Genomic DNA, 56,320 nt, shown 5'->3' with positions numbered 1-56,320 from the left:
GCTCATTTCTACTTGCCCACCTGATGTTCCCTGGAGGGGCAGAAAAAGAAATGGAAGAATACATATCCTCTAATCAGTGAGATTGTTCCATGAAAGACTTCATTTATATGGGGCTTTTGAAATTAATCTTCCCTTTCCTCATCAGAAAACACTGACTTTACACTTTTTGGTTTAACACAATTTCTTTTCCTCAAAGAGAAATATTGTCCATTAGACACCAGCATTCTTTATTGGCTTTGTTTGAGTGCAACCAAAATTCAGCACAGATGGTGGAGAAAGCACAGTTTCAGCTTTGAACAGCTGAAACATTTCACTAGTAGTTTCAGGAAGAATTCTTCTAGATGGTAGTATGAAGTCAGAAGGTACTCTTTGAATTATTTTGAGGTCTGCATGTTTTTAACACTGTACATCTCAAACTGACCAAGCCTTGACACCACATTTACTAAGAAAACTTATCAAAAACACTGCGAGGTACTCTAAAGAGACTAAGCATCAAACTATGCACTTAACGGCATGCCTCTCGACTGTAATACACACTGGTAAAGATCAATTAAATAAATACAAGTGTGATGACAGAGTAGCTCCATAACTACCACCCTATGTTATGATGAACACAGGTAATTAAGTATCTTTTAATAGAAGTAAAATAAAGTTTCAGGTAAGCCTATAATATTTAGTATGAATGACTGCCATAAATTAAAAAAAAAAATCAGTCTGAGAAGAAAGAAAATAAGACAAGCTACCAAGGATCATATTCCACACTTAGTTACCTCCTCTAGTTTTCATTAGCAGAGCCATTCATCCTTCATACTCTGACAACCCTTCCTCCTGGTCTGCTTGTGCGAGACCTACGTACTGCAAGGTCATGCGATGACCCTGTTTTGTTAGGGTAGGGACTCCCAGTCCTTTGCATCTCCAACGTGCTGTAAGAGTAAGGAGCAGCTGAAGGTTTTGCTCCAGTGGGTTCCCTTATCGCCAGGTTAGGAGTGCCCTCTATTGGGGATAGACATCACTTGAGCTACTGCCAAAAAACAACGTGTACCTGTTTCTGAAGGGACATCTTCCCGTAGAAAAAACAGCTCCACCCTTCCAGATGTGGAAAAGCCACAATTTTCAAAGTGTTAAATAAAAGAAGCCCCAGAAATAGCTGGTATATTTACAGCTTGTAGTCCTGCTGATGCTCAGGCTAGGTTTCAGCCACACTGAGCTGGTTTTGTTTTCCCCTTCTCGGATTAGCACATCTACTTAAACTGTAAGCTTTTGCTGTTATTTAGAGGCAAAATAAAGCCAATGATAGCTTGAACCCAGACACAACACCTAATTTGGCATGGTGGTGCAATTCTGTTCCCTATGAAAGCTGCTGTCTGGCAAAGACCCACCAATTCCTCCAAGAGTTGGAGAGTTTAAACTGCTCAACTAATAATTTCTTTCATCTTTGCCAAGAGCTGCATTAATATTACCTTCTTCTGAAGGGAAGGATGAAGAGATCTGCCCTCCCACGTGGCCCAGGGATAACCGACACCTTGAAGTTACTCAGAGACAAGCCTAAAACCCTGTTCAGCATCCAGGGCTGGAACCAAACAGAAGCAACTTCAGAGCCAGTGCTCCAGTCTCCGCAGATGTGTTTAATGTACCAAAACTTTGCATCAAGTTCAGATGCAGAAATATTCTCCACTTATACAGCTTCATGTATCGGGTCCTTATCCTCCTGCATCCTTACCCCTTCTTTTGCAGTTAAGAGAGTCTGGAGGCCCCACATGCTGTCTTGTGAATTCCAGAGGAAGCTAACGGATGGTAAGAACAGTTGCTTCTCTCATTCATGCCCACGTAGTACTGAAGCAGAGAAATTCAAGTGATCTACAAACTGATGCCGTGCTAACATCTTACAATACCACCACACCCCCTCCCCCAGTAGGGCATTATACTAGAATCAGATACTCAGACCTCTGTAAGATAAACAAAAGAAAAACTTTTTATTCCATGAAAAAGAACAGTTAATTTAAAAAAAAAAACATATTTCCTTTCCCCTGCAGTTAACAAGCTATAGTATTGACAAAACTTTCTCTTTTTGGCTACGTGATAGAATGTTCCATTTAAAATAAGAATCATCAGTTTAGTCAGCAAACAGAAGTCCTGTAAGTTTCCATAGTTATCTTCTAGTAGAATAGTACCCAACAGTCAGGGGAGAGGGTCTGCAAGAAGCTTCCATGAGATCATCTAGTGACCCTGACCATCAAACAGCCTTTCACCTTCTGTCTAGGGAGGTCAGCTGAGAGTAAAGTAGTTGGAGAGTCTACAACAGGCCAGGCTTTTCACTTAGTTATGTGGATTTGAGTATTACTGAAACATTCCGTCAATTGTTGAAAATTCAACAAGTGGAGGGAAAAAAAAAAAGACAGCAAAGAGCTCAGAAGAAAAAGCTAGATTCTCCCTCCCCCCACAATACATTGCTGCTGAGTATTCTAGTCTCAACGGAATGCATTTTGTATAAAAATACTCCCATTTTGACTCAGACTTACTGATGGAAGCCATCAACGCTAGCAGAATAATCTCTAAATAACAGCTAAATGAGAGAAAAAAACCAGAGACAGACTACTGAAAACAGCCCTTGATTTCAACATAGAGCAGGGATTCATTTGAGAATGCAAGAATTTGGAGAAGGAGAATCTCTGTCAACAAAAGCCTCTTTTTGGAGGACAAAAGAAACCAGCAGAGTTTTTCTGGAGCAGTCCCACAGCAAGATCAGCAAGAGTACAGCAAACCAGCAACTCTTACTAGAAACACTGTGCATAGGAGGCACATTTAGTAAGTTTTTACACTTATGCCAAGCTACCCTGCAAATAAGATTACTCCAGCATCAATTGAACTATTTACTTATTTTCTTCCTCTGCTGTGTTATTAATGAGTTGTATAGACTTATCTTTCCCCTTAGGCACATCATGGTTCAGGACATGAAAGTCCTCACACTTCCCCGGATGACCGCTCTGCAGATAGGACACAATCTCAAATTGAGGGCACATTCTCCACAAGCTACCAGGTGGCCACAAGGAACAAACACAACAGACACATCTCTGTCCATGCACACTTTGCACATCCTTTCCTCTTGGAGGCGTCGGAGCTGTTCTTCTGTGCTCATCTGAGACTCATCTTTACCAAAAAAGAAAAAAAAAAAGCCCAAACTGTTAGTATTATAACAGCTCCAGAGTGCCAGTCCTGTCATCTTAGGAAGTCATACTGCAACTTGCTCATCATTTTGTTCAGAGACTGACTGTGAAGATGGCAAATTTTATTTAAGCTGAAAAACTACAGCTATTATAAACTCTGGCTTATCTACACAAGATTCAGCATATCTACACATGCTGGACTAAGCAGGGACAGAGATCAACATCTTTTTACTGTAATGTGTAAATTATCCCGATAAACCGAATTTTTTTGTATAACAGTCTGCTTCACAGTGGAACTCTAATTCCTGAAAAAGGGTCTCTATGTTCCGTTACCATTCAAGCTAGCACACGTTGCCCTTCAGGATGAAAAAAATGAAGGAATACGACCACTGATACCATTACTATAAAAAACACCCCAATTATGCCTAGGCTCAGTTTCACCACCACTATCAGCCCAGTGCACCTGATTCCTTTTGTTGCACAGATTGCATTTCTTCTCTTGAACTTGATGTTTCAGTCTCTCTCTGAACAGCATCTGTATAACCAGGAAAGAAGATGGCATTAAATGCTACCCCTTTCCTCCCTCTTCAGACAGTGCTGTTTAAAAAGATGAAATTTCCTGGATTTCAGTAACCTTAGGTCAAACACCTCTTTACTCCGCTGTTAACTTCACACACTCAGCCTGGTGAAGCTGATGTTCTCTGTGGTGCTTTAGTCACCATGTATGTTAACCTCCCTACCAAGACACATCCACATCACATCGTCTCCTCAGCAAAGCTGGTTTATCTGTTGGACATCAGGAGCCATCAGCTGCTCGTTCCTGCTCCTGTGCTACTTTTTAATCACACTTTCATTTGTTGGGTTTTTTTTGCCTTAGCTAAAGAGATGGCAGACCACAATATGGAGGCAGCAGCTTTGGAAAGCAGGCTTGCTACCGGAGAAAGCCTGTGTGGAACTGCATCTTCAAATAAACTTCACTCGGCAAACAGACTCCATAAAACAAGTAACACAAGACAGACGTAGATAAGTTAAGGAGAATATATATTATCCAAACAAACGAGAAGTATGGCTATTTCTGATCAAGTCATTGATTCAATTTTAAATAGGCTTGGAGTACTCATCCATCCTAAAAGTCTTGCTTTCAGACAACTGCCTCTGTATCAGATGTGAATTTGTGCACAAGCCTCCGCATTGTGCAGCTGTCTGCTACTGCAGGTCTAAGGGCAGCAGAAAATATCGAGGACGTCTACACCATAGCCTATTGGAGGCAGATATAGTTACTGATACCTCAGTAATCACAACTCCTTCAGGTTTCTTTAAAGCAGATCCTCATTCTTGAGCCTCTCAAAGAAAGGCTGGCTTGGGTACATTACTACTCTTAATTCCAGCCTAGGAAGAGAGAAGGCAGACCCGCAAGACACTCACAATAGTGCTCAAGATGAAGTGAATAAGAGGTTAAACATCCACCAAGAATGTGGGTGTGCGAGTCAGGCATACCTCTGCTTTCCTCTGCACTGCTGCTCTCTTCCCAGTCTGGCTGAAGCAGATCAGAAATCAGTTCAGACTCAGAAAGGTAGGAAGTCCCAGTCAGCACGTATTTATTCTCTACCAGGTTAGCCACCCAGATGGGGTCAAAGCCCATCTGCAGGACATTCTGCACTATGGTAAACTGATCCAGAGAAGGAAGAACCTGCAATTCCCAATTCCTCAGAGGATCTGTAAAGCAGTGAGCAGATACTTGACTAAAAAAGTGGAACTTTGGGCAAGAAGTATGCCATATAAAGTGGTATTAATATATTCTAGAACATTCCTCAAGCTATCTATATAGCTAGATCAAGATCCAGATTTACAGTTTTTACTTCCAATCATAATTCACAAGAAAGTCATGAAAAGCAATGTCATAAAGCTAAGAGACTAATTTTGGATGGTTTATTCTACTGTATCAGTGAACAGTCTCCCATGTTTGGCCCCAGTCCAGAATCCTTATCTTTGTTTTCACATCCCAGAACAGAAGTCTCAAAACTGCTTTCATGAAGATCAAGTGGAACATTCCAATTGAAGTCTCTCCTACCTCATAATCTAACTCAACCATTCATCAGTAAAGCCAGAAGTGGGAAATTCAACTGGCAGCCTGTTCAAAGGCTTAAGTCTTTCTTAAGCTTATCCTATCAGACAGGCTTTTCAAGAGAATGAGAAAAATCAGTTTTCCACAGTTATGGGAGCCAAATTTCACCTACTTAAGTTTCCAGGAGCAACTGATGAATGGGAATAAATCCCCAGGATCAACACTTTCATGAACAACTGGACCCTCTAGCTGTTCTCTGGTCTCCTATGTTTAAAATGCTGTAGTCCAAAAGACTCTACAGACAGACAACAACATCAAGAGCATGGACAAGTCAAAGGAAGGTTAGGCGAGCACCCAAAAGTCACATGATTATCCAGACTAGCTAAATGTCTCTGGTCTTAGACCTAGAGGTCTCAACAAGAGCAAGCAATTTTGCCTCTTGTGCTGGACACCATTTCCTATAAATAGAGTGAAACAGCTTCTAGAATATCAAAACATCTCTCAAACACTGTATCTACAGAGTGCACAGTAGCTGGGGTGGGATAGAAGTAAGAGTACACCACTTTCAACAGAAGACAAAACACCATGTAATTAGAGCACTGACCTTGGGAAGCAGAGGAATCTTCTTCAGTCTGATCCCAGGAATCTCTCTGAAAATGTCACAAGAGAGTCACACAAGAGAAGCATGTGTTCAAAACTCCCCCTATCTACCAAACCCCCATCCACTAAACACAAAATATTCATGACTCACTGGAGATAGCAGGGTGCTAGAAAAGGACTCCTGAACACTGCTAACAAAATCTCTCCCCCTTGACCGCAATAAAAATTCACACCTATAAGCAGAAAGGTTTAAATACATTAGTACAGGATATCTCAAGTGAAAGTATACTTTGAATTTTACAAGCAAAGGGTGCTATCAGATTATAAGCAAACTGCTATATTCATTAAAGAAGAGGGAGTATAATGGTCTTTCTTCCCCCTCCTTGCACAAAGGGCAACAATAAGAGGTTTATGACACCCCCCCTTAATTCAGTCTTCATGTTTGACCCAAGATGAGCTCTGTTGCAATGTCCTTTGGAACAGATCACAGAAAATGTGATAATAGACCAGTTCACAGAAAAACACAAGAACTGCTACAGAAAAACAGGGTTTACAATACCTTTCTTTTTGTAGCTCAGAGTAGTAGAAACCAAAGCTGTTCTTTGACATCAAAGAAACTGATTTTAATTGAACTTTCAGATGGTGAACTCTAGGTCAAATTAGAAAATCCCAGGTATGAACTGTGCCATTCTACCTGAGCTTGAACATTTGATTTTGCTTTGAAAGTGAGAGGGTCTAAATATTTAGGCTTTGTCACTTTTACTTGTACAGTTTTTTTAAAAAAAAACTAGCTACAGCTTAGACAACCATCCAGTAGGTTTCATCACTAACACAGAACACTTCAGTGATAAATCAGCGTTTGGAACAGAAGATGTGGCAATGCCTGAGAAGAAGCCTAAAGGGACTGAAGCCAACCATCCTGGAGTCAGCAAACTATTGTAAGGGATAACATATACATACAGACACCAGACACACATCAACTACTTTTTGGGGAGGGTGGAAAGGGAGAAACAGGAGAGGAGAGGCAGTTGAAGATATGATGATTAAGTTTTCAGGCCAATCTTTGGTTCTCCCACATGTGAGGGGAGAATGGGAAGAAGGCACTTTTGGAAGACAGTACAAAGTGGCAGACCTAGAAACAAGTTTTCTATCTTGACCCACTACTGGGATCTGAAGATGGTCCCTTGCTGTGCAACTTTGATCTTGAGGATTCAGAACCTCTCTTGAGATTTCAGGGATTTCCAGAAGGTTACAGACTATTGCAATGGTTTATGCAGTTAAACATGATTGAACATACCTGACTAGCTTTTCACCTGCTCTAGCCAGGTAGAAAAATCTAGAACCAGAGCCTGGAAGCAGTGCTTATTACCAGTACACCTCTGACTCATTTGTCTCTCAACCGGGGGTACTTGTATCTTATGAAAGAAGAAATCACATGTGGAATGCTCAGCGTATCTTTTGGTCTTGCTATGAGAGACATTTGTTAACCAAGACTGACTTACCCCGGATACCATTTGGCATGTTCCCTCCAAGGATCATCTCCAAACGACCAATTCCTCACACCTCCATCACAGTAAAAACACCTCACTACATCACCTTGTCCTGAAAAAGACGTCAAGAGATTATTTGACATCTGAGACACTGTATGCTCTACTAGCCCCGGATGAGAACCTGGGGAGAGATTCAGCACAAAACACAAGCTACCAGACAGAAGAGATAAGCACATGACAATTTACCAACACTGTGCAAGTTGTATAGGGGCAGGAAATCCGATGAGAGTTTGAACTCCCAGAGCTGCGGCTGGTTGAGATGATTCCAGAACTGGGTCACAAGCTAACAGGCAGCATGCATGTGAGCACCATAGCTCCCATGTATGCACATACCTATCCAATTCCCTCTTGCCTCTATTTAGAGCAGAGCTGTAATTAATTATATGTATAAACATACTTTGTTTCCTAACCACAATCTGCCATAACCGGCAGCAGGCACAGTCAGACGATGTACACAGCTTCCATCTCATAGGTATAAGAATTTGCCACAACATGGTCCCAGGCTACCCATCCTTCTTCTGTGCTTCTCTTCACAGAAATCACAGGGGGGGGGGGGGAAATATCAAAGCCACAGTTAAGAACAATGGCCTACAAATGCCTTGCCCTAAGGGCAATGAAACAATGTCAGTAAACGCTGCCAGAGAGTTTGGGTCAGAGACACAATCTTCCAGACGCTCTCGTGTTGGAGCACTGTTTGGCTTAATTCGAGCGCTCAGTTCCAGAGTTCTCCTGCTCAAGTGACCGCAGGGGAGTGCCACGTCAGACTGCTGCTGCCTAATGAGTCCCCAAAGTAAGCCCCTGTGCTGGGTTCTCAAACAGCTGCTCTGCAAGTGATAAATCAAGTCCAACACAAAACACACAGGTTTTGTGCTGCAGACACTGCTTTACAGTTTATTCTGCGTTCCTGGCCATGCTGGTCTTTTGTGTGCCTTAAAAATTAATAAAAAGACAAAAGCAGCAGATAAGCGAATATGCCTATAATGCTCTTCCATTTAGGCATGCATGCTGTTTAGCCCCTGCTACTGTGCTCCACGTAGACATCTACAGATTCTTAGTATTAACTGGATTTATAGCAAGATCCAGGTTATGCAGTTTGAGTGAAAACCTTGCAGAAGGGAAGAGACGTACTAGCAAACTAACCAGTCACTTCCTCTAACTCAAGCTAAAAGAACAGAAGGTCAGTTATTTAGACAGACTTTCCTATATGCACGTCATTCACTGTGTTGCATCTCAGATTTTTCCAGCTATCACAACATTTAAGGCTGTTTTTTCCCCATTCCCATCTTTACCAACAAATAGTACTTAAATAAGTGGAGAAAGGGGCAATTCAGTTTTACTTCAACAATGAAAGCATGAGGCACTCAGGATGCACAGGTTTGTTTCTGCTAAGGGAGCTTTAGTTTGTGGACCCTACCTGTCACTTCCTTCCACGTCTCTATTTGATGTGCAAATACAAAATGAACAGATTCCTTCATATGGAAGAAGTCACACTTGTAACACACAGAAATATCACTACATTATTAGCTTTCAAAAAACAGAAGGATCCCCCCAATATTTAATTACAGTCAAGCATTAACATACTGTAAATATTTCCTCTGACTGGTCCATGCAGGGAGGAGTACTTATTCAAACCTATTACCTAACCAGCAAAGCCTTCTCAAGGGGAAACAATGATGTTATACAGATACTCACATGCATATGATAACAACAAATATTTTCCTCAAAACAGAAGTATCTTTTTTATTTCTGTATTACAAGTCCAGGGTCCTTCCAGCAACAAGCCACAGTGACAGCCAAATGGGCTGACGACCTACAGGTTTCACGCAGATTTGGTTTTTTGAGAAGAGAAGGAGTGCAAGACAGAGCTTATACAAAACATGACATGCCAAGTAAGTGCCTCAAGTCCTTTTAGAAGTGCAAGTAATAAATAGGCTCAATGGATCTTAAAGCACAGACTTTCCTGCCAGTAAAACATCTGTTTAAAACATGTCACTTTTTCCACTCCTGCTGGTAAGGGAATTGACTTAGGAGTGGACCCCTCAGTAGTACTCGAACAGGAGGTAACATAGAAGTGAATTCTGCACAAGCAGCAAGTGAAACAGCACAGGCTGAAGGAAGGATGTGGTTTCTAACTACACCTCACATACTTGCAAGTGTTTGTGCACGCAATAAAACAAAGTGACACCTTCAAAAGTTAACTTGAATAAGAGTTAAAAACATTTCCCCGGAGTACCTACCTGTGTAAAAGAATCCTGCTCTAGCCAGTTGCTCAGGATGCATGTCAGTATATTGCGGCCAGTTCCGAAATGTAGATAGTCTCACCTCCTCTGTTACCATCTCTGGGTATTCTGGTTCGTTGGGCAGGACCGTCTCCTCACTGTCTATCCCCTGCAAAAGACTAAGGAACTGCCCATCCACAGTGTCAAAGATCTCCTGAAGAGGAAGCATCTCTTGGTTCCCAACATCCTCACCGCAAATGAATTTACAGGAAGGGAAGAACTTCAGGTGCTCTGCTATCGGGCAATCACCAGGTCCCCAATCCTTCAGGACACCACCACAGCAGAAACACTGTACTTCATCTCTTGGACCCACAAAGAAAAAGCCAGCCTTGACCAAATCTCGGGCAGACACAGGTGAGGTGCCTGGCCATTGCCAAAAAGTCCTCAGTCTTCTTGCTTCATTCCTCATGCTGGATTCAAACAACTGGCAGCGAGCAGCCCTGAGCTCAATCTCCTCTGCTGGTGTCACGTCCCCCATGTTCTCGTTCTGAAAGGGAGGATGAGATAACGCAGAGCTGTCAGCTGGATTCCCAATGTCAGGCAGCACTCGCCTGCATTATTTGTTCCTCATCCCCATGCATATTCCAGAAAGCTCCTGGTCTTGACAAAGCTGAGCTTGTTTTGGAATTGCAGCCTAATCAGAGATCTGGTGCTTCTGTACTTTGCTGTTGAACTTTTGCTGAGTCCTCACTAGTGTCTGAAGGGAAGAGAATAGCACTTTCTGAGCCCCTCTGCCAATTTACAGGAGAGGTGCTTGTGGGAACAGATAGTGGAATGGGAGGGCAAAACCCGTGCTGCCTCCCTTGCTGAACCAATCCAGCTTTCAGCATCTGATCTGTGTGAGAAATCCCCAGCCATTTTACTCAGCCTTCAAATTAACATTAAAAAGACCCTGCTTTTTTTTTCTTAAAAACAGATTTTAAAAGGCATGCCATAACAAAGCAGGCAACAGCCACGCCCAAACAAATAGTGTCTCATAATGTTCATTTTACAGCCAAACACCACACAGAATATCATTAGATTTTTCATAACCTTATTATGCTAATTAGTGAATATATAGAAATATCTCTCAAAGAGAACTTCTCCAGGACACAGTCTAAATTAATTAGGTCTGGTTTCTATAAGGAGGCGTCCTTAAATCAAAGATAAGACATTTTCTGCCTGTGGTAGTTCTGTGCAAGAGGAAGAGTGAAATTAAAAAAGTTACTGAGTGCCCAATTATCCAAGTCCTCATCCTACTTAAGGTAATAGCCCTTCCCTCTGCGAGTGAGCTAAACTGCAACTCAGCTACTGCTTCTAATACTTTCTACATGGCTGGCAAATACACTTTCAAAAGGTCATACAATTACACAACTGAGAATCAGGATCAATTTAACTTATCACTCTCAAAGAATTCTTTTGGAGTGAAGTCACTACACATGTGACTAAGTGGTAGGTCCAATCAGATCTTTTTTTTCTTTTCCCCCCAGTAAGTGCCCTAAAAATCCCTTCACCACCTAACTCAATAGCTCAACTCATTCCACAGAAGTGCCGACTATCTACTGGTTATCAGAGCTAAGCATTATAAGCACACAGACCCAAAACATCACATGGGCAAATATTAAATTAGGGGGAAAAAAAAAAGATACACACCACCACCCCCCCAAAAAAAAAAGATATGGTGTTTCAAATGTGGTACAAACGTTATTAAGATAATAGATAACTACGGCAGTGCACTTTTGAATAGGCACACTGTAAAAAACAATAAAGTGGAGACCACCTGTATAGCAGCTACTCTGCAGTAAACACAGTCACAGAGACTGTTAAGAGGCACTGAGGCCACTAGCACCTCTGAAGTACTGTTCCTCTTAGTTAAGTGCTGCAGTACATTTAGGGGAAAAAAAACTTACAGGGCATTTTAGTTGCAAGACCTGTAGCCAGAGTTAACAAATTCATCCTTTATAGATATTACAGATACAGTGAGATTTTTGAAAGCAAAAGCAAGCTTTCTCAACCACATGCCTCTCACAGCAAAAGGTAGCAAGGAAGAGAAAGTTCAAAGCAAATAGAACTTTCTTCTATAAATCATAATCACAGACACCAGAGTTGTAGGAAAAGAAGTCTCTAAAGGTTTGTTATAGAAACTATGCTTTATTTAATACAATAAAGTAGCTGCTCAAGAACTATGTCGCTGGTATAAGGAAAAATCCACACAGAAAGGAAAAAACCCATTAGCCACTGATACACAGCAGAATTTGCAAGCTAAGCAAACTTACAAGCATGCAATTTGTTAGCCTGCACAGCAGATTTTACTCTCAGAACACAGAGAAGCAACAGAGAGACTTGTTGATCAGGCACAGCTCCGCTATATCAGCATAGCTCTCATTTTGGGCACTAACAAAACAAAAGCTATTATTCTTAAACTATGACAAACGCTATTTTCCACCTAGAAGGTAACCAAGTTATTTTTGCCTACTTCCACTTAGGAGTACACATCAGAGCAAGCTTCACAGCAAAACACAAAGAAAGAAAGCTTTTGGGTGGAAAAGCTAATTTAACAGCTGAATCAAGTTTTTTTAAAATAAGAGATGCAACATAGGAGAACAAATATATTTATCTTTTGTTTATGAAGAAACCCATTATGGTTTACTTGTATTAAAGACATTTATATGCTCTGCAAAAGATCCATTAACTTTGCTAACAAGGTCTCCAGACCAAATTGGTATTTTAAATAGTTGCAACACCACTAAAAGTCAATATTCTCCCACAATCCACTACTTACACCTACATAGTAATACACTTCCAAAGCAATATTACAGCTAATATCAACAATTCCCTACAATTAGCACAATAAAAAGTAAAGGGGGGGGGGGGGGTGAATTTACCTCCAATATACTAAAAAAAAAAAAACCCCAAAACACTTCCAAGAACTAAAACTCTCCCAACCCCACAAGCTTCAAGCTATCCTCTTCTCTTCTAGGCAATGCAGAGGTCTTTCTTGGAGAAGCAGAAATCCTTCCAAGGTGTAAGTGGTCCCACCTGACACAGAGGCCATTTCTAATGCTTCGTTTCCCCCAATTGGTTGGTTTTGTGCTGAAATTCTCTACTGGCTAAACAGTCCAAATTTCATCTTCATAAGTGGGAGTCACCAGGGAAAGATACAAAGAAATGAACGTAATCATATTCTAAAAAACCACTGTCCTGATGTAAGTTATGACATATGTTGAATACGCTGTAGTGTGTCATACATGGGCACAACAGCAGTTCCCTATCAGGAGGGTGATAGCCCTCTTAGCCCTTGCAATCGTGCTGTGACTCTATATTAAACGTATTTCTGTGCTCTCACACATGTGTTTTGCACCTTACAATTTTTAAGAAAATGTACTATAAAATTAACAGATAAATAGCAACAAGAATTTACTCAAGACAGCTTGAATAGATTGCATTGCCTTTACTTTGGGAATAAACACTCTTTTGTTACCATTGCATCTTCACAATTTGAAATCTTTCTATTCCTTTGCCTTTCTGTGGTCACAATTCAGAATGAAGGATTTTAAAGCTAGTTTTGAAAGGTGCAATTACTTGAAAATATGTTTTCCTCTACCACTTTTCTGCCTGAGAAAAAGCATGCAGGTTATTCTAAACTATGTGCTTGACAAAATGTAAGTTCTCCATGTTAACATAAGAACATAAGTGTTTTATATTTGTAAAAAATTATAAATTAGGATTTTTCTTTTAAGAAAAAAGATCCGGAGTCCTTTTCTTACAGGCAAGCCTATACAAACATTTTAATTAAAAAGAACAGTGTTGAAACTTTTTTTTTAATTAAATACACATTAGTGAAAATCCCTGAGCAGTAGAGGGCACTGCTTATATACAAAATTTACAGAATCTTGTATCAAGCGAATGTGGGGAGGTTTTTTGTCGGTAATGAATTTATATGCATTGCAATATATATTGCACATTATCTTTTGCTCCACAGATCCTGTTCTTTATTAGTCTATATTGATTTTTGAAGAATGTATCCTAAAAATATAAGATACAGTGATAACAAAATCCCTCTTACAGAGGCTGTTTGGAGAGTCTGCTGATGGGTTGTAGCGAATCACCTGTTAATAGAGAAGAATGACCAATAGTTCTGATCTTGTGAATCATTTTACAAGCAATGACCTCCTCTTGTACTGATTATAACCACTTTGCTTCTCAAATGCGATCTCGGGAGGTGTTGGGAACATGGTAGGCTCCTTGATTTGCCGTCCTCACAGCCACTCCTTGGCCTCACCAGCAGTCTGCAAGCAGCTCTCAGGGATGCTTTCATGCAATGCTTAAAAAATCTGCCGATGGCACAGGGTGGCCCTGATGCACCATAGTGTTGTAGTAAAGGTGTACCGGACTGTACAATCCCACTTGTTCCAGGGGAGTCCCCAGGGTGACTGTTAAAGAGGGAAAAGCTGTATAGAAGCTCACAGGAGCTGAAAGGCAGCTTCTAAGTTAATTTACAAAATTTGACTGATTCTGGCAGTGATTATTAGGGTTTTTTTGTTTACATAACATTCTTTCATCATGCAAGCTTCAAGACAGGTTTAAGGTTGGTTTTCTGTGGGGATACACTCATGTGATTTTGGGGGGAACATTTCACCAACAAAGGAAAGCTCAGAAGGACTAGTGAGATGACTGTAGCAGAAGATGAAGTGACACCAAGTCTGGTGCTGAGAGCAATTAAAAATAAGTCACCATGGATAAATGATGGGGTTTTATTTTAGCACACTAAAATTTTGAAAGCAAGTAACATATTCAGAAATGTATGCAACTAATATTGATCTTTTTTAGCAATTCCTATACATTTTTAGTTCCTTTTCAGAGAATTAAGATGCCCTACTGAATTTCTGAATGCTTCTTAAAACGAAGAGTGTGATGAGCTAACAATAAACAAATGTAGGAATCAGTAAGCATCAACCAGGAGTCCAGGATAGATCAGTGACAGCGATCAACAGTATGAGAAACGTAGTAACTTCTACATTGCTGAGCTCATTCCAAGCATAACTGGAAACCAATACTAGACAGTGATTTGAAACACTCTAAGAAGAAAGGAATGTAAAAGTAATTAATCAAAAATATGTTTGCTGATATCAGCCTGATTTGGAAGGAAAGCAATCAATAAATACAAGGTCTGGAGTATAGCCGGAGACAGCACGATAAAGAGCTCAAAAGGGCTGAAGTGACTGGAGCCCCTGGAAAAACTCCAGCGGAGTTCAGGATCTCTAACCTCGAGGTTCTACACAGCTGTAAGGGGATGAAGCTGTTCTGTGTGGTTGGCATTATCAAAGAAGCAAAGAGGCTGGGAACACGAATAGAGATACCATAGCTTGCCACTGCAACTGATGTGTAAGGGGGCTGGATATCAAGGAAATTTACAGCATAATTCCTGTTCCCACTTGCTCAGAACCACTGTTAACCATTCTGTGAAGACAAGGATCCATTTTTCAGAATAAAGAGTTCGGACCTTGTGATATAACTGCTTTCCAGCCTGAAGCAGAGTAGACAAAATCATTAAATTTGTAGCCATAGAAATAGGTGACTGCTTCTGTTTCTCCATTTAGGGCCTTGCTTTTCCTCTTCTGGTTGCTTCTTCCTTGTCTGTTGCCCGTCATCTTCCTTCACGCTGAATGGCCAGCTGGTACTATCCTGCAGCAAAACACCTGCACTCTGCTGCTCTCCGGTGAGTTGCTGGCACTATGTTTCCTGCAACAGTAAAATCTCCAAGGCGTCCATAAAACAAATCCACTGTGGACAGGCAGCATGATCCAACCGTGAATAATGACAGGACACACTGAAAAGTGACTGATCACACCAAAGGCAAACACAAAGTGTTGTCCCTTAGGGCAAAGCTCAGAAGTCTCACTTTGCTTTTTCATCCAGCTCAAGGTTCATTCTTTTACCATAATGAGTACTGCTGTACATCTAAAGGGGTCTTCTCTGGCTATCAACGTTTCCCTCCCTGCACTTTCCTCACTGGATTTTCAATAATAATGAAGAACAAATTTAACACATTAATAAATCATTTATTCCTCCAAACATTAACAATCATGAATTCAAGAAGCCTGAAAAATGTTGCTATAAAGTAAATACACATACTATAAATATATACTGCCAGAACTAATGCACAGGTGAGTAACAGAGATGTGTTTTGTGAAGTGATTTCCAACCTTTCAGTCTCCTCCCCTAATTCTTTCTTCTGGCCTCCACTACCATAGCATTTGCTTGCCTCAAAACTTTATGTATTGTAATAGTTACGAATAGCTAAATGTGGTTTGCAACATGATTCATGAAAGTGCTTAAAATCAAATACTATTAATATACCAGCCCAGAGGAACAGAACACGGTACATATCAAGAGACAAATCTGCAAAGCACAGCAGATACTCAAAAAATCAATAGAGGAACTGACCTTAAAATCCTACTGTGATTTGAAAGAAAAGCGAATTAACATGCTAGTTCCTTGTAATGAGGAAAATTAAAGTGTTTCTGCCACAAGCATTACTATGTATTATTTTGTTTCATAATTTCATGATTTCAGTGTCCAGCCTATCATAAAAAATATTTCTGCTAGAGAAGATAGAGTGGGTTGAAAACCATTCAATGCTTTTTCAAAAGGTAACTGGTTGTAGAAAACAGTTTCTTTTTTATTTTTCTAAATGGCTTTTGGAGCTGAAAAATTTGAGAGTTTCTCTTTCGAGGGTCTTTTTTTCTCTTTGGCTTTTTCTACCCCTTCTTGCCTTTGCCAATGACCACAAAACATCATGGGGAAAAAAAAGAAAGAAAGGACAAAACCAAAACCCACCCATTATTTGGTTTTTTGTTTCCCACAGCATTCTGAATACTTAAAAAAAACTATAAAAATTCAGTGTTGCCCCAAATTGAATGAACTATTTTCAGTTTTCAGCAGATCAATGTGATATCCAAAGAGCAAGCACAGTGCTTAGAGGGCTGAGCAGCAGCACAGGGATTAGGAATATAACTTCGTTTCAGGAGAGAACTGGATGGCCAAGTACAATTCCTACAGTGAGCATGGAAAACGTGATTTAAGTTCCCTTTCTTTCTCCCTTTCTGAGCAGGATCTGGCTAGTTTCACCAAAGATCAGTTGTGCCTCTCCCTCTCACTGACTCTGATAATTTCCTGATTCCTTCTGATTCTGACATGGAGGAGCCTCACACTTGTGCTCTATTCCCTCTACCTACTCAAAGCCTGGCAGGAGGTACAGGAACAGAGGACATGTAGCCTCACGTAAACTGGGTGGCATTGCTACTCCAAATTGTTCACAAATAAAACCAACAGCTCTTCAGAAGAGATTGCTGTCAGCTTGTGGCTAATGTACGTTCCACCATTCAGCCATTAATTACCTTTAAAGAAGGATTTGTTAGGCATTGTTATAACTCTAATGGAGCTCATCCTACTTTTTAATTGGTGGAAAATCAGCCATCAAGGAACGTCGAACATCTGATTTTCCAATTAAATTCTGCTACAGTTTGGAACATTTTTTTCATTGTAGAGAGATGTGCCTAGCTGCCTAAATATTGCTTGGATGACAGGCAGAAAGATCTATTCTTGAGCTATTCACGCTAGCAATCATCTGTCTTTCTCCATGCAAATTGACTCAAAATAGATTTATTTTTTCCCTGTATCAATAATCAATAGCAAGATTGAAAGATGAGGAAGAAAGACAACAGACCAACCTGAAGGACACTGCAAAAAGCTGAAGTGAAAAATGGGTGACTGTATTCTAATAAGTAAGCAAAGACAGGCTGACCCTACAATTTAATGGAAACTACATGATAGCAGCAAGAAAGAGTTGCCACTGATGGAGATCAAGAGGGAGATATGGGAGAGTCCTTGTGATCAGTCACTGCACAGTTGAGCTCCTTTTAATGAAGTTGTCTTGCAAAGAACAGCATGTGCGATGATGATGTCAGATGATATCTGTTCACAGCCACACTCTTTGCATATGATTTTGCTTCTTATGTTTTCACAATGTATCAGTGACATGAAAAACAGGAGAGAAGAACAGATACTCTTTCTCTGTGTGTCTGCTTTTATTTTCCACCCTAAAATGATGGAAATTAACGTTGGATCCTTGCTTTGGTTACATTCCACGGAGGTGTGGGGTGCAGAAGGAAGATGATTCCAGCATGGCAATGTTCGATTTAACCCCCCTGCTCATAGCAGAGAGGGCTGCATAAAATCCCTGTAAAATCTAAATTAAAAAAAAACCAAACCAACCAAACAAAAAAAAGTATTCTGTAATTTACACATGAACTCTTCTGAGATTTCAGAGAGTGTTAGCAAAGAAAAAGATACCTGTGACTTTTTCTTACACTAGAAGAACATACCACCATATTTCTCTCAACAAAGCCAAAACCAAACAAAAACCCGTGTCACCCCCTAGATTACAGTGTTACACTCCAAGAGTATCCCGAGTTGATATAATTCTGAATATTGCCTCATCTAAATGCTTCAACTGAGACTTCTCATCTTACTGGTTTTATTTCGAAAAGATTGTGCACTTCTCAATGGATAGACAAGATCATTCTTAAAGTCACCAGGAAGAAGCAGTAACTCACATTTTCCTAATACAAAAGAAGAAAAATGTTCACACAAACATGGACTTGGGCACATACATACATATATATATATATACATATGCCTGACATGCTCTGTCTTTGAATCTAACATAAGAGGTATGGCCTAATAGCTTTAGTCCCCTGTACCTTAGGATGCTGAAGCAAATACAGTTCTAACATTCTGCCTACATACACTCATGGCTAGGATGATTCATAGTCACATAGTTTCTATATCAAGACTGGTGAACATACACAATCACATGGACTTCAGAGCAGTGCCCATCACCCAAGTATCCAAGATAAGCCTTTCCCTTTTCCTTCCAGACAGATGTTCCACTCTCTAGCCCCGCTGTTCACTTTTTTTCTCACATTTGTTATTGAAGCACTGCTCTTTAGATAGCCTTTCCAGCTCATCCAGGGACTCTCAAGAGCACAGACTTACTGACTTTGTCCATAGCTATACTGTATGGCAAACAGAATTAAGATAAAACATGCCAACTTTTACTTGCTACCTAAGCCAAACAAAGAACCGAAGCATCTCCAGGTGCTGAAGATTAATGCAATACTCCTTGTTTCTTACCTCTGGATGACTGATCAGAAAAAGAACAAAAGAAAGTGGACTATTCATTTCGGATGTTTTATTAGAATATAAATACAAACTCAAACTAACAATTTCCAAACATGTGAACACAGGGAAGACTCTGGTTTTAACTGTATCTAAAGGAAAGGATGATTGCATTGTTTAGTATTTTTCACGAGGACTAGAATTTGCCGCTTTTACCCCCAAAATTACGCATGGAGATGTTACAAGGCTTTGTAACTTCTTGAACTACTGTCTGGTAGGACACTTGGTCAGAGCTCTAGCTACTTGTGAACGCAGTAATGAGAGTGGATATAAGCATCACACAAGTTGGTACTAGGCCCAGTTTGGGCCTCAAGTTATTACCTCAGGCAATAACACAATATATTATACACATGTTGAAGGCCTGATTTTGATTTGTCTTTCTCTCAAATATGTTCTTATATTGCTCATACCTAGAAACTGTAAATGGTGCATGTTTGTGTCAAGAAACCTACCCAAGAGGTATGTTCAATGCCAAGAGAGACTTACCAAACTAAATCTCTGCAGGTATTTTGATACCTTCAAGGAAAAAATCAGGTTTCTGGCCAATTTAAGGACAATCATTTCCATTCTCCAAACAGATATTAGACACCTATGTGACATGTTAAAAGATAATCTCAGTGACATATTGTTAATCAATGAAAATTTTTTGTTACAAATCCTTTTACTGCACTGGTTTCCAAAGAAGTCAAAAGAAATTACATTCTACAAATCTCATTTAGTTGCTATCATCTGGTACCAGTGTTGTTTAGAAGCACTGCAATGATATTTGTTTTTGTTATGGCATAAGAGGCTCCCAGTCCATCACACTCTAACTGGGCACTGAGTGAACTGTCATTTACTATGCTTGTAAGTCAGCAGGACAGTAAGGCCTCTGGGTGTTATCGTAATACAAGCAATAAGAAAGCAAAACCATGTTGTTTTCTGTTTCATCACAAAACATTTATGATCTGGTCCGGAGAACTCAAATAGATCTGAGGCAGATTGTCACACAAGTTTCTGTATTATAATCAGTTTATATAATATATTATAAACTGCAGGACCTTGGGGAGGGCAGGAACTGCCCTTTTGTTCTGTGCAGCACCTACAAACTGTATCTTGACCAAAGGACCCTAAGCAGGATGTAAAAACCATTAAGAAGTAGCAACAGTTCTGGTCATTAGATATTCCATCCATTTAGAAAACAAAATAAAACAAACCAAACCCCAACCCACTATGCACAAAGAGGCAGAAATATAATCATTAATGAACTCAAATACTAGAAATAAAAGGGCATTGCTTTCATTTAATCTGATTTCTCCTTAAGCCAGCCCTCCTTAAAAATTACGGAGATTCAACTTTGGCATAAAGCAGCACTGAACGACTACAACTCAGGCGACTTACTCACTACTGCTTCATTTCCTCACCTTCCCTCGGAAGGGTGCACAGCTAAATGACGTCTCCCTGAAAACCACTGTCTACTTCTCGGCCCTGCTGAAATCAACATAAGCCATGCCAAGGGGGCCAAGATTTCACCCAGGTTCTGCAAAACAGCAGCTGGAAGGAAAATAAAATGAATTAACCTGATAAAAAACCATGGTGCGAGCAGCTGCGGCCAGCAGCCAGGCTGGTTGTGACCCTCTGCCTGAGGATCCCAGCCGCAGCTACCGCGGGCCCAAGGGCCGGATCCGCGCCGCCGGCGGGCTGGTGTGAGAGGAGACTTGCCTCCCTCAGCGCCTCGGGCCACCAGTGAGCCTGCTCGGCCGAGCCTACGAGCAGGGAGGCTCGTCTACAGCCTCGCACAGGCCGAGCGAGGACAGAAGGGGTCGGGGACGGGAGAAGGCGCTGCCCGCTGCCCGCCGCCCGCCCCCTCAGCCGGCCGCCCGCGCCGCCCGGCGCCTCAGCCCGCCGCCCGCCCGCGCATGCGCGGCAGGTGCCGCCGGGCTCCGCGCGCCTTCCTCCCCCTCCCCGCCTGCGCCCGGCCGTGCTTTCCCGGCGTGCCCCGCGCGCTCTCGGCGTTGACGTCACCGCAGCCCGGCGCCCGCCGCCATTGGAGTTGGAGGCTCTGGCTCCATCCCTCGCTGCGGCCCGACGGCGGCGGGCAGGCCCGGGCAGCGCGGCCCGGGGGCATGTGAAGAGACGGGGCCGGCAGGGTGAGGCGAGGCGCGGGACCGGCGCCGGCCTACCGTCCCCTGGGCGCGCTGAGGAGACGCCGAACGGCGGCGCGCGCGCCAGCGGCCCCTTTCCCTCCCCCTCGGCCCCGGCCCCTTCCCCTCCCCGGCCGCCGCCTGAGGGGAGAGGCGCCGCCGCCACCCCTCCGCCAGGCCCCGGAGCTCCGCGCCGCGCCGAGCGGCCCTGCCTTCTCCCCCGGCCCTCTCTGCTGAACCACGGCGGCCCTGTACATGAATTATGTCTGCCACAAGCGTTGACCCTCAGGTAAGTGGCGAAGCGAAGCGCGCGGCCTGCCTCCTCCCCACCCGGGGGCGGGGGCTTTCCCTTGCAGGCCGGTGCCTGCGTCTGGCCCGAGAGAGGCTTTTCCTCTCCCTCCCGGCTTCTTTGGAGCTTAATCTTTCTCGTTAACTTCCCCCGTGGGCACAGCACGTTCCCACTGCCTTTCGAGAGCCGAGGCCATTTCTCAGGAAGGCCAATGCCGAATGATACGTGAAGCATACTCCTCGGTCCCAGTTTAAACGAGCCCTGATAAGTTATTCGCTATTTTTATGAGCCTGTTATTCCTCCTCAAAAACTGTGTGTTTTGCAGTGGCAATATAAGCGTTTTTCCAAAATTAACTTTTTTGTTTTCCCTCTCTTCCCCCCCCCCCTTTTCCTTTACCCCATCATGTGCCATGGCTTCCCAGAGACCGAAAGGACAGGATAATAAAGGTGAGGATCATGCTGAGATCTGGTCGTTTAAATTGTTACTGTAACAGATGAATTATGCAGGTACCTGTAGGTGAGCAGAAAGGTATTGCTCTTAGTCCGTATGGATAACATCTGGAACAAAGGAAGTTGTGCTTTGTTTCAAAAATAACATAAACTGTTATTCGTACAAGCTTGCTTGCATCCCTCTTAATGTTACTGAGTTTACGGTGGGAAGGACTATCTGTTAGTAATAAACATAATAATGCTTTTCATTTCCTTAAAATAAAGCAGATTTCTACATAAAGTCACAAGCCTATTCAATATATATTTTTACATACTTTTGCATAGTCTCTTCCTGCTATACGAATGCAATTGTGTTACTGGTCTGCTGTTGACGGCATATGTTCTAGCTGTCATATATAAGCCTACAAACTTAATTATTTAAGGAATTTTAAATAAAAAACGGATAACTTCTGATCAGATGATAGGCTTTTTATGATAATTCCCATGCTTAATGTGAAATTAAATTTAATAATAAGTCATCTAAGAAAATACCTTGATTATTACTGTGATTGCTAATAAGTGCGTAACTGTTCAGGCTCAGAAACTAACAATATTCAACTCATAACTGCTTTTTAATGTAACTTAACCTGCCTTAAAAATCCAGCTAATTCTAGTTACAGAAAGTTTGACACTCTTTCCTATGTTTGTAAATAGTCTTTCCTCTACTCTCCCTGACAAACTTTGCAGAAATATTCTGGTAAATTCCCAAACTTGTTTGCTAAACATCCTATTTGGTGTAGTGTTAATTTTAGTTTAGTTTAGCTGTTTCTGTGAATTAGGTAAATAAAGCAACTATCACATAATGTGTTTGACCTTGTTTTCTTAAATTTAAAGTAAACAAATGAAATTATTTGAAGTGACCTAATAACAGTTTTGGGTTTGTATATCTTTCAGTAATGGGTTTTGAATGCTTTTCACACATTAATTCATGCTTAAGTAGGCCTTTGATTATGGCAGATATCTCTCTTTTACACATGAGAGAGTTGAGACTCAAATTTTCCTGAAAATGTCAGGATATCAAGGCACTTAGCAGTCATTATTTCATAACTAAATGTAACCTCACCTCCTCTTATTTTAGCCAGCTTAACTTAAGCAAGCAGTGAATAACAGATGCTGGGAGAACTGTGAATTAGTTTCTGAGAGTTCTAATTATGGACCAGAACAATAGATGTTGTTTCCCAATAGTTTTCACAAAATTCTTGTCAATAATTATTTTTTTGTTCAGAGGTGATTCACGAGTTGTCTATTCACTCTCAAGTGTAGATTTTTCTTTTTAATTTACTCAAATTTAGTTTTATAAGCAATAATAAAAGAGAAACAGTTTTGGGGAAAAATGTCATCCCTTGGTCTTTTCATGAGTCTTTCCTGCTGTGAAGAAGAAATCCAGCTTTTTGTAAAATAACATAGGGTGGAACTTTTTACTGAAATGCTACTAAGGAGTATTATAATATGTTGTAACCTTTTTCTTCTAGTACAAAATGGTTCGTTGCATCAGAAGGATACAGTTCATGACAACGATTTTGAACCTTACCTTTCTGGGCAGTCAAATCAGGTTAGTGTATTTTTAACTTAGGTTTTTTTCTTAGGCATGCTGTCGACACTCAATTCATAGGATTGTGTTGAGGGAGCAAATTCCTTAAATAGAATGGAAAAAGAAATGACTGGCATATTGTGTTACTTGGTAATACAACTAGCATTTGTGCTCACAAAGCTAATATTGCTCTGCATATCCAGATGGCCACAAGTGAAAATGAAGTTAATGCTCCAACTAGTGTCTGCTGATTGCTCCTCAAATTGCAGGTTATGGGTACGGTTGGAGTGTGACAGGCTATTTGATCTTACAGTTCTTGGATAGATGAGTTGCATGTGGGAGTCTGAAGGTTCTGCTTTTGGGCTCTCCTGATTTGTATAATTTGTATAATCCTAGAAATTAGCGTAGTTGAAATTTGGTTTCGATGCTTTCTAGATAGCTTGTAGAGCTGTCCCGCTTGCTTTTTACACTTCAGCAAATATTGTTGTTCTTTTATGTCCCCTGAAATACCTTAAGAATTAAAAATGTGTTATTTTAAGACTAAGGCACTGTAATGTAAACTCTCAATATAATCCAGTTCATTATAATGTATGTTAAATCAACATCCATGACTTGAATACCATTATAAATTGAAAATATCTTTTAATTGCAGTAATTTTTGACTTAACATTCAGATCTTTAAAGTGAACAAAATGTATAGAAACTGGAGATGCAAAAAGTTTTCTTTCACAAATACAAAACACCATTTCAGAGAGAGACCTACCGAGGTACATTATCATTTCTTGGCAGAAAGGCCAAGTGTTATGTTTTAAAAATTCAGCCTGAAGCTGATAGATGCCACTGTTAATATTGGTGACATCACTGAACTTGCTTGCAAAAAAAAATTATTCTACATGCTAAAAAAAAATAGCATATAGTGTGCTGTTTTGTTTCATTTGTGGAATTGTGATTAATCTTGAATCTAGACTAAACAGTATCAATTAATGTACTGTGTATTGGTTATCTTCAAGGTGTATTAAACACTTTTGTTAGGGCCGTCAGATAGATGGAACTGCGTTATGAGTTTGTTTTGGATCATAGCAGCTTTCGGGAAGGGCGCAGACTTTAGCACAATATATATGTACTTGAGCTCGTTTCCATCCTGGAAGCAATCGAGACATACCACTGTGGAAGTCAGGACAAGTGTATATATGACAACATGAATTGTCCAAGTTCTGCACTGTGTGGGTTCTGGCTCCCAAGCTAAGCTTCGTAGTCCTCTGCAGCATGGATATGTTCTCCAGACTTATACAAAGTTAAAATGATTTAATGGGAAGCGTTCCCTCTTCTCTGGAATTAATGTACTGTAGCAGGGATAAAATCAGGAAATTTGTGGGGAAAAAAGGAAGTAAAATTTTCTTTTTTAAAGCAAAATTAATTTTGAAAGAAACTGAGGTTTTCACCTTTCTCTATTTTTCTTTAAATTCTACTTCACCACATTTGTATGTAATTTTTAATTACTTAAAATCAAGATATGTTTTTCTAATGTGAAATACACTGAGCATTAAACTTCATATACAAAAAATGTAGAACCATCTATTATAGTTTAATTCTAGGAAATTTCTCGTAGCTGTCAACAAGCCCAATTATTAGGTTTAAATGGAAAAATTGCTATGACTGTTAGAATTTCCATAATTCTAATAAAGATTTCTTACATGAAAGCGTAGCTCCATTGACCAATTTATTTATGCTGCGGTAAGAAATTGGCATGCTACAAGAAACAATTGTGTAGGTCGTCTTACAGTTTTAAGTGGAAAGTGACAGTAGCGTTAATTAGGACTGTGAGATTTTTGTACTGAGGACAACCATGTTTCTGAACAAAGCCTTATTACCTAGTTATTCAGTCAGATTATTCCACCCTTTAAAATTACAGTAAAATATAAGTGACTTACAGAAAAAGATTTAAAACCAACTGGATATTTTAAAATACTTTAAGCAATTAAACCCCCAGCTGATACAACAATATATTTGACATCAAAGATCAAATGTAGTTGGTAATATTGTGTTAATTTCATATTTTAAAAGTACAAATTAGTCTTTAAAATTAGTATTGAGTATGTTATATAATCAAATAAAATATAAATGTCTTCCATCTTTCTATTGAAAACTGCTCCTAAGTAGTGGTGCCTTCTTTTCATTCCATAAAGGTTCTAGTATCCAAGTAGCAGTTCATACAGTTTCATACAGATTAAATTTAAGATGTGATAGCTTTTTGTTATAAAGCACACTAAAAGTACTTCTAAAGGGAACTGAGTGAAGTAGAGTGTTCATACACAAAGTTATATTCAAAGCAGGAAAGGCATCCCTCATGTAATGTCATTGAAAACCAAAAGATTATTCATAAATAACAGCGAATTACTAGCAAGCAGCGTACTTTGAGAGAAAGAAGGATTACCTTCCTAATTAACAGAATGGTTGGGTTTGGGTTTTTTTTTAATTAAAAAAAAAAATACGGAAGGGTGCAGAATGGTCAAGGATAAGTTTGTTGAAATAAAGGTACTGCTGTTGCAGTGAAGGACTTCTGTCAGGGTTTCTTTTACACACTCTGGCATAAAGCCAGTCAAAGCAGATTGAATGTTTTGTAAGGATGTCTGCTGAAACTTTCCTTTAATCTTGTTAGAATCCTTGTGGAAACTTTACAGGCTGTGTGACAGGAGGTGACAGTCTCGGGAATTGTCTAGAATCCTTTAGCAGAAATATTTTAGGACAAAACACCTGCTTTCTCTAGGCTTATACTTTTTGGTCTTAATAAATCCTAAATCTGTAGAATATATGAATATAAGTATCTCTGAAGAACTATTTATGTCTCCTCCCTTTCATCTGCATTTGTTTTTACATTTTTCTTTAGTATTAACACTTTGAGATATAACACATAGCAATCTCAAAGTTAAGTCTTTCAGAAAAATGATGTTTTCATATGCTAAATATTGATTGTTTTAGCTTGGGAGTCTCAGAAAATGTAATGCATGTTAGAGGATCTTCTCATAGGAAGGTGGATTGTGTACCTCTTGTTGATGATAGAATTTGCACGTAAATAAAAGCATGAACAGTGGCAGAGATTATTTCTTTTGAATCAATAACGCTGGATTTAGGCTGTTTAAATCTTAGAAGTGGTTGCAATACTGTATGTAAGTCTTGGATGCATTTTATAGTATCATTCTGTATATGGAAAGTAAGGATATTGAATTACTCTGGCTTTGGGATGCCATGGAAGAGAGTAATTGAAAAATGAGCAATACAAATGACTCTGTGTATCAGTTGGGTATTATGCTTATCTTCAGCAAGGAGTTTTTTTACTTCACTTTTTGAATGAGCTGAGAAATAATCTGATTTTTTGAGAAATGACTGAAGTTCCAGTGCAGTTTTGCTGATTTTGCAGATGTATTTTTTCAAGTTTGAAATCTTGCAGTTTGAAAGAAATCCTAGTTCCTCTTCTTAAAAATAATCTTTCTCCATGAATAAGGAGAGGCTAGCTACTGTTTGACTCATTAACAGGAGATGTTTGACCTTCCCTCCCCCTCGCTGGTAATTACAGTTAAGAGTGTCAGTTTGGAAGGTCTCCAATATATATGCTTCAAGTTTATTTAAAGAGAAATAAAACCTATTTTAGGATATTCTATATTTGTTCTTTTGCATTGTTGAATATGAGAAACGTACGGAATGCTTCAAAATCAGGTGTCAGCAGAAGATTTACAGTGGAAGGAAATGCTTCTCAGCTTGGTCTAAGAAGCAGTTGGTCAGTCTCTTATTTCATAGAGTGAAAAAGATGGCCTGTTTGGAAGGACAGTCAGAAACAGTCTAGCACATTTGTAACTTTACTACTGAGGGAGAAGAGACTTTTGCAAAAGGCTGAATAGGGTCTTTCTCAAACAGTTTGAATGGTATATATCACATGCCATATTTGCATATATTTGTCTCTAGTATACCGGTCACCTTAATTTCAGTTTGTAGTTGTCAGGTCTACTTTAAGCAAACTTGGTATGCTTCTTACCGTGTGATCTCACTGTGGTCCTGTCTATGTCAGAAGTAGCCTTTGCATGTTTTACCATTTCAGGTATGTTTTGCTTGTCGGGGATTGTCAAAACAATTCCATAATGAGGACTGTGATCATATTTTCTGTTATATGCGCTGTCATACTAAAGTAATTTCATTGAAAATTTCTCCCATGTAGTGATCCGGAAATATTAAATAGCCTTAGTTCTGTGAGACACAAAATATATTGTTATATAAGTTCCTTGAAATATTTTGGGGTATTGGTAGATTAAATAATTCTAGAAGAAGCCACAGAATACTCTTAGTAATGTAAATAAGCTTACCTGGTTTCAAAATCTCAAATACTAACCTCATTGTGAGCCACTAGTCCTGGGGTGTATTATAAACAAACAGATACTGCATTTTAGCCCTGAATCTTTCTTGGAGTGTGAACTAAGATCTGTAATTAGAAATTAAATTACCTTGTCTCTATTGTTCTTTTCTATTTGGTGATGAACAGTGTTGTGGCTATTTATAAATGAATGGGTATTTTATATCTGAAGTTACTTTTTTTTTTTCTCTTTAACAGAACAGTAGCTATCCATCAATGACTGATCCTTATCTGTCCAGTTATTATCCACCATCTATTGGGTTCCCCTATTCTCTCAGTGAAGCACCATGGTCTACAGGAGGAGATCCTCCTATCCCGTATCTCACCACCTATGGACAGCTCAGTAATGGAGATCATCATTTTATGCACGATGCTGTTTTTGGACAGCCTGGGGGTCTGGGAAATAATATCTATCAACACCGGTTTAATTTTTTCCCTGAAAATCCTGCCTTCTCAGCTTGGGGAACAAGCGGATCCCAAGGACAGCAGACTCAAAGTTCAGCATATGGGAGCAGCTACAGCTACCCACCTAGTTCACTGGGCGGTACCATTGTGGATGGACAAACAGGATTTCATAATGATACATTAAATAAAGCTCCTGGAATGAACAGTATTGAACAGGGAATGGTTGGACTTAAGATTGGTGGAGATGTTACAACTTCTGCGGTGAAAACAGTAGGTTCTGTTGTCAACAGTGCTGGGATGACAGGTGCCCTCTCTGGTAATGGTGGATCTAATGTAAACTTGCCAGTATCTAAACCAACTTCTTGGGCTGCTATAGCTAGCAAGCCTGCGAAACCACAGCCTAAAATGAAAACAAAAACTGGACCTGTAATTGGAGGAGCATTGCCTCCTCCACCTATAAAGCATAATATGGACATAGGTACTTGGGACAATAAGGGCCCTGTGGCAAAAGTTCCTGCCCCCCAACAGATACCTTCTCCTCAGTCTGTCCCACAGCCACAGCAACAAATTGTTCAGCCTGTTCCAACTCAACCTCCTCCATTGACTCAGCCGCAGTATCAGACCCCTCAGCAGCCACCCCAAAATCGCTGGGTAGCTCCTCGCAACAGAAATGCAGCTTTTGGCCAAAGTGGAGGAACTGGTAACGACAGTAACTCAGCTGGCAGTACCCAGCCTAACCCTGTTCCAAGTGGCGAGTCCCATCCTGTTCTTGAAAAACTGAAAGCTGCTCACAGCTATAACCCTAAAGATTTTGAATGGAACCTTAAAAATGGACGTGTGTTCATAATAAAGAGCTATTCTGAGGATGATATTCATCGTTCCATTAAGTATTCTATTTGGTGTAGTACAGAACATGGCAACAAACGCCTGGACAGTGCTTTTCGGTCCATGAATAGCAAAGGTCCAGTCTACTTGCTATTCAGCGTCAATGGCAGTGGACACTTCTGTGGAGTAGCAGAGATGAAATCACCTGTGGACTATGGCACCAGTGCAGGTGTCTGGTCTCAGGACAAGTGGAAGGGGAAATTTGATGTCAAGTGGATCTTTGTGAAGGATGTGCCCAACAACCAGCTCCGACACATCAGGCTGGAGAACAATGACAACAAACCCGTTACAAACTCCCGTGATACACAGGAGGTGCCCTTAGAAAAAGCAAAACAAGTGCTTAAAATTATTGCTACTTACAAGCACACGACCTCCATCTTTGATGACTTTTCTCATTATGAAAAGCGCCAAGAAGAGGAGGAGGTGGTGCGGAAGGTAAACTTATTAAAAAATTTATTTTATACACAGATATGGGGAAAATGAAATGTGAAGGCTGCTATGGTGGAAAAAATGTAAGTAGGAATTTGAAATGTTTTTAATACATCTCAACTTGATGGTTTTATGTGTGTTTAGCAACACAAAAAACAAACTGATGCTTATTTGTCTGTGACAATTTCATAGCTAATGGGTTTCAAAGCAGAAAGTTAAGAAATAATGCAGGTGAAGGACATTATGTCCAGTGTTTTGGAGTTTGATTTATTTTTTTAATCTTAAAATAGTTAATAAACTAGAAAATAGTTTCTGTTTCAGAATTGGATTCTACCAATGATTGCCGCTTAAGCTTTTTGCCTTATAAATATGAGGTGTTTTAACACTGTTTGACTGGAACTGGACTATCAAAATCGATACCTGTGTTGGCATTTGAAAGTTGTACATCACCTTTAAGAGCAAGAACCCTGATCTTGTTTGTTCAGTTCTTTTGGTGTAGTCTTTTAAAAGTCTGTAGTCTTCAGTCTTTTCCATCTCTCTGGAAAAGAAAGAGTTGCATAAAATTGCTGGAATAGTGCTAGAAAGATTGCATTTCTGCTGCTGAAGTCACGTGTATTATTATTTGGGCAAATAAAGGTTTTCAGTTCCTAGGTCTAATCTGTCTACTAATTCTTGAAGAGAAGTTTTGAGTGAAGATGTGGTAAGAGAAATTTGGGCAGTAACTGGAAAAGTGTAGTAAAAACTTATATACACTTTCATGGCTCTAAGTCTACTGCAAGAGACATCTGTCCCTATTTATCCCATGACCTCAGTTTCAAGAATGCCTTTCTCTAATTAAGCAGTCTAGAAGTAATAGACTGACAAAATAATAGGTGTTGGGATGTGTAGTTACTAGCTAAGTGACACTTAAAGTTGCTTGATATTGATAGTGTTTCATAGATTTTTTCATATAGCATTTCAAATAAAGCATTTATTTGACAGGCTAGTTTAGTGGAGCTCATGCTTGCTTCAAAATGTTTTTGAAGCAAAGACTTAATGCATGTTCCTGGAGCTTAAATTGAAGTTGCCATTTTAAAGGTTTTATTGCCCTTTAAAAATGCAGATAAAATTGCTTTAAACTGTCTTCATAGAATGTACCCTTAAATTATGAGAGAAAAGGAGATCAGTGCCTTAAGAACTTTTTAGCTCAACTTTTCCTAGCCATCAGATACGATGTGCATAGCGTACCTCAACGCAGCAGGAAAAGAGAGCTTAAGATTTGAAGTTTTTCTTGTACTCCCTGTGGGGTTCCACAGGCTAAAACCTAAAAGCCTTTACATCAACACTTCATTCCTTCAGTAGACAATTAGCAATTCAATGATTAATGCAACCTGTATCTTGAAGAGAGGTGTTCCCTTATGTAGGAGAGAATCTTGAGTAAGTCAAAAGGCCTCGGTTCCTTTGTCCAGTGTTTACAGTGTATGGGGGTGATTGTTTTGGTTTTTGTAATGCTGAGTCTCCCTGTGGTTTGCTGCCAAGTCTGGAGGGGAGAATAATGTGTGTATTTGAGGAGTGAGAGTACTGGTAAAGTGATAGGAGAGCTAGTCTTGAACAGTTAACTTCCTGGCCTGAGAAAGATCCAGATGGCTGCGTACTGAAAGCCGAACTTCCTTTGCTTTGTAGTAGCTCAGGAGACTGATGTTAACTATTGGGCTGATCCCGCTTTGGGTTGTTTTCATATACGCAGCTATTGCCACTTTCAGTTCAAGTGCCGATACAATATTCTTACACAGGTCACTGCTTTATAACAGGATCAGTTTTTCAAAATGATGTATTTTTTCTGCCTCATTTAAAACTGAGGCTTTAGCTTGTATGACACATTCAGAAAATAAACTCTGAAGTCTAATTTAACATTTCTTAGGTTCCTCTGAATAGCTTAGAAAATAGGACAATATACAGACAATTGAAGTACACTGAGGAAGATAATAATGCTAGAGAGGTAAAGCAGATCAACAGTGAGGGAATGAAAAATAAGATAGTGCTTGTTGGGTTGCATTCTATAAAACTATTGTCTGGAAAGTTAGTTTTTTCCCCTTCACTGACTAAATGAATTTTAGAAGTCCAACTAATTACTGGAAGAATTTCTTTGCAGGATATGTACACACTTAAACTTCTTACTGTTGAGAAGTTTGTGCTATTGAAGTTGAAGCCTTCCTGTTATGTAAAGTTAACCTTCCTGTGACAATAATTTTTGAAGAATCTTATTGCCAGTTAAGGTATCTTATGACCAAATTGACATTTTCAGATGGTTGTTTGTGGATGTGCCATCTTAATTGGTTTTCAAGTTGCTGTGTTTTTGATCCATTATACTCTGCTTAGCAGTAAAATTACTTGTTGAAATCTTGTGCTTCCATTTCACCACTGTTGTGATTATAAAGGGCTAGAATTCTTAAAAATCTCCACATGGAGGGCTTGAATGCTTTAATTTCATTTATACACAGATATTTATTAGGGAAGAATAACTGTAATCTGTACAATGCGAGCCACTAGCATTTCAGTTCTTTTCTTTATATGGTTACAGTTTTTTGCTAGCCAGTGTTTCCTTAACTAATGTATGCGGTGTATGCTCTCTGAGTTTAACTGATCTCGGAGCTTCTGTGTTAACACCAAATCATCAAATGTGGATTAGGCAGATATAATACTGGATGAAATTCACTGAAGTGCTAAAGATTTATCTGTGTTAGCAGCATTGGTTAAGGACTGTATCATCATCTAGAATTGAGGGAAGATTTGTTCATGCTGGGATTAAGTCCAGCTTTTGATTTGCCATAGTAACAAACTATCTAAGCCCAGTCTGGTGACCCAGAACCTGGGAAAGGAGTAACAGAAGGATATTGGTGTCTGGAAGGAAATATCAAGAAAGTGAGTGGCATGAAATCTCTCCTGACCTCCTAGCATTTCTCAGTCACTTTTCAGGGCCACTACAGTGTCCAGAAAGGGAGCAACTTCTGTGATCAAAGCTTGTGCTCTTAAAACATAAAAAAGTTGCAACGTGTGTGAGAGAGCTTCTTTGAAAAAGAAAATACAGTATAATGTGGATTAATTATTAACATTCCCTGGAAACATGCTTGCTTAGTCTTACAAAATTGTCTTCCGAAGTCAAAAAGCTTGTAAAGAAAATAAAATCTGCAACAAGTTTGGTATTTTTATTTGCATCTTGTGGTAGGACAGATGGGTTGATCTACTGTCAGCAGTTTGTCTTCATAGATCTGTATTTAACTGGACGGTCACGGTTGCTGTACTGGACAGCTGAGTGCCTTGACACAGATCAGAGGTGACAGCCCAGCAATTCCAAGGTCTACACCTTGGTGTTGTGCTGCAAGAGCTGAGTAGTCTTATCTCAGAAAGCTCTTGCATCACCAAGCTTACCAATTCTCCTTTTGGGTGATTAAATATAGCATAATGTTATCTAGTGCATGTTGGCACTTGGAAATACTCATTTTCTTCTAGCATTGTATAAGTATTTCCTTTCAGTATGTTTTCTGTGAACAGATTCATTGACACAGAACTTTTAAGGATTGAATATTGTCCTTCCTCCAGAACTAGTTAAAAAACATTTCTATTTTAAGATTAATACTAATTGTGCTTCCTGATTATAAAGATAACATTTACATTTTTGTCTCAGAAGTTGAATGCTTTCATCCCACTGACCTTAACAAATAAAGTTTAGTGGGAAGGTTGACAGCTACTTCAGACTGAGGTGAAGGGAACAGAAGTTTGACAGAGATGAGCGTCTCCAAAATGGAAGCTTCTACAGGTTTTGTGAAAACCTGTTATTCCTGTGTCTGAAGACTATACATATTAATGTCACGAAGGAGTAGTATGCAACAGAATTCCCCTGGAGAAAAGAAACTATGAAGGCTCCGGATGGATCTTCAGAACCAAAATGAACAAAGCTTTGTTAGTTGCTTACAAAACTGCTTGTTCTTGCTTGCAGTAGTGCTAAATAGCAGTAAGGAAGAGAATTTGAGCGTTAGAACTTCTAAAAAGCAGCCATGCTCAAGAGCGTGAAGAATTGTTGCATCAGTTTCCTCCCTGTTTATATGCTTTCAGACGCTTTTTAAAAGGAAGACTCAGATTAGCCCCTGAGAGAGAAAGCAAGCAGCAAGGTAGGAGGAACTGCTTAATAATTTGTTCAATAAATACTACTTTCTGCTGAATTATAAAGCCTGAGCTGAGTCTCTGAATGCCATGAGCATACTTTCTAGGAACCAGGTAGAAGTGTCAGGTGCTAGCCTGTCTTCTGTTTACCTGGGACTAGTCCACGAGAATGGAAGACTTCGACTTTTAAAGAAAGTGGGATTATGAGGGTCAGTGGATGACTACATAGAAAACTAAAAATAAGTTATGTAAGGTGGCAATAGGAAAGAATGGGCTGATGAACATGGTAGGGCAGTGAAGCAGAGCGAAGGGAATTTGTCACCTTAGAAATGGAAGTAGGATGGAACAATTACTTTTTTGGAAGGCTGAAAATGGGGTTGATATGATTCAGTTTTAGATTCTTTCTAACGACCTTTTGTTTGAAATGTCAGGCAGCCAGAAGTTCTAAGAACATACAACACCTGATATGTTCTGATACTCTACCACTAAGAAATTACTTTCGTTGACAGTTCATCCTAAGTCAGCAGTTAAAAGATAGGGGGAATACAGATTTTTTTTTAAAAAATTATACCACTTTATATGGTCTGTTTTGTTGATTGGGTACAACAATTTTGCTATCTTCTGTCTTAAATCATAGATTAAGAATTTATACTAGACTTTGTTGACTTAATTTTATTATGAAAATGGAAATATTAATATTATTCTGCCCTGAGGCAGAAATCAATATATTCCATAGAATCATACAGGTTGGAAAAGACCTCTAAGATCATCGTGTCCAACCGTCAACCCAACACACCATGCCCACTATACCGTGTCCCTAAGGGCCTCATCTACACGTCTTTTAAATACCTCCAGGGATGGTGACTCCACCACTTCCCTGGGCAGTCTGTTCCAAGGCCTGACCACTCTTTCAGTAAAGAAATTTCTCCTAATGTTCAATCTAAACCTCCCTTGGTGCAACTTGAGGCCATTCCATGTGAAAAAAAACTCTTCTGATTTTATGCTGTGACCAGCTGAAGTAGCAAATACAGTCTGTTACATTTATAATGTTTGGTATATTTGCAAATAAGCTTTACATCGCAACAGAAACAATTCCAACATGAATTTTATACAGAAAGATTCCACAAAACAAGTAAAATCTGAAGGCGTTAGTTTAGGAGTTGACTGTTGCTTATGCCTAGGCTATTTCACAATTTTCTTGCTTGAAATAGGATTTGGTGCCATACTAATGCATTCAAGTACAGTACACAAAGTAGTCTTTACATGCCTGTTTTGCAGTATACAGTCTATTTTAAACACCATTAGGATGAAATGGAAAAGAGTAAGGCTGAACCCTTTCTATTCAATCTGCGTGGTGTCTTAGCTGGAAGAATGCACTGGCCTAAAGATAGAGCAGCATATTTTATTCAACTCGTCTGGCTGTCTTCTGCATGTTCTGCAACTTATGGGGCACCTGAAACAATTACTGAAAAAGTACCCCCTTGCTTGTTACTGCGTTGCTCAACTTGTCTGTGTAAGCCCTGTGCAGGGCCTCAGCTCTAAATCGGAGCAGAGGCATGACTATTTACTGCTGGGAGAGCACAAGTTAGTTAGGTGAAGACTTACAGCAATTGAGGATGCCTGCAGGTATCCCTTAGACTACCTTTATCTGTTTTCAGTATTTGTGGTTAGCAGAAACTTTTGAGAGAGACTTCAAAGAGCCTACTGGCTTCTGTACTAGAACGCTTTTAGAAATTCCTGGGTTGTTCAGTCTAGCTGTGCTGGTTTTTATCATACCATGCAGAAGCATGTAACTTTTCTCCCACCTGATGATGATGGTTTTTTTTTTTTCCCCCCTGACTTGTCAAGTATTTCACAGCGCCTCCCAGAACAGCTGAACAGATAGGAAGAATTAGAAACAGAATTTCTAGAGAGCTCAAATCCTGCTTTTATTGAACATGACTAAACTCCGAAGTCATTTGAGTGCTTCAAAATTATACCGGTTCTGTGGAGTTCACTCATCTACCACCTCCTTTCTGCTCTTGTGTTGGTCGTGCTACTACTGCAGTAGCTGAAACAGTCCAGAAACTAGAATATTGCAGGTCCTGTTTCTGCTTGGGATGTTGATACTCCATACCTTTCTTATTATGACCCTCATCTGCTGTCAGTATGACGTGACTGTGCAGGTATTCATTCAGCTGTTCCACTTGAAGCTGCACTTAATATTAAGTTTACAAGTCTTTGGGCTTGTCAGGTATATACAATACATTTATAAAATGTAGCAGCAATGTTTTCACAAAGTGTATAATTGGGATCACATTAGTGCTGTTATATTACTAAAAACCTTTTGCTTGTTCATTTGACTAAAATCTTTCTTAACTTTTAACTTTTTTCTCTTTACAGGAACGTCAGAATCGAAACAAACAATAAGAATAAACATATACAGTTTGATATATATACTAGAACTGATATTAAATTCGACTATGAGAAACAAAATTTAAGTATACTGGTGCTGTATCCTGGCATCAGGACAAACTAAAGCTTTCAGCTCCAATATATCTTCTCGTGCAGGGGAAATTAAGTTGTCGCATCTTTAAGTACATTGTAGTTTATTTTTGCCCAAGTGGATCTGCATTAATTTGTATCTTTTTTTCTATGTAAAATTCTGTAGAAATCATTAATAAAGGTGTGTCTGTTTTTATTTTTTTAAGTTCGTAAACAGTTATATTAACCTAATGTGGACCTATACATGAGCATACTAAAATGTCAGTGCTTCCCAAAGACTTTATTTTGGCACAAATTATGTTCCTAGCCAGATATAGAGATTATGGAGAATACATTACAAATCTTCCTTTATCCTCCTCCCAAGCCCTTTTTCTTCATGGCGGAAGTAAGAAACCATGCATTGATTTTTGTCATTTAAAAAACTTTTAAGATACTGCACTTCAGAATTTTGAAATGAAAAAACTAAATTTCTGATCACTTTGTGCAGCTGCTATGCCTCTTTATTTATCTGTACAATTACACTTCTAAAATTGCTAATGCGCCATGTTGGTTTTTTCTGTCTAGTAGAAAATCAAATTGTCAGTGAAATTGTTTCTCTGGAAAATATTTCCCTTTCACATTCTGTTAACCAGTGCTTCAGTGTGCATTTGTTATACCATATCCTGCCGAGAGTGAGCGAGATGCTTTCTCTCAGCCATAATTCTGCTTTACGGTTTTTGTAGCTTAATTAAATAATAATGTGATGCTATCAACATTGCAGGGGTTTTGGACAATGTGTTTAAACCTGTTTCAGCTTTCAGGTGTTATTAGTTAATTGCAGATCATTTTTAATCCTTCCCTTCATTACTCCCTCCCACCCCCCAAATCCTAATGCCATTTAAAGTTTTTATACCAATAATGCTGAGCTTTAACGTAGGAACTAATAGTACGGATAATATGATGGATTATGCCTCAGATGTTTAAAATTGACAGTGTGTATGTCTAATTTTTTTCTGTTGGATGAGTAAAAAAACCTGTTTTAAGAAACTGAATTTGCTGTCATGTTTTTGTGGAGTGAGGGGACCGTCGGAGAACCTGTCACCAACTGGAGTTCCAATTAAGCATGGAAATGGTGCTCATGTCCGCTGCTCTAGCACACTGAATCTGCACGTGTTTATTGTAGAGGATCTTTTACTATATTAGAAAGCAAGTATCTTCTGAATACTATTTACTCCAAAAGGACCTCCAATTTAAATAAAGTTTAATCTGTATCATTTAGACTTGTATTTAGAACGTATAACTCTGTCTCTGGACTGTTACTGCCTGTAAGGGGTAATGGACAGCATCAGATTAACTTTTTCCTCTAGGAGAATACAAGCCTTAATAAACAATACATATTTAGCAAGTTTGATGTCATTTTCATTTTTTCCCTACTTTCAGTTGTCTTCCTATGTTATCATCACCCTTTATGCCAACTTGTGAATTAAGTCTAATTTCAGAAGTGTTTTGATTGAATCACTTAGGTGTTTGCTATCAGCACACTTGATAATTGCAGAAGGGTTTCGCAGGACTCTGCAGAGGAGATTTGAGCTGCTTTGAATGTTACCGTTCCTCAAAGGAAGTACATGCGTTTGCAGTGGCTGTCACTTGTACTTTCCTTCTCCTTGTATGGTGGAGAAGCTGAAGAAAGAATTGGAAGTGGACCTGTAGCTTTCAGGAGGCAGTATCGCAGACATGGGTCACCGGGATGAGAAAAGAACTTTCCAAATAGAAGTAAAGCTCTGAACAGTTTCTTGTTACAGCAGTTGGCTGTATTTCCTAACTCTTAACTTTAGTAATTTGACTTGGTATCTTTTTTTTAACTGACTTTTTGAAGCAATACTGCATTTTATAAACATGTTGCCATCTAGTAAAAGCACCTGCTGTTAGCTTCAGTTGTTATGTCAGGACACTGGTGATTCCAGAGCTAAAATGAATTCAGTTCCATCTGGACCCTGAAGAGAAAAGTTAGTACACAACTTTTATTTCTTTCCTTAGATCTGAAAAAAAAAACCATTATCTTTGCTATGATATACCTATAGACCTCAGGTAAATATTTTCTAAAAAAAAAAAAAACAACACAACAAAAAAAACCCCAACAAAATTGAGAGCCTTTAGCTGAAACCGGTTTGGCTGTATTGTTAAGAAAAGTTATGATGTGTCTCGACCTGCTATTTGGCTTTGTGGGTAGCAGAAAAAATTCGTAACGGCTTCAGCATGCAGAGATTTCTCGCAGAGATTGCAGCGGTGTGGCTGGGTTGTACAGCACTGTCTGAGTTAAAATGGGGAGAAAATTCAACAGAGGGTAAAATATTCACTTTCATTATGACCAAGTTCAGTGTTAAGATAACTGAGATGCAGATTGCTGGTGGTTCTAATTTTCAATTGACTGTCATTTAAATTTAGAGAGATGCCTCACTTTTTTGTTTCGCAGTGTTCAAATTACACTGTGATGGGGGAAAAAGCATTATTCCAGTGTCTGTTGTAGAATAACTTAATGTCGTAGGTCTTTCTTACTCTTTATTTAATCCAAGTAATAGTTCTAAAAGAACTTGCCTGTGTGCTTTTGGAATTTGTGCTTAAGTTCACTTCTTAAATGAGTTGCTTTTGTTTGGTGTTTTTAGAATTTGTGTGTGTTTGACAATATCCCTGCTGCCTTCCACTTTTAAGCCAAATGTAGCTGGTAGCACCAAATATTAATTACAGAATTAAGTGAAATTACTTCTCTGGTTTGATTACTGGTCGGTGATGGCAGCATATCACACTGCTCCGAAGCTGTGAGCATTGGGGAGGGGAAAAAAAAGTATTCATTTGCTGGTAGTCACACCGGCAGTAATAGTACTGAATACTTAATCTCTCTTTATTACTGAAAAGTATAGTACTGAATACTTAATCTTTATGGAGATTATATATGTTGCTGTGAAGGATGGTTTTAAATGACTTGAGCTTGTAGAGAAAATGATCATGTTAAATGACACTGAGATATAAGGACAGAAACAGACAAAAATAAACAAATTCATGTTCAAGATTACGCTCTGCCATAACACAACATGCTCGTAAAGTAAGGTCAGACTTTGCTTTTTACCTGACTCATTCTTAGGAGATAGAAACAGGGGATGTAAAATTTAAAATCCTAATTTTTTTCTTTCCTTTTACCCTTTTAAGGACTGTTGATACTAAAAGATGTGAGTGTTTCTTCACAAAATACTGGATTTTTGTTTGGAGAACTTATTCAAAGATATTAGTAAGATCTCAGTGAAAAAAAGAGTAGTATTTATTAGCATTAGACTGACCACATTGCATTAGAGAGCATGGACAAGTTGTGACAGAACGTGTCTTTGTTTTTCCTCTTTAATAATGAGTGATTTTAGTTGGCCAGGGAAGATGGAAATTCCAGTAGATGTGGGCATTAAAAAACTTGTAGGCAAAGATAGTACAAAACTATAAAAAGCAGAATAACTGTTGTAATGTTACTGCCCTTTTCTTGTACACCTGTTGAGAAAAGTAGTTGAGGGGAGTGAGGGAAGCTTAGTTAAAGCAGCAGATAAATGCAAAAATGAGGCACAAATAATATCTAATGGGGGGAAAACGTGTGTTTTGATCTAATGCTCCTTTTCCTGGTCTCTCAGTTACTTTGAATTCTTTATGTTGAACAATCTGTTTCACTTGGAAAAAGCTCTGGCTTTTTCTGACAACAGGGCTCAGCATCTGCTCATTTTAGGAGAAAGCTGTTCATTATTTTGGGGAAAGTGCAGGTTTTTAATTGGAATTTGTGATAGTGTCCAAGAATAGTGTGAGTATAGCTGTGGCTTTTTCTGTGATAACCACCTCGGCTGTAGCCTGTCTTGTCCACAATTCCTTTGAGAAAGAACAGCTCTTGTTCAGCCTATTTTCAGAAGTAAGGGAGTCAAAATGTTGAAATTACTTAATTGGGGGGTGACTTGGCAGAGGGAGATTCTGGATTTCACGAGTAATGTGGTTCAGTCCGATGGACTGTTTCATAGCTGACATCGTTCTCACAATACTACTTCCAGTTCACATATATTGGCACTTTGACCTAATGTTAGGGTGAATGGGATTGTCTTGTGTATGAATGTTAGTGATTTCACAGCTTTCCTGTCTTCAGAAAATTTCTGTTGAAAAAAGTCCTTTAAAATTGACTTGCATATTGCATATGCAATGATGCATTGCGTATGCGATGTGATGACAGTCTAATATTTTTCATTTCCTAGCAAGAGTGTAAGCAGGGCAGGGCTTTAGGAATTACAAGAACAGCTTTTGTTCCCTGGTATGATACTGGATTAATTTCCTTATTTTATGTAGGATCATAATTTCAGCATAATTTCAGTAATCCCTTGGGAAATCCTACATAAAAAGAGTGCTGATGACTGTATCATCTTTTTGCTTCCTGTAATGTCCCTGATCTCCCTTTTGTTCACGTTCAGAGGCGAGTTACTGACAGCACGAGGAAGACCTTGGAGACATGCTTTCTTCAACATGCAGGGCGTTACAGAACTGACATCTACTGTCTTTTACTGAATCTCCTTTAATTTGGAGAGCGTAGGAGGTTTTATGCCATCTGTCTGTTTGTAAGTTATTCAAGAAATTATTTTTACCTGGGATGTTACCATGACAACAGACAGTTGGTAAAGTCTTCACCAAATGCATTTCTAATGTTGTCCAACTGCTGCTAAATCAGTAGGATCTGGTGTTTTGCTGTGGTTTCAATAATGAAGACAGTGTGAAAGAGGTGTAAATACTTGTTTTGCCAAATCTGCGTTCTCCAGGTATTTTTATATTAATGCAATGCATTGGGCAGTAATACATATCACAAGCAACCTTCTTGATTTCCACCACCACCACCACCATTCTGTGAGGTGAGAATAGGAAGAAAGTGAATTTTATCAGTAAATGATATATCAATCTAAACGTATATTATTAGGGAGCTTTTTTCATTGTTTGTATCTTCTGTGGAGTCCCTTTATTAAAGTATTGCTAGACGGCTATGTTCCCATTTACAGCATTCTTGTAAATAGCAGCACAGTTTTGATTTCTGTGGTCCGCTCTTGTGGATCTACAAATTGTAACTTCAGCAAGTCGATTATTGATAACATCTAACTCTGAGAGCTCTGCATCTCCCTGAAAGTTAGTGGTCTGTAAACCCTCTTACAAAATTAGAAACCGCTGATGTAGGAAGTGTTCTTGCTGCTGTTGGCTCTCCTGTAGCAACGCATTTTAGTTATCTGAAAACACTGATGGCAGAGAAACTGAACATACTGATTCTTGCAACTGAATGCACTTTTCTGAAACAGTATTTAGCCTGCTTCTGATGAAATGTTGTGGGGGGTGAATGTCATTAGGCTAACGAAGAAGCAAAGCAGATCAATGTCTACACCTGGCAAGAGATTCACTTTCTAGTTAAAGAGTGTGCACATGCCATGTAGTGGGCCCAAGTTTGAGGTTAGACTTACTGGCAGAGCGGCTTCCTTTTCACCCTCTTTGGGGTTAAACTTCTGGATACTCAGCACATTCAGGAAAAAGAGGAATTTTGGAAGGTCTGGGGATGTATGGAAACTATTTGACTTTCTTACCCCATTGGTGTGTATGGAAATCCTTTTCTAATATAAACATTTCATACAAATTTGTAGAATACTGACAGAATACAATTATGTGAGTGCAGATAGTCTGATTCTTAGGGGGAAGAACTCTTCAGAGCTCTGTTACAAACTAGTGCTTTTCTAACCTCAAAAACTGTCAGCAGAGGCTTTTGGCTACTTTTAAAGAAGCCGGTTATCAGGAGCCCTCGAAAACACTTCTGTGGAAGGGCAAGGTATTTTGATGTTTCGGCCTGTAATAACCTTATTTCATGAATGTTATTTCAGTGGCATTTCTCGCTACCTGGCATGAAAAATTAGAAACGCGTTAAGTGCAACTACCTGGTAAATGTTCTAGACCTCTGTTCTGATGTTTTACTCGTGCAAAGCCTTTCTAGTGCTCTGGAATACATGAAAGCTGTGATCCTTCCCATTTCTGCTGTTCAGGTTTGAGATAGGACAAAGCCTGGCAGGCAGGTACACGTTAGGATAGATAACAAAACCATGCCATTGCATAGGTCTTTTGAACTGTTCTGCTTAAAGATTGCATGATTTAGTCCTTAAAGGAGATATTTTGTACTTTCCCATAGGTGCTCCGAGATAGAGCAGTGACTAGGGGTAACAGCCTAAAGAGGCCGTCGGCGGTGGCTGAGGATGGAGGCTGCTTGCTGTCGGGGAGATGTTACGAAGGAAGCAGTTAACCAGTAAGGACTCCCTTTCTGGGACACTATTAGATTCTGAGATACCAAAGCAGGGTTTCTGGCTTAAGCCACTGGCAAGTTGTGGGGCTTTTTTTTCATATTTTACCCTTTTCAGTCCCCATGTAAGTAACTGCATAACTTTGTTGAGATGTCCTTTAAATTAAAATACTAAATTGTAGTCTACTGAAACGGAACTGTGCGCAGCAGTTGGACGGTCATACACATCACACCAAATTCAGTGCTTTTTTGTTATGCCTTGTTTTATATGTAGTACCTGCTTAACTAAGCTAGCTTATTTCACAATGTTCAGTCTTTGGAGTCAGGGTTTTGTAGTGATTTATGCTTTTTTCATTAATGCTACATCAGCCAACAGAAAATTGGAACAAAAGAAACAATTAAGGAGGTGTATCAGCGTGTTGCATCACTCCAGTAGGTGTGCTGCAATTTAAAAGTGAAGGTGAGGGAGACTGCTTTGTGTCCTCTGGTTTTATATATTTGACCTCTGTAAAATAGAAATTACCACTAAAACATTAAAACTGTAATAATTCCTTGTTTGCTCTGACAAGGAACTGGAGCTCCTAGTTTTAACCTGTTAGTCTGGTAAGGGCATCTTTCAATGTTCCTTGGCTGTACACTTGGTTCACATGACTTGACGGTTCATTCATTTGTCATCATCAAGGTTAGAAGCACAGTGGGGTTTTTTGGTCCAAAAGCTCTGTCTTTCTAAAAATGCCAGTTCAGAATTGCGGGGTGGTGGGCAGTAAGGCAGGAGAAGAAACAAAAAGCAATTTTTATCAGCTGGGAGTAAAGACAACTCCAAAAGATTTCCTGATGCTGAGCAAAGAGCAGCACTAATGAGCTCCTATGGGAAATGTAATTGCCCATAGTGAGTAAAATACTAGATGGGGAGGAAGAGTGATTTTATGAGCCAGGTATCATTTCAGATTTTTCCTTAACTTACTGACCTTGCTGAGGATGGGAAAACACTGCATGTTGCTAATTCAGTTATTTCAAAGCATGTGATAGTGGAAGATAAATCCTAGAACGAGAGTATTCATAAAAGACTGGCAGACAGGGTGATCTTCAGACAGGTTTTTTAATTATTATTATTAATCCATTAGGGTTTATTTTAAATAATAAATGCAACGAAGGATGTGAACCTGCAGATCACAAATTGCACACAGGTTCCTCCTGTTAAGTTTCAAAAGCCTCCTGGTGGGTTGTGAGCCATAACCATCCTCAGAAACATACACAAAATTATCATCTGCTCTGGTGAATATGACCAGTGTTACGACTTGAGAGAGCACGCAGCCCGTTTCCTTCTCAGCACCTCCTGCTGATGGACTGATGCTCTATGGGCCATAGAGGTAATGAAGAGGGTAAGTAAAAAGATACAAGGCACTTATGAATGCCTTTTGTGCTTTTCAGTCATTGAACATAGGCAGTTTTTCGTTCAGAAATACTCCGGGCATTGAGGTCATTAGTAGTCAAAAGCCTGTGGAAAAGCTTGCTCTGCAAGTGCAGCATGTGAGACCCTCCCCATCAGTGCTGCAGTGTGAACAGAAAGGCACACTGGGGGCCAGGGAAGCTAAACCTGAGCAAAGTGGGGGGAAAGGTGGCAAATGTGAGAGTAATTCTGTGATTTTTATTCTTATTTGTTTTTCAAAGTGTGAGGGTGTGGTTATGTTAGAGATAAATGGAAAGATAGGAGGGGAGGAGAAATAGGTGATGCACAGTATGTATGGTCATTAGCTTACCAACACACCTGCGGTGAGAAGCCCACATAGGCTTTCCTGAGAGGCTCATGGCTATTAAAGCATGTCTCAGTTGTTGCTCATATAGCAATAAAGAAGCTGTTTGAATTATTCCTAGGAACCCAGCTGTGCCGTTAGTCAGTCTGGGAAAGTTTGTCCAGAGGCAGAAAGCATCTCTAGCCTGGTGACTGCAGCAAATGTTCAGTCCGTTTGAAAGATTAGTTACAAGAGCCATCACGTCGCAGAGAAAGGGGGATTTATAGGCAGTACCTCTCTGATGCCTCTGCCCACAAGAAATTTGTACAAACAGGAGCCCCACAGTCCTGGATAGTTAAAATGGATTTTCTTCATGATCTAATGTCATCACTTCCAATGCAGTTAGTTTTGCAGCTTTCTCAAACTTCACTCTACAAGGCGCTTTTCGTCCTCAGTAGAATAAGAACGTTCTGCACATAATAAGCCATTAGTTTTTCAAAGAAATCACACTCTGGAATAAACACTGGCATTTCTCTACTAGATAGTAGCTTTTATGTATTTGAGTGTGTATATTCTGTATAGATATGTATACACATATACATATTTGTATGCTTCAAACAGAGGTACAGAAGGTATAGTGCTGGCTTTTTCTTCATAGAAATGAAAAGGTGATAACTGTGTTGGCTGTGTGTCTGAGCTGAAGTGAATCGGCATGGCGCCAGACACTGCTGATTTCCACTAGCTGGCAATCTCACCCTGTTTCTTGCAAGAAATGTATTAAAAGTATTAATGATGATAACAGAAATGTGGAATGATTAAAAAGGAAATAAAATAGCAGAGGAGGGAGGAGGTCTGAAAGGCACAGTGTACATCAGAGACTGTTTTCAGAGATACAGAGCAGAGAAACTAACCCCTTTTTCACATTTTTAGAAAACCTTCTTCAGAAAAGTGGTCTGGTGTGATGCCCAGTTGCCCATGTTGTAAAAGCACATCCGACGGTGGGTGATTACAGCCTACCCGTGAGAAGGGGGTTCTGCAAAGATGGGTTTTCCTTCCTGCAAGAACTTGCAGATAAATAAAAAAGCAATAGGTTTGCAAAGCTCTGTAATTCTTTTACAATGTAAAAGCACTGATAAGAAGGATTTTATTCAGTATTATCTTTTCTCTGATAGTAAAGCTAGCTTAAGACTCTTCAGCTATCTGTCACTGAGGGCTGCTCCCCTTCCTGTTACAGTCCTGCCCGTATTTTTTTTTTTAATTGAACCCTAATTGTAAAAAACAAAATACCTTATTTCAGTGATTGGATTTATACCCTAGGCTGCACAGTTAGCACAGCTAGTGCAGGGTAAAGGATCAGAATTAGCAAAGCTGGAGAAAATGTAATAGCAAACTGCATGCCAAGAATCCTACTGCAGAGATCCTGATTGTCTCAGTGGTGCTAATTTGGTCATTGCTGATACAGTTAACCGTGTTGCCATTTCAGTGGCGATCAGTAGAGCTCAATTAGATGAGCCAAAGGGAGCTAGTCAGTGCTTTGACTGTTTCCATAGGCCCAACTGCATATTTGGGATGCCGTTGTAGAGATGTTTGTGACAGGGCAAGGCCTTTGCACTAATTTAAACTTATAGATATATATGGATCACTCTGAGGTAACATGATGTGACTGGTAAATTGTTCCAAGAGTTCTTAACATCTGTTGAATTGAGAAGTAAATTCATGTGAAAATAAGCTGGTTTGTAGTAAATTGTATGAGTGCGTCACAGGGTCTTTTGGTGAGCTCCCGCAGTGCCTTGCATCCTTCTCTGGCAAATAGATTCATTAACTTGCGTGGCCTCTGCTGCTCTAGGGTCAGGGTGGGTTTCTTTTTCCCTTGTGCTGAATGCTCCAGGCATCAAGCATATTTTAATTTTTTTTTTAAGTTGACCCTATACCAGGCTTGGTAATAGTAGCTTACAGATTTATGAACTTGGATCTTGGCTGCCACAGTAAGATGACTTCCAGAAAGCAGGGAACCCCTCTGGCTGCAGTCTTTGCAGTCTCTCTAGAGCTGAGAATCGGTCTGTCTCGTCAGTATAACAACCAAGCAGTGAATTCAAGGACTACAGCTAAAAACCTCATCTTCACTCCAACATGACTAAGACTGCAGTTTTCTCTTATGTCCCTGCTCTCAGGTTACAAAGCCCTGCAAAGTTAGATATTTTTTAGGTGACATTCGCCTGGAATTTGTTACCATGTGCATCGATGGCAAAACTCTTGCCGAAGATAATAGGTACCAAATGAGGTCTTTCTGTCCCTCACCTACTGTTCCCATTCGTCTGCAGATTGGCGGAATGCACAGAGGGAAGGATATGGGGAGTGTAACTCCCAGTTAGCACCATCTGGCATAGCTCATGCTCAGGCTTCCCATGATGTGATCACAGACGTGCAACTGTTCCATCCCCACGTAGATGGGGCCTGTGTGTGCTGCTGGCACTGTTTGTTCTGAAAGGAGTTTCTGGCTCTGTTAAAAAAAAAAAAACAAAACACAAAACAAACAAAAAAACCCCAAACCAACACCATTAGAGCAGAAAAATGAGGGAGAGAATACAAAAAGCAGAATTCCAGCAGCTCTGTTCGAAAAAAGGAGAGAATTGTTTGTTTGGGGCATGAGGGGTCGTGGAACATGTTGTTCGGAACCGAAATACAGCTCCCTGCCCTAGGGAGCTCTCTGTCTTACCTTACTGCCTTTTGTTCTGCTCCAGACAAGCTGGCTGTATTGCTCCATCCCAGGAATCATTTCCTTCTGACATACAAGGTTTCCATTAATACCTTCCTGCTTGCATCTTTGTTTCTGGGCAATTTCCAGAGCATTAAGCCACAGCACATCCACTTACTCTGGGACTCCCCATCTCAGTCATTAGCTTCTTTTGCAAAGCCTTGTCCACTGCATGCTGCAAACCTAATTGTGCTCTGCCTGTTTCCTCCACTTTGACTGCTGTAGCAGTTACAGCCTCAAAGAGCTCCATCAGATTAACCACAACTGTTCCTAGCTGAAACCACCTTGGTCCCTATTACTCAAGCTGTGCTTTTGCATTTGATCTTTTAAATGCTTTGTAATGCTTACCCCACCGTTGATGTGAAGCTAATTGGAATGTAACTTCCTACAGCACTTCTAGATCTTTTCCTGTAATGATGCCAAAAGCTTTTCTATCTCTGGGGTCTGCATCTGAATTTAGCTGTGAAATGACAGACTTTCAGGAGGTAAAGTTTTGCATCGGGATTTTGGTAGTGTAAATTTCTGAGTTTGTCTAGCCATTGCTTGTTAGCTGCACTGGGAAAGGGGGGAGCCAAGAGTTTGTGAGCCAAGGAGCTGCAAGAGCTCCCCAGCAAAGCATGCAGCAAGGTACAAACCCTTGTGCTGCCAGCAGACAGAGTCTGCAGTAGAGGACTGCCAGGCAGCACAGTAAAACAGCCCCCCATGTACTCCTGCTTCCACTGGCCAGTTTCCAATGCTTCTTTGCTACATCCCAGTTCCCCCCCCTCCCCTTATTTTATTTCCAGACACTTAGGTGTCAACTTCTCATGCCTTGCGCTCCAAGCCTGCAACCTCGTTTCCCCCGGATTTGGCAGCCTTGTGCCTTGGCATCACCACTGCACAACTTCTCTTGCTGCAGGACCCCGTGGGATGACTTTTACAAGCTACAAGTAACCCCTCTGGAAGGGAGATTGCTCATTTACAAGCATGCAATACAGGTCGTCTCTCCTGTGAGCTGATGTATAAGCTTTTGACAAATGATCTCATGTGCATGTATCCTCTCTTTTTCCCTGCTTCTGCTTCTTTTTTTGCCATCCGAATGCAAGAGATTTGACACATCACATTAGGTGATATCAATAGATCTGATTTAAATCTCACTCCTCATTTAGAGATGCTGTTGGAAAAAGGTGAGCTAGGAGCAAGCTTCCTGTGTTGTGCAATAGCTAAAATCAAGCTCAGCAGTTACAAGCAAGCCTTTGATCACTTCTTTGCACAAAACATGAACATCCCTAAATCAGATGGCATGGGAAGGGATACAAGCTTTCCTGGAATGAGGTGGTGGGGGCAGATTGGAGGTTACCACTGTGCAGTGGAGTGTTAAGAGCATCCAATCTCCCTGGAGGCTGGGTATCACAGTTAACTCAGGAGGGGCAAGGCTGGGGAAGGGGAGGCTTGGGCTGCCTCTGGGGCTCTGGGGACAGAGAAGGAACATGTTCCTGTGGCTCTCAGTTGGGAAGCCTGCAGAAATGAGTGAAAGTTGCCCAGTTAAGGGTGAGCTAGCTGTAACCTTCCACCCTTATGGGGAGAAAGGGCTTCAGATAGTCTGCTTTATAGCAGCTCTAATTTGCGGGCCAGCAGGAAAGGTTAAGTTCCTTGCACACTTCCAGCCCTGTCATTTTAGACACGAGCTCTTGGCCAACATCCAGCGCACCCGTGGAAGTGGTGGCCCTGGCATCCAGTCTTGCTGTCTGTAAGATAAAGGGCCTGTGTATGAGCAGGTCGGCTGGTGTTTTGAGTATCCAGAGAGGGGCCAGGGTATGCAGGGAAGGAACTGGAGCACCTACCTTGGGACACAGAGGAGTGATCCAACGCCTGCTTTGCATCTCGCATCGGCAGCTCCGTTTCCCGCAGGTCCCTGCAGCCTCTTGCTAAGATGGAGAGCTAGTGCCACCTTGTGCACAGCAGCAGCCATGCTTCCCACCCAAAGGAAAGCTGTGCGAAGGCTGCCTGCCTCTTCCCCAGCAGCCTCTTGCACTCTGCAGAGGGGACAGAAGGCACCAGGAGGCAGAAGTGATGGGTACCAGGCTGGCTGCAGGATGCCTGGCTAGTTTTCCTCTGTAAGGCCAAGAGGATTTCATAGCTGAGTCAGAGTGGCAAAGCCAGTGGGGGACAGGGACGACGGACTAAAAAGCTGAGGGTGAAAGAATCTGGTAGAACATCACTTCTGGTTGTTTCTCTAAATGCCAGAGCAGAGGTGGCTCTCACCACTGAGAAAGCAGGGCTGGACCAGCGGAAGGAGGCAGAATTGCCTCCCCAGTTCAGAATGAAATTTAATTCAAGCCACAATCTTGAAACCAAATTCGTAGCTCAGTGCCTGCATAGATCCAGGGTACTGAATCATTCATCGGTGGGTAAGTGAGAGAAACACCACCTGGGAGGCCAAAGTGCTGGGTAGGTTATCAACACGAGCGCTGCCTGCAGCAGCCCTCTCCTCTCTGGTTCCAGTTCCTGGCACAGGCCGTGATGTCCCTCAAGAAGTGGCAGTAGTGCCATCCTGCGGTCACCTGGGCCTTTGCAAGAGGGAGAGTGGCTTTGTCCCACTATTGTTTTCTCTGCTTCTGCAGGCACTGGTTTTATCTTCGTTCTTTGTGATAAGGGTGATAAAAGTTTAAACAGGTATTGCCTGCTTAAGCTGGGCAGCAGCTGATGATGGGGTTACTTAAAGGGTTATGAGAACAGCCTGTGAAAACGATCTCTGTGCTCTAAGAGACCTATACCCACTCTTCAAAACAGCATGGGGAAAGCTACTCTAAAATACAGGCAAGCTCTGCAGTGAGGGAGGCCTTGCTAAGGGTCCCTTGCCTTCTGGTGTCAGAACTCTGGCAGCCCAGGCTGGGAAAGCTGTGCTGCAAGTGAGGTGAATTGTCCTGATACCCTAAAAAATCTCCTCTTCCCTCCCTGGAGAATAGGGCAGACAGAGTCCAGGGTCCTCGAATGAGTGCTTTGAATCCTTCCCTGTATGGCTCTGCGAGTCCCCTGGGCTTGTCCTTTTCAGGGGGACAAGAAAGCTGCAGATACAGCTGTAGTATATATATAATCCTATAGACATCAGATTATCACTGTTTTCCTCTGTTTCTGCAAACATACCTAGGAAGGTGTGCAGTTCATTGAAAGGGAGCTATTAGGAGGTGAAAGAAAATAGCAGTCCCTCTGGGATGTCAGCTGGGGGTATTATACCCTGGTAATGCTGCCAATTGGTTTTGAGCTGGCTTGGGACAAACCGTGTGAGGAAGTAATCCCAAATAGGATTATTTCCAGAAGATTGATGAAGGTACATCCCATTTCTATCTTTCTGGAAAAAAATGACACCTTGAATTTGATCACTTCTGTTGGGATCTACCTCGTTCTTATATGAGGACGACAAGCCTGGGCTTTTATAGGCACTGCACTCTGTCATTGCCACTCGAGCAGTGGTCTTTCCAGATCTCTGTGGTGACACAGACGAACCCTTCGGGCTTAGAAGAAGACATGAAGATAGTTGGGGGCTTTTCCATTCTTTCGGGGGAAATAGATGTGTGATGCCACCTTCTGCTTGTGGCACCTTCTGCGTAAGGCTGGAGGGACCAGTGCTACCTTAGGACTCCTGCTAGGTGCTTCTCCAGTATCTTCCCTAGGCAGGAATTTCTCCTCCTTCCCAGGTTGTTCCAGTGCTTCTCTATCCTTTCCACCAGAAAGCTCTTTTCCTAACACCTGAATCATTCCTGCTGCAGATTGGGCCCATTACTACCTACACAGCTATGGAAATCGGGTGGTTCCTTCCCCTTACAGCAGCCTTTTATGCACCTGATTGTTATCCTCTTTCCCCTAACCTCTTTCTTTCTCAGGTTTACCCACCCATATCGTCCAACCTTCCCTTGAGATCAGGCCTCTGCCCAGATTTGTTTCTCCTTATCCTATTTGCAAGCAGTCCCTGTATTTCTCGAGGTAGCTCAAACCCGAGGCCTCCCTGGCACACGCAGTGGGATGACAAGACAGCTCCATCTGCCGTGTGGTGATTTGAGAGCAACTGATGTCAGGACTTTCATAGGATGAGGCACTTATACTTAAAGCCATTCCCTGACCAGTTGTCATATAAATAAGGAGTAGAGACTGGTGCTTTATGTACATTTACAAGGAAGGGGTGCTTGGAGGGTTGAAGGTAAATCTTCCTTCTTACCCCCAATTTGGACCCAGCTGTGCTTTTCCCTGTGGGGGGTAAACTGTTTAGGTCTCCCAAGTGTGGGGGAACTGTACAGGGGAAATAAGATGCTAATTTGTGCTCTCTGGTGACTCCATCATGGAATGGCCTGATCCAGACCCACTGTTGCAAAGACCAGCTTGTATTCCCCAAGGCTTTTCCATCAGGAAACTAGACTTGACTCCACTAAAGCAACGACTGGCACAGGGGTACATCTGGTCTGGGACAAATCCTCCTGAATGAAAAGGAGGTGATGCCTGGGACCGGAGATGACTTGGTGTTGGTGCTGTCCTTGCTGTGTGACTAATGGTGTTGCTCTGGGGGCTTTTGTCATCTAACCAGCCTGCAGGATGTGTGACCTCTTGAAGGAGGTGCCCCCAGCTGAACCCTGAGCAGAGCGAGCCTCCGAGCCAGCCGGGAATCGCTGTAGGATCACTGGCAACGAAGGCTAAGGAGCTGGCTTTGTCACAGAAGTGGGACCATATCCCTGAGAACATGGGATCCCACCGCTGAGCAGAAAACACGATGGAAGGCAGGGTGGGAGCAGTTCTATGGACATACATAGGCCTCTGTGCAATAACACTCCACTCCCAGGCGATTAAGCCTTGGCTTAGCTAAACAAATAGGGGTCAGCATACAAGCAGAAAACATGCAAAGTGAAACCATGGCCGGGTCCATCACCAGGCTTTCTTGCTTTTCCATCTGCCAGCCATAGCTGATCTGACTCTTGCTGGCTCATGCTCTTGTCTCCCTTGATTTCAGACTGGCGTGAAAGGCTCATTGCCCTGCAGCGGCCCCAGAGCCCAGGGGCCCACGACCATGCTTGGTGGGGTGCGTGTGAACCAGCCCCCTTGGCCATGCTGCAGGCGTTGGCTCACGCACACACAGCGGGGAGCACGTTCGGGGCAGTTCTCCTGCAAAGCCCCAGCTCTAGCCTGGGGATGGGGGCTGCTATCGCCAGGCACGCTGGAGCAATACGCGTGGTTGCATTGGAGAGGGCTTTGTGTGGGGGAAGAGGGTTGCATCTAAGTGATCTAACCTCCTAAATCCCCTCTTGGCGAAGAAGAAGGGGGCATATTGGAAGCCTGGAGGAGGAGAGAACATTTGAGAATCGAGGCAGTTCTGTTTGCTGAGGAGTCCGTGTGACTCCCTCCTCTGCAAACCTGGAGAGGGATCTGGTCCAGGATGAGCATCTGGCTTGCACTGTCTTGGCATGATCGGTCTTGGTTCTTCAATTCCCTTCACGCCCCAATCTGGGGACCAGGCCCAGTCCGGTCCATCGGGCCCCGCGCAGCCCCCCAGTTACCTGCGTTCCTTCAGAGCTGTCCTTTGCCTCTCGGTGGCCCCTGGAGGGAGCCGGCAGCTTTCCTGCTGCACTGCAGATTACCTTGCAGTGACTTGCTCCCTTCTGTATCTTAATGCCAGCTTTAGGTTTAGCGGGGTCTGCCTCCCTGCACTTGGCTTCTTATCCCTCACTACCTGCTTTGCAAGGAACCAAGGACTTGTTCAAGAGCAAAACTGCCCCGTAGCTGGAAATCTGCCCCTGCAGGGTTGGATGGAAGAGATCAGGGTGGTACAGATGTCCCTTCCCCCAGCAGTGAATCCAGTCACCGCATAGCCCCTGACTTACGGTCGGAGCAAACAAGGTCAAAATGTGTCCAGTGACCTTGCAGCGCTTGATGGACGTGGGAGCAAGCAGGTCTCCGACACCTTGGTACTTGTGCTGATCTACTGGGAAAGAGGGAGGGGAAAAATCCAGCTTCTCTTAAAGATCTCTGTGCTTCTAGAGCCCTCCTGGTGAAGCTGGGCCCTCCTGCACCTTGCAGCCTCTTGCCCTGTGAGCTTCTGCAGTTACACGGTACCTGGCCTTGCTGGAGCAATGCTCAGGATCAGGTCCGCAGGAGAGGAGTGGGTTGCTGCACCGCTGGATGTAGCCGTATGGGCATTGCGTGCTTCCTCACTCCTGCCTCTTGCCAGGGTTGGAGGCTGAATGACCCGTTCTCAACTGCTTGGTTGTGCGACGCCTCTGCTGCAGAACAGCCTCGAGTGCAGGGGGCAGCTACCTTCCTCAACACCACGCTGCTGTCCTCCAAGGCCCGCGTCCTCTGCTTCTTCCCTTTCCTTGTCCTGCTTCCCCCAGGAGCCCTACCTAAAAGTGCCTGTTTTTCACAGGCGAGCGTGAAATCAAGCAATCCCACAAAAGTACAGTAAGGTTTTTCTTTTCCCTCTCTCCTAAACAAGGAAAGTGCTCTGCTACTGACATCTCCATTGCAGACAAGGTCGTGTGTCCCACGTCAAGCACTGCAGGGATGGAGGATGGAGATGTCTACGGACTCGGTTCCTTGGACAGACGCAATGCTGATAAAAGTGGAGCAGAGATGAAGAGGGGAGGGGGTGCAGAGAGTTGTGTGTATGCGGCTGAATCCAGCTATATGGCTTTTTGCAGCCAAATAATTAAATCTTCCCTTGCCCAAGCACAGCTCTCAGCAGGCTCAAACTCAGGGCTCGGCGTGTCTTTAGGAAGCTGAAAACACGAGTCTTACAACAGAGATTTATTGAGGTCTAAAGCCTAACCTAAGAACCAACATGGGCTACTACAGTCTCGCTGGAGACTGTGAAAGGGGATGCATCCCATCTTGCAGGCTGTGGTGACGGAGCCCGACGGGGCCGGAGGTGGCACTGGGGCAGCTGCGGTGCTGCAGCCCCTCGCCCTGCCAGAGCTGTCCGGCTTTTGGAAAAAAGCAGGCTCATAATTCAGTTCTGTGAATAGTTGAGTTGCAAAGGGGCTATGAGGTCGGTCGGACAGGACAGGACTGTGGACCCGTGTTGCGGCTCTGCAGCACAGTGGGGGCCGCATGGCCGAGCCCCCATGCAAGGGAGGAGCGGTGCAGGGATGCGGGAGCAGGGCTGCAGGGGCCACCGGCAAAAATAAAAACAAAAAAAGCAAGTGAAAAAATAAAGCAAAAAGCCCCCCCTCCCCAAAAAAACCCAAAGGGATGTTTTTTCAGGGAGCTTCTGAATGGCTTTGCGGAGGCCAGCGCTCCTTTCATAGCGTTGGGAAAGGGGGGAAAGGGGTGTCCCTTGCTCTGGGGGGGTCCCTTTGCGTGAGAGAGGAGGACTCTCGCTCTGCAACGAGGGGCCGCTTGCCACCCCCGCCCCTCGCCCACGCCCCGCTCCTTGGCGCGCTCTCTGCCCGCGACCCCCCCCAGCTCTGCCCGCATTGTCCTGCCGCTCCTCCTGTCCTTTGTACGCCGGGAGCCCCCGCAAGCCCCGGCGGTGCCGGAGCGGGGCCTCCCTCCCCGCCTCCCCCCGTGCCCCCGTTAATGCGAGGAGACAGCTGCCCCGCCAGCCGCTGCCGGCATTGTTACTCCTATTTGTCAAAAGGCCGAGGATGCTCCATAGATCGCTCCGTGGCTGTTGTTAAGTGTAATTAGAGGGTTTATGTCCCCAATTTCCATGAAAATGAAGCTGTGAGGCTCCTCTCTTGGCATTCACCGCGTGCCTTAATTGTATGGACATTAAATCAAGGTCCGCTGTGAACACGCAGAGAGGGGCTCGGGCTGTCCCCGCTCGGAGCAGGGCAGGCGGCGAGCGGGGCTTGCGGGAGAGATGGGGGGGGGGAGAGAGAAAGAGAGAGAGAGGCTGTCAGTGCAGGGTCCACCCCGCCGGGGTCTCCGTCCTCCCTCCCCGCCGCCTGGGGCCCCCCTCCGCCGGGGCGGCCGCGGAGGCGCGGCGGGGCCGGGGGCGGTGGGGGGGTGGGATCCGTGGGGGGGGTTGCCTTGCGGCCGGGTGCCGCTGCCATCCCCCCCCCTTCGCCCTGCTGGGGTCAGCATCGCCCCCCGGGCCGCCCCCCCGGGCTCCGCCAGCCGCCCCGCTGCATCGCACCCGGCCAGACGCTGAGCGCCGGGCGCGGAACAGCCCCGGGCGCAGAGGGACGGACAGATGGACGCATCCCGTCCCTACTAGCGATAAAAATGCGGTTGGTAATAATAATTATTATTATTAATAATAATAATAATAAAAGCCGATAGCGCCGAGGACAGCTCGCAACAAACCTCCGGCTGCCGGTGCCGTGCGACGCGTCCCGGCCCGGAGGCAGGAGCCGCGGCAAAGCGCCCGGAGATGCTTCACGGTCCCCCCGGTCCCGGGGCTGCGGGAGCGGGTCCCCCCGCCGGGCCGCCGCCGTCCGAGCCTCGGGCAGCCGGCGGGTGGCTGCGGGGGGCGTGGGGGACCCCCGCTCCCTCCCCAGAGCAAAATGAAAATCCCGCTTGTGTGTTTCTCTTTGCTCGCAAAAAGGAGCCGATTTCTCTCCTCTCGAAGGGAAACCGGCGGAGGTTAAACACGCGTTTCCCATCTCTCCGCTCCGCCGCGGTTCGGCACAATAATCGCTCCACTTTAAAAAAAAGAAAATAGTGAAAAAAAAAAATTGAGAGGGATCGAAAAGGGGTAAAGCAATTAAACCGGTTTCGTTGATCGCCGTCGGACTTAGAGGCGCCTTATGAATTTAGGACGATTTCTCTCTCTAGATACCGCGTCTGAAAAATCCTCACCCCCTCCCCTTCCTCCCCTTCCTTTTTGTCCAAGGAAAAAAAAAAAAAAAAGAAAAAAAAAATCACAAGCCCATTAAGGTCGCTTGCACAAGGGGAGAAAAAAATCCTGATGCTCTTCCAAGTTAGCAATAGAGCTGGGTCGCTATCCCACCATTGTCGCCCAAACCCCGTAATTACAGCTCGGCAAGACTAGCTCTTAGCAGATTTACCCACTCCAGTGGAAGCAGCGCTCGGCGCTCCGGCGGCACAAACTCTGCTGCCTCGCTCAGATCCAGTGCAAACGCCCTCCCGTGGCTCAGGACGCTTGTTTTTGTGTAGGCAAGCTGGAGATGAATAAGAAAGGCGCCTAGTCTCTCATTATCTTTGAATTTCAGACTTTTTTCCTCTCTTTTTTTTTTTCCTCCTTTTCTTTTTTTTTTTTTCTCTCTCTCCTCCTGCCCTGGAACAATGCAGAAGGACCTCATCAGAGTGAAAACCAGGCTCCCGCTAGGCTTTAAAAGCAAGATGAACTTGGTGCACCACCCATCTTTCTCTTCTCTTCTCCAAAGCTCTTTAAAGGGGTTATGAGGCATCTCTCTCAATTTATCCCTTTTCTCTTGATCTTCCTAGCAGAGGGGTTTGGGGTCTAGTCCTGGCTGTTTCAGCTGATCTCATCCAGTCTAAGGGATTAGAGCTTCTTCTCCGCATCCCGGCTCTCAG

At 41.9% G+C, this 56,320-nt stretch overlaps 2 protein-coding genes across 5 annotated transcripts; one reads left to right on the top strand and one right to left on the bottom strand.

Moving 5' to 3' along the window:
- Positions 1–1,663: 1,663 nt before the first annotated feature.
- On the bottom strand, positions 1,664–10,136 carry BIRC7 (baculoviral IAP repeat containing 7). Its single transcript, XM_075166101.1, has 7 exons — positions 9,617–10,136; positions 7,332–7,431; positions 5,981–6,062; positions 5,834–5,879; positions 4,662–4,880; positions 3,628–3,699; positions 1,664–3,147 (listed from the first exon to the last, which is right to left on the bottom strand). The coding sequence occupies exons 1-7, from the start codon at positions 10,134–10,136 to the stop codon at positions 2,945–2,947; spliced, it is 1,242 nt and encodes a 413-aa protein (XP_075022202.1). The 3' UTR covers positions 1,664–2,944.
- Positions 10,137–20,884: 10,748 nt separating this feature from the next.
- Positions 20,885–37,441, top strand: YTHDF1 (YTH N6-methyladenosine RNA binding protein F1). Of its 4 annotated transcripts, XM_075166710.1 has the most exons (6): positions 20,885–21,292; positions 21,715–21,739; positions 23,254–23,333; positions 27,913–29,439; positions 33,526–33,581; positions 35,956–37,441. In XM_075166710.1, exons 1-5 carry the CDS (start codon positions 21,266–21,268, stop codon positions 33,559–33,561), a joined length of 1,695 nt encoding a protein of 564 aa, XP_075022811.1. In that variant the 5' UTR covers positions 20,885–21,265; the 3' UTR covers positions 33,562–33,581; positions 35,956–37,441. The 4 variants fall into 4 exon arrangements, with proteins under 4 accessions (XP_075022811.1, XP_075022812.1, XP_075022808.1 ...); XM_075166711.1 differs by lacking the exon at positions 33,526–33,581; XM_075166707.1 differs by lacking the exon at positions 33,526–33,581 and having other exon boundaries at positions 27,913–29,516.
- The last annotated feature ends 18,879 nt before the right edge of the window (positions 37,442–56,320 follow it).

This window comes from Calonectris borealis, chromosome 17, assembly GCF_964195595.1.
Source record: "Calonectris borealis chromosome 17, bCalBor7.hap1.2, whole genome shotgun sequence".
Classification (NCBI taxonomy): Eukaryota; Metazoa; Chordata; class Aves; order Procellariiformes; family Procellariidae; genus Calonectris; species Calonectris borealis.
This window is presented reverse-complemented; position numbering and strand designations above follow the sequence as displayed.

What these genes read in the sequence shown, in the direction of transcription:
- BIRC7 (XM_075166101.1), bottom strand. Translation starts at nt 10,136, where the DNA reads ATGGGGGACGTGACACCAGCAGAGGAGATTGAGCTCAGGGCTGCTCGC. An exon ending in CTAGCACCCTGCTATCTCCA is followed by an intron (nt 5,880 to 5,980) that starts GTGAGTCATGAA and finishes TGACATTTTCAG; the next exon opens with AGAGATTCCTGGGATCAGAC. An exon ending in TGTGCAACAAAAGGAATCAG is followed by an intron (nt 3,148 to 3,627) that starts GTGCACTGGGCT and finishes TTTTTGGTAAAG; the next exon opens with ATGAGTCTCAGATGAGCACA.
- YTHDF1 (XM_075166707.1), top strand. Translation starts at nt 21,266, where the DNA reads ATGTCTGCCACAAGCGTTGACCCTCAG. An exon ending in GAAAGGACAGGATAATAAAG is followed by an intron (nt 21,740 to 23,253) that starts GTGAGGATCATG and finishes TTTTTCTTCTAG; the next exon opens with TACAAAATGGTTCGTTGCAT. An exon ending in TTTCTGGGCAGTCAAATCAG is followed by an intron (nt 23,334 to 27,912) that starts GTTAGTGTATTT and finishes TCTCTTTAACAG; the next exon opens with AACAGTAGCTATCCATCAAT.